At 37.0% G+C, this 72,089-nt stretch overlaps 3 protein-coding genes across 3 annotated transcripts; 1 reads left to right on the top strand and 2 right to left on the bottom strand.

Moving 5' to 3' along the window:
• Positions 1-3,096: 3,096 nt before the first annotated feature.
• Positions 3,097-9,176, top strand: LOC135195792 (cuticle protein 19-like). Its single transcript, XM_064222269.1, has 4 exons — positions 3,097-3,170; positions 5,097-5,165; positions 7,355-7,536; positions 7,925-9,176. Exons 1-4 carry the CDS (start codon positions 3,156-3,158, stop codon positions 7,974-7,976), a joined length of 318 nt encoding a protein of 105 aa, XP_064078339.1. The 5' UTR covers positions 3,097-3,155; the 3' UTR covers positions 7,977-9,176.
• A 4,153-nt stretch (positions 9,177-13,329) lies between these two features.
• Positions 13,330-18,198, bottom strand: LOC135195230 (lactosylceramide 4-alpha-galactosyltransferase-like). Its single transcript, XM_064221498.1, has 5 exons — positions 18,007-18,198; positions 17,504-17,730; positions 17,085-17,276; positions 13,841-13,993; positions 13,330-13,392 (listed from the first exon to the last, which is right to left on the bottom strand). The coding sequence occupies exons 1-5, from the start codon at positions 18,161-18,163 to the stop codon at positions 13,330-13,332; spliced, it is 792 nt and encodes a 263-aa protein (XP_064077568.1). The 5' UTR covers positions 18,164-18,198.
• Positions 18,199-38,578: 20,380 nt separating this feature from the next.
• On the bottom strand, positions 38,579-46,703 carry LOC135195229 (lactosylceramide 4-alpha-galactosyltransferase-like). The gene is made up of 7 exons (XM_064221497.1): positions 46,581-46,703; positions 45,402-45,606; positions 44,718-44,819; positions 43,056-43,252; positions 42,553-42,779; positions 42,134-42,325; positions 38,579-38,867 (listed from the first exon to the last, which is right to left on the bottom strand). The coding sequence occupies exons 1-7, from the start codon at positions 46,666-46,668 to the stop codon at positions 38,715-38,717; spliced, it is 1,164 nt and encodes a 387-aa protein (XP_064077567.1). The 5' UTR covers positions 46,669-46,703; the 3' UTR covers positions 38,579-38,714.
• Between the last annotated feature and the right edge of the window lie 25,386 nt (positions 46,704-72,089).

Here is a 72,089-nt window from a genome sequence, read left to right as displayed (position 1 = left end):
GAAAGGTAACCCCAAATGATATTATAGTACAGTATACTTGAAATTGTACAGATATTTTGTATGAGTATAACACGACAGGGACAGCCTGACCTGTTTTAATGACTAAAACGGGGGAATCATTGAATATTGAGTCCAGACAATTACTAAATAGAGTTTGTGGCCTGATAATTTGCCCACAGCCTGATTCAGAGACAAAGTCAGAAGCTCGCCAGCTGTATCAGTCGGTATAATTAGCAGAATTCAGTTACTCCCTTCGTGGGTATTAGCATCATCAACTCATTTCTAAGCCACGATGCTGATAAAACAGTAAAAAATAAAAAAGTTAATAAAATGTTAAGTCAGTCACAAATCTTTAACTCGAGTCTCTCGGCATCCACGTTCAAAAGGCTTTTGAAAACAAGGATACTCATTCCTGATGCAAATGTTATCCCCTTGCCCGGAAAATGCATCCCATTCAAGAAATATTCGTTTCTCGAAGTTTGCAATGAAGAGCTCAGATGAGGACCTCATTAAATAAACAAAATATCACTGTGCAAGCCACCGCATGGTCTTCAATATTAAATTGTAGGACACGAATATTAAAGTATATCAACAGACACTGCCTAGAACTCACTGCCCCAGGATTGAGCTCAATATTTTTAGTCATTATGCTTTTACTGTACCTTCTTTCATATTAACTTTCTTCCATCTTACCACCCGTTCCCAACAGTTGTGTCATATATGGTGCATCTGTGATGTCTTTCTCCTGTTACACTATTAAAACCTTTTTTTTACCTTTAATTTCCCTTTCAGCACTGAATGACCTTAGAGATTCCAGAGCTTGGCATTTGGCCTAAATTTCATATTCCCATTCCAGTTCAGCCATTATAAGCATAAGAAAAGCAATAGAAGAGCAATTAATCAATTACATGCTTAAAAATAAACTTAAAGGTAAACACTACAAACAAAAATCGAACAGGAACCATGATCAAGATAACAAATAGATAAAAAAAAGGTCACCATGATCATTTTATGTATTTTTTAACAATTAGCAGTTTATATCTTTCATGGTACGCTCATTTTTCGTGGTGCCAATTCTGGTGCACGATGCTGCAGATGATCCTTTCCTTATTTTGGTGTATTCATTTGTCAGTGAGAACTTCCAATAATCCGTTTTGCTGCATCCATATGGATTTATAGTGCTTTGATTTTTGTCTGAGACAGTACAAAGTTACCTTCGTGCCAGGTTTTGGGAGCTCTAAGTCAAGTTGGAAAATCCTGCCTGAAAGTTTCACTCGGAAATGAGGCTTATTCTTTTCTTTGGCCACTTAATCAGCGTCATGGTAGGCTGGGTTGGTTTTCCTCCTAAGAAAGCTTATTCAAAAAGTCTTATATCACAGTAATAATCCAAATGTTCAAAAGGGTCCACAATGGTAAAAAATGTTAAAAGAGTCCGTGTATAATATTTAAAACTTTACAAAAAATGATACACGGACTCTTAACACTTTTTATTATTGTGGCCCCTTTAGAACATGATATATGTATACTCTCGCGATAAAGTGTTTTTCCCTAATCTTCTAAATCTTGTTTTCTATGCAGATATCCATTGCTATGCTGAAATGTTGCCTCGTTAGCCAAAAAAAAGGTTCATTTTTTTTCTCTCCAACTTTTGCCGCTTTGTATTTACACTTTTATATGTACACTATATAAGACATGAAAGTATTTGTCATTATGTGCGGATTTATTGACTATTTTGTGTTGCTGCATCCAGATTTTTATTCTCCAGATTAGCTACAGTGACAAATGTATTACCACTATATATGACTATAGTAATGTGACCCTAGTGTACAGAAATCAGTCGGTCAGTCTTTTAACGTTGCATATCAGACTTATCCATTGGTTACTGAATGTATGTCAGGCCATCTCTATTGCAGGACCTCATGGAGAACTAAGCTCCAGAGTTGTTATGATTTTCAATTTCCCTTCATTCGATTAATTTTTATAGACAATGTTTGGCTTTCATTCGTGATTACCCATCCAGGTACTGACCTTACTAATTTTGCTTATTTTATTTTTGCTGCTGCACTATTGTCTGTTAAAATTCTCATCCTCTCCTACGGCATATCATATTGGCAGGATGTTCAAGATGCGACGGGACTCTTTAAAACTCATATTAAGAAGCTAACTCGTTTGATGGAACAGATCTTTAAAAAATGTACATTAATTTTGGCATATTTATCTGAAATTGTAATTAATTAGATAATCATTCATCAGTTATAGAGTTACACCTCATATCAGGCGCCTTTTCCCCTTTTAATTCTATCAAGACAACAGATTCCACAATTAGATAGGTTCATAAATGTCTTTGACACAAACAAATAAATCGAAGCGGACACGAATATCAGCGAATTACAAGCAAACAAATAATGTCAAGCTAAAGTGCGTTCGGAAGAGCGCGAAAGAATTGGCGCGTCTGTTTTCTACACCTCTTTTTTTTTTTTTCTTCTTCTTCTTTTTTCGAAGTCCTGTTAACGATGGGAGAAGAAGATGATTCGAAGGTGAAACTAGTGTAGCGCCAGCAAGGTCGTCGCTTCGCTACAATTTCTCAGCAGCGCAATACCGACGTAAACCGCAAACTAGAGTTGCGCACTGTTATTTGACGGACGGCTCGAAGATATTTTTATTTATTTACTTAGGAGACGAGGATTTAACCATGTAGTACAGCAGACCTTTTGAAATTTAATGTTATTCAGCTTAAGTTTGATAAAAGAATTTTTTAAAGAACATCCTCACAATTTTGTAAAATAAGAAAGAAAAAAAAAATGCCAGACTACTACTGTACGACTGGCTAATGAAGACTGCTCGCATTCCTGTACGCCCACCGCAGTGCCATCTTTGTCGTAACTCTTAACCTTGCACTTGCATCACATTTCCACCAATGGGAAAGGAGCTTGCATTATCTGTTTTCACCGCCGTTGCGAGCCGCCCAATCACAGGCCGGCTTCCTCGTGGCAAATTGTCGCTCTCCCAATCACCGCTGCTTTTACGATAAGCCTTCGGGAGAAGCCGCGTGAAAGCATGCGCCTATATAACGCCGAAGACTCGTTCTGTCAGCATCATTTTCCCGGTACTTCTTCTTCCCTCCACAACCACTCCCCACAACAACAAAAGCCAACATGGCTGCTCTCAAGGTACGGGTTTGTAACGGCTCTCCACGGGATTGTAAGAGACAAGTATATTTTCGTGTTAATCTTAGTTTTACCAGACCACTGAGCTGATGAACAGCTCTGCTAGGGCTGGCCCGAAGGATGAGATATTTTGACGTAGCTTGGAACCAATTAGTTACCTAGCAACGGGACATACAGCTTATTGTGGAATCCGAACCACATTATATCGAGAAATGAATTTATATCACCAGAAATAAATTCCTCTTGTTCCTGTTCAAGGGATTAACAAAATTATTGCAACTGTTCATCTTTGTATTTTAGTAACGTTGTTCTCTTCTTGGAGTAGGTAATAGCTTTCCCTTATATTCATAGTGAGATAGAACCTTTCTTTACGACTGATTGCGTATAAATTGAAGTTTTGTTTTAACGTACACGAACCTCAGTTCATTGATGTTAATTAAAAAGATGACTTATATACTATGCAATCTTTACTCTTACAACATAATAACCTCCGCGTAGTAGTATAGTTACGAGGAAAAGAATGTATCCTAGTTTAGGAATATCCTTTCTACTTGAATGAAGACTTGCCATAGCCAATAGATAGGGAGTGTGATGCATGATAAAGTAAGATAAAGCAATGGGAGCGTGATGAAGAAATATAGAAAGGGAAACCTATTCTCCTTGTAATTTCCAGGAACGCAAAAAAGAAAAAAAAAACTAATAATAATAAATTTTTCATGGGGATCCGGTGCATATGGTTTTACTTGAATTCGATTTGAAAGCGTCCTTTCCTCTCATTACCTATAGCAATTTCTTTACCTTTGATGAAATCGTTTATTGTGATTTTGTTTAGCATATTCCCTTCACTATGAAGCTATTTAATGGAGGATTGTATTCATACTAGTACCTTATGAAAGGTTTCACACAAAGTGGACTGCAATGTTCTGGAAGCACCAGCGAGGGAGGAGTAAATACTGGGGAAAATAGGATAGAATTTTTTCGTCATCCAGCGAATCTGGTGGTGGCATTTTTGAAAGAATGATTTTGCGTTTTGGATGTTTGTCCAATATGTAGGAAATCGATATTACCGGGAGTTGTTTACAAATTTCCTTCTCTGTGCTTGCGAGCTCTTTTGTAATATCGTAGTACCAATTGAGTTAGTTCGCTTAGAACTGTCACCTTGTAGAACCTTTCTTTCTCCATTTTATTGTATGTAAAGTAATATACGACATATTTACCTGACTTATTAGAATATGGAAAACACCTTATGTTTGACTTTATTTTCGCAGTTTTTTTTTTTATAGATATAAGAGATTTGGTGAAATTTTTTTGGATTGCTAAATAAACATAGTGTTTATGTCCATTCCAGGTTTTCATAAAAAAAATCATTTAAAGAAATGTAAAAGAGACTTACAACGAGTAAAAAATATGCATGGCAACTTTCATATTCTTCAATAACAGAAGAAAATGTTAAAGAAGGAAACCCCATGAATCGACAGAATATGCTAATTACGAAACATACTTTCCTGTGGGTTGGGAGGGAAGTGATGTAATATTCCCTCAAGTCTTCATGTTCTAAAGACTCCGAGTATTAATAACCAAGACACTAGTCAGGCCATTTCACTTAGTATATCCCAGACCAACGAACACATTCTTCGCCCTATATGTTTTATTGTGTTGAATTGAACTCGGATATTGTGTAAAGCTGATTAAAAAAATCGATACTCATGTTTGTGTCTTTTACTTTGAAACGAAAAGTCTCTTTTAAATTAGAAAGTCATTGGTGAATTTTAATAAATTAAAAAAAATGAATGGGATGTCAAGCAAGAAGTGTTTATTAGAACATGCTGGATTATCTGCACAACTTGGAGGAATGCTTACTATTGATTAATGGTTATAGTTATTTGATGTGAAAGCTGCATATTGTGAAATTGTTCTCATAAATTTCAGCTTGCTGTTGCCGTAGCCCTCTTCGTGGTAGTTGCTGCCTTGCCCAGTGATCCCTACGGCAAGGAACCAGTAAGTAGATCACTCTCTCTCTCTCTCTCTCTCTCTCGTCTCTCTCTCTCTCTCTCTCATCTCACTCACCTCTTCATTCCCTGTAGGGGATTAATGCTTTCAGTGCACCTCAGGGAACTAGTAAGTTAATCACTCTCTCTCTCTCTCTCTCACTTCATTCCCTGTAGGGGATTAATGCTTTCAGTGCACCTCAGGGAACTAGTAAGTTAATCACTCTCTCTCTCTCTCACTCACTTCATTCCCTGTAGGGGATTAATGCTTTCAGTGCACCTCAAGGAAGTAGTAAGTTATCACTCTCTCTCTCTCTCTCTCTTCAATTTCCCTGGAGGGGATTATGCTTTCAGTGCACCTCAAGGAAGTAGTAAGTTAATCACTCTCTCTCTCTCTCTCTCACTTCATTCCCTGTAGGGGATTAATGCTTTCAGTGCACCTCAAGGAAGTAGTAAGTTAATCACTCTCTCTCTCTCTCTCTCACTTCATTCCCTGTAGGGGATTAATGCTTTCCAGTGCACCACTCAAGGAAGTAGTAAGTTTAATCATCTCTCTCTCTTCTCCTCACTTCATTCCCTGTAGGGATTAATGCTTTCAGTGCACCTCAAGGAAGTAGTAAGTTAATCACTCTCTCTCTCTCTCTCTCACTTCATTCCCTGTAGGGGATTAATGCTTTCAGTGCACCTCAAGGAAGTAGTAAGTTAATCACTCTCTCTCTCTCTCTCTCTCTCACTTTCATTTCCCTGTAGGGGATTAATGCTTTTCGTGGCACCTCAAGGAAGTAGTAAGTTAATCACTCTCTCTCTCTCTCTCACTCACTTCATTCCCTGTAGGGGATTAATGCTTTCAGTGCACCTCAGGGAACTAGTAAGTTAATCACTTTCTCTCTCTCTCTCAAACTCCATCCCCTGTAGGGGGCTATTGCCTTCAGTGTACCTCATGTGTTGCACTGTGGGCATCACTGAAGAGGTGTCTCTGTTGTCCCTTCGGCTCATAGCTGCTGCCACATTTTAGCCTTTTACTTCACCTCCATTCCCGCTTCCTTCGTTAAGTCTTGTTGCCCAGCGTCTCTGTCTCTTATTTCTTAGGGTTTCTCCCATTTCCACCTTTCAATCCATGTACTTCATCTCCTTTCATATGTGGATCCCTTTACCTTGCTCTCCAATCCCTTCAACTCACTCTTTTTCACTGTCTGCTGCGCTCAATGGCTGACAGTGATTCAGTGTTTAACTTGACAGCCTCTCTCTCTCTCTCTCTCTCTCTCTCTCTCTCTTTGTATGTGTATATATGTTACCGAGGTTCCAACCTCGGTACATTTTATGTTGGTAGCAATGACCGTGTAGCAGCAAGGCACTGAAACGACATCCGTTCTCTCTCTCTCTCTCTCTAAGGCAATGAAATCAGATTCGAGAACTACAAAAAGACATGCATTTAAGAGCAAAGCATTAACTACCTAAATCAGGTTCTTAACAAAATAATTAAATGTAAGGTTGAATTCAAAACCCAAATATCCCATATGTACTTGCATATAAAGCACTTATTGCCATAACACAACTGAGAAAAATAAATATTCATTCCGGTGTAATTACTGATAAACGAAGGACTCATTCGGGGCAGAGAAACACAACTGAGCTTCTGTAAAGGAATCTCCAGCACTACCCATATAAATATTTTGTGTATTGACATATGCTGATATGAGTATTTAGTTTTTTCAATTATTCTATGGCAATAAGCGTTATTTTTCCTCGGTTATTTTAATGTCATCAATTAAAGTTCCCCTCATTCATTTTCCACTAATTTTCCCCCACCTCTTCCGTGATTACTCCATTAATCCCTGTTATTGTCTGAGATCGTATTCAATACCTTCGTGCCCCGTAATGGGGGTAGTGCCGCACGTCAGTGCACCTCACGCGGTGCGGTGTAGGCATTACTTAACGTTCTTAGCAGCGTTCCATCGGCCACTAGCTGCAACCCCTCCTATTCCTTTTACAGCAACTCCGCTCATATTCTCTTTCTTACATCTGACTTTCCAGCCTCTCTAACAATTGTTTCATAGTGCAACTGTTACGCCATTCAAACCTTTTTACTCTCAAATTTCCTTCCAGCGCTGAATGACCTCGTTAGGTCCCAGCGCTTTGCCTTTGGCCTAAATTCTGTATTCCGTTCCATTGATCTGAGATCGTATCCAACTCCTCCAGGGGATGCCCTACGACTTCGCCTACGCCGTGAAAGACGACTACACCGGCAACGACTTCGGCCACAGCGAAAGCTCCGACGGGAACGTCGTTAAGGGCGAGTACTTCGTCCTCCTCCCCGACGGACGACGACAGATCGTCACCTACACCGCCGACCACGAATCTGGCTACGTCGCCGATGTCAAGTGAGTATCTCTCTCTCTCTCTCTCATTCAAAGTAAGAATAGTTACATTATGGTTCCTAGGGGACTGCACAGTTACATTGTCGAATATTGCGTACATAATTGCATACAAATATATCTAGCAACCCGCCCCGATCCTACAGCTCTCTCTCTCTCTCTTGTTTTAGGGACTTCTAGTTATGCCCATGCAACAATGCAAACATTGACGCATGTGTGCAAGCGTAATAATCACAAAGTATTTTGGACATTAATTTAACCGAAATTTTTCACTACTGAAAAAGAAATTTTCAAAAAATTTCTTTACTGACGATATCGAGGGGCATTTCATGAAATAGCCTTTAAAATTTTGTATGCGCAATTATTAATAATGACGTATTCTTTTTTCTTACAGATACGAAGGTGAGGCCCAATACCCTTCACCAGCCCCTGCTTACGGACAATAAATGAAAAGTCTTACCCTTTTACGAAGCCACTCGAATCGAAAATGCTAGCTGAACCAGGGGTTGGTTGAAATCAGGCGACGTTCTCAAACACTTCTGTGAAAAGGAACTTGGACATCAGGAGCATCGAAATCTACTGGTAAAACTTACGACAGCAACATTTTCTCCTTTTTTTCGGTATAACTCTACCTACTTTTGATTGTGAAAAAGTGTCGTGCAAAATTGACTTTTCCATGGGCGCCTTAAGTCATTTCAGACTTTTCTATATCTGGCATTATAAATAGATGAGTGTACATTGCAGCATAACACTCTGGGAACGATTTTCAGAAGCGTCATTCACACTGGTTCTTGTGAGCCTGTCAAGGCAGCCCTGCCACAGTCTATCACGTGGGAGTGAATCCTCGCCCCCTCTTTTCTTCAGTCAACTTTCTGTATTTATTACGAAATGAAAAAGAATCATAAAAATACATAACAAGGAAAAAATTGACGATACGTTTTGGGAATTTTGATAACTTGCTTCCTCCTGAGGATTATTGTGCTTGCTGGTTAAAAAACAATATATTGTGCCATTTTATTTTTAACAGGATTTCTCTCAGTTAGCTTCATCTGCTCATTTATAATACTCACTGGAACTTTTGGATTTCCTTTAAGGTTATATTCTCCATTTTCAACAATGATTGCTCCGATATCATTTTATTATTTTCTATCGACGATACTCTGGTCAGCTGAGAAAGCTATCCAGATACTCTTTTAACATTATTCATACTTCTCTCTCACGTTTTATATTGGCTAGTTCTGCCTTTGAGCAGGGTTTTGTTCGTAAGCTTTTTTGTTTTATTCATGTTATCCTTAAAGATGAAGCTTCTGTTGGGAGTGAGTAGAGTCATTTAGAAAATTTCAGCGACATCTTTTGCATGTTTAGGTCACAAATTAAGTTAGGTAGCTTGCACAATTCCTTATTTCCCCCGTTGGCATTCTGATTCTGTGTTTGTGTCTCCAGTCGTCTCTGTTTGTGTTCGACTTCTAGAAAGTAATTCTTTGTCATTTGTTCTCTGTTCATTTTGGTAATATTTCATGCATCATTCTGTTTTTCTCATCATGTCCTTATCTTTGATTTATGTGAATTGTAATACATACTCTCGTTTGTCTATCGTCGTCTTGTCACACTTTCTTTTCATCAGAAAACTTCAGTTTCGGAGAGACTATGGGTTTCCAATAGTCATTCTTCTCACACTCTCAAAGTCCAAAATGACCACTTCGCCCGATTGTCCTTTTCATTTATCTCTTCAATCGTCAAAAAGCATCTACATTATTAATAAATATTTGTAAACAAATCCTGAGTTTTATCTGAAAGTTGATCACGATCCACCCTACAATTTGTACATGGAGCAGGTAGTCATGCTCAGCACACTATAAAGAAAATTCCAGGTTACTCCATGTATTAAAACAAAAGTAAAGGCTTGTGCAACACTTATGAGCTGCTTGAGCAAGAGCCCGTGTCGGCACAATGACATCTACAATTAAAAGCAGCAACAGCAAAAGAAACAAAAGCATCATTATTAGAAGTCTATGGTTCTTCAGTTTGCTGCTTGGCTTAACGGCCAATATTCGGCGTAAGGTTGATTGTGTCGTTACAAAGAATTGGATTTTATGTAACAAATATCAGTTTAACATAACAAGAAACAGGCAAAATTTATTCTTGTAAATGATTGCTGATTCGAATGCATGGATCATGGTAACGGGACGATATATATATATATATATATATATATATATATATATATTATATATATATATATATATAGATATGATATGACACACATAGTATTCGTCACTCATGTTTTCAGAGCCTTATTGGAACTCATCTTGTGCTGAACGCCGTAAATATATAATGTTTAAAAATAACTACACTAATGCATTTATCTGTTTAATTTCCAACCAGAATATCGTTTTTCTGACGCTTCTAACCTTTTCTATAGTTACGATACCGAACAATACTTATATATTGTACCTTTTAGGCCTTTTTGACCACAGCCTTTTTTCTCACTTCTTATTTGCGCCCTCACTCATGCCGTTTGAGAGCAGGAGAAAGAAGATGAAAGATTCTTTCAGATCAATTGAACATTGTCAAAAATAGTGACTGGAGACTTTGCGGCAGAAAGATTGAAAATCTATACTAGAATCGGGTGAAGGTTGCGAGTATTCCAAACTAGGATCATCCAACACATACTGATTTTCGCTTACTCGGGGAGTAAGCATACAAACTACTTTGTTGTTATTGTTGGGGGAGGGTAGGAAAAGTCTATGGAAGAGCCTTAAAAGGTCTGAAAAAGGTGTTTTGCGTTGAGTTAAAGATTTATTAATTATTTATTAGAATGAAAATGTAAAAAATAAATAATGTGCATGTTAAGCAGTACAGAGAAGTTATTTGTAGTAAAATATAGCTTATTTATTTTAATTTTCGTTGGTGAAACAAGGCTCTGTTTCACTGTAGATCTTAGCACGTTTCAATTTACGTTAAAATTTAGGAATATAATGTATACATAGCTTAAGCATGAGGGGAAAATCTTGCACGCGTCCCTAGTGAGCTAGAGGTCGGATCACGCCTTGTCAGTAAGGACAGCAATATAACATTATTAGGAAATCACAAAGGGAGATGCCTAAGCCTGTCCTGTGTGTCACGTTCTTTTAAGGCAACTGGCAACGTCACTGTTTAACAGGACGGCCAAGCACTGCTTTTGTGTGCCTGATGCTTCTGTTGCTCATTAAGGAATTTTCGTTTATATTTTCTTGGTTGCTGTGTCCGCAGCATTGTATCCTCTCTCTCTCTCTCACAGGATGTATATATCAAATATTATGAGTCAGGTTTAGTACTATAGTAGATTCACATCGCCGTTGCATCTGATATCTAGGCCAGTCCCTTACGACGCTCCTAATTGGCTGTTGATAAGCCAATCACGGCCCTGGAAACTCTCAGTCTCTCGAGATTTCACGTAGGTAGGATGTATGCTCCCCTCTTCTGAGGGATACGTATATCTAAAGAATCTCAGGAGAGGTGGAACATACATCCTCTCTATATGAACTCTAGAGAGAGACTCAGTTTCCAACCCTGTCATTGGCTTATCAGCAGTCAATCAGGAGCGTCGTAAGGGACGGGCCTAGACATCAAATGCACGGCTGATGTGAATGTACTATAGTCGCAGGGTACCTGATATTCACTCACATGCTTAGAGACCTTTTATGTTCATATAGATGCAGTTTTAGGTGTATTGTACCATTTCTGTCATTGTTTAAAAATGTTACTAGGTAGAATTGACTGGTGATGGGAATATTCCCACGCGGGATCACAAATTTTCAGAAATAGGAACCCTGATGGCGTTATTATTTCCCTGTCAGAGACTGCACCAGTGGCGTGAACGGTATGGTCTTGGCCTGCCACCTCGGTGGCCGCGAGTTCGATTCTCGGGCATTCCATTGAGGTGTTAGTGATGTGTATTTCTGGTGATAGAAGTTCACTCTCGACGTGGTTCGGAAGTCATGGAAAGCCGTTGGTCCCGTTGCTGACTAAAGGCGGCCATACACTGGCGCTGCGGGTGTTGGGAAGGACTTAGGCATGGTTTCAACATGTATACAATACCCTCTTTCCTTGTGGGAGTCGGGGCAGTACTGCTGTTGTGAAAGGATGTCGCAGTCAGTCAAGTATTTATTACACGATTTCATTCGTGCTTGTGGAAAATACGAAGTCCGGATTATTCCAGTTAAGTAAAAAGACAAGCAGCTTATGAGCAATTACTGGAATTATGTAAACAAATAAAGATGCAAACAGCTTTTGTGAAAGCCAAAATTGCCAGCCTTTCATGGGTTCTTTTGACTAATATAAATTAGTTTTAAAATTAATTTGTAAAACATCTTAAAGGATAAACGTGGCGATAAAAACATTAACATTCTTAAACGACTGTGAATTTCACTAGTAAAACATTTGAGAGGAAATCTGTCCACAGTGATCCATATCGCACCTTTCATCGATATTCAAATTCATTCATCTCCAGAGTCAACTTTAGATTCCTGTTTTAAGAAGTAAAGTATCACCTTGAGAGAGAGAGAGAGAGAGAGAGAGAGATAGAGAGAGAGAGAGAGAGAGACTCTGAAATGGAGGTACACCTTTCGGGTCGCTTAAATAAAATGAAAAAGCTGAAAAGCATATTGTATATTCAGAGGTCCTAAACTATATGAATGGATTCCGTTACCCGATAACTGTACCTGAAGCAGCAATCAAAAATAGGAACACCCACCCAGTCATCATCAGTCATTCTTAAATAATTTCTATACTTCCGGGTTATTTTCCTTTAATTCTTTCATTTGAGTCATATGGTAAAACCTCTCTATATTAGCCATAGTTTTACCCATACTTTACGATTTTTCTTGCATATTTCATGCTCGTATTCGTCTTGCAGGAGTGCTATTATCATTATTACACTTATCTTCCTTTTACTTGGTGCCATGATTTAAAAACACCCACTATATCAGGACACTACAAGACTGAAAGGAACACGGCCACTGCATATTAACTCTGCCCTCTCAAAATATGCGTAGAGCAAGTCCTCTGCGTGTATGGGCAATCCCCAACCCCCGCGGACTGGAGCGCGCGCTAATCCCGGTAGGACAAACCCCATGCCAGTCGCGTACGTGTATGGCCGCCTTGACCACTGGCTTCCATGCAACGTAAAAACACCATACAAAAAAAAACAAACCAAACCTTATGAAGTCAGTTAAATGTCAAGAATTTCGTATGATGTTTTTGTAAATATAATTTTAAGTATTTCTTTGTGCTTCGGATAAAAATTACAGTAATTTGTGAAGCTTCCACGTAAAATGTTTGTATCCTTTTTCCGTAGACGCTTTTATTGTTAGTACCTTCCAGTAGTGGTGAAAATTGCTGGGCTGTTTATAAGAATTACACGGCGGTTTCTTTTTTTTAATGAGTCAAACAATTTACATGGAATTTTGATTTGTTATGAATTATGCCCAGTATCCGTAAGCAGATTGGTTTCCCGGTTCATCTCGAATCAGGCGGTGCAAGACGAATCATTTTCTCACTTCAGTGTGGATTGCCGGAGGCTTTAAGCTTTCACTACGTGTTTTAACTACTTTGCTGTGCTGCTAAGTGTCAGGAATTATTGGTTCAGTTTCTTGAATGTTCAGGAGCCAGTGAATGATGTGATCATTCGTTATCCTACCCATTTTGCATGGTTCATAAATAATTTTCTCCCCATCACGGCAATGGGACTGAACAATCTTTTCCAGGTTTTCCTCATAAGAAGAACACGCGCTTGAAGTATTCATATTTCTTTGGGATTCAACTAGACTTAGTTGAGCCTTCCCACTGCAGTTTCCCCACCCACACCTCAAAGACCCCTCCCTTCAAGATTAAAATTTTATATTGAGGGCAATGTGGGCCTAGAGACCATAATTATGAGTAGACTCTCCATCTCATAAGCCTCATATGACCTCTCGGGTACTTGAACGATAGAAGACCGAACAAGAAGAGGGTTGTCACGAAGTGAACGTGAGAACTAACATCAGAAATGGAGCACCATGTTAAATACGGGGGAACAAAGATCCGAAATGGCGCACGTTCGGTTACAGTCCAAGTAAGACGTGCACCCCTACCCCCAGTATGTATACGCAACCTGCGTGATTGCTCACGGTCGAATAAGCATACAGACACCCAACTGTTTCCATAGTTTCTTTGATCATTATTTGTACGTACTTCCTCAGATATGTGTGCCCGCAACCGATACTTGTAGTTTTTTACAAGACTGCAACTTGCTCGAACTCTTCTGACAGATCAGGACGTTTTGCCTCACTTCAGTAGATTTTCGATTTCTTGTAGCTAACTCCCTGCTTAAAGGACAGAATCTCTTTGAAGCTTCGTCGTATATTGTGCCGCCATCCTTGACAGCAGGCAAGAAGCGGGAATTTCTGTTCCAGACGTGAATTACGTAGGAACCTGGAAATCTCTGAAATTAGATAGAATTCTTATTAATTATGTTAATTAGATAGAATTCTTATTAATTATGTTTTTAGATTATTTTACACGCATCTATGGCGCCTATATCGGATGCTGGGAATTACAGTAATATTGCAGCATTTTTTGCGGCCAGATGGATATCTCTCTTACTAATTAATTAATATGTAATTAATATATATATATATGTGTGTGTGTGTGTGTGTGTGTGTGTGTGTGTATTATAATAATGGTATTGTCGAAACTTCTGGAAAGTCTGATCTTTAATAGAAAGAGTATGGCCAGCAAAACTTCAGCATTTCTCCTACGTTTCGGGATACAAATCCCATCTTCAGGGCTAAAAACAGGGAAAAAATAAAAATCCTATACATTGAATCAGACCAAAATGGGGCAAAGTAGTAAAATTATACTTTTAAAAAAAATTATATAAATTAATCAGTGAAATTCGAATTTTATATAAAAGTAAGATGGTAAATAATTAAATAAGAGATTAATAATAAAAAGCAAGCTACTGAGTACAATGACACTTTCGGGAGAAAGAGAAAAAATAAATAAACAAAACACTTAAAACACAAAAATCACACGTGAACAACTAAGAAAATTACATTATTACTAACGACAGGGGAAAAACATTCAACATTAATCCTAACAGGCTAAAATTTCTGTATATGATTACAAAAGGAGAAATATATATATATATATATATATATATATATATATATATATAGTATATATATACACACACACATATATATATATATGTATATATATATATATATATATATATATATATATATATATATATATATATATATATATATATATATATATATATATAAAGGCGAACACAACGCAAAATAAAGCGAAACGAGAATTCGCCGGTACAGAAGCATAGTCAAGACTGAATAAGTTATTATTTATGTTTGACAAAAGGGGAGAGGCAAACACAAAGGCGAGAAGGTAGAAAGGGCGAATGGTCTATTAAGTAATGTTCAGTTGTACAGCAGTTGAATGGTTGTTGAGGGTTGGTGACAATTGTTTAATGAAGAGGGACTCGAGAATGGGCAATGACCGGTTATCTATTGCTTGGGAGAAGATTTTAAAATCATTGTACTGAATGCTATGTGTACATTTTACTGCATGGTTGCCAATATTTTTATGTCACTTGGAAAAACTATTTCTTGACCAGTGTCCTTCATCTTTTAAACCCATTTTTTATAAAGATACTAAAAAGATAGTAGACGATACGTTTGTACTTTTCAAAGATAAAGATCATACACATTTGTGTCTTAATTTCATTAACTCATTTTATTATCCGAACATTAATTTTACTATGGACATAGAACCGAATAACGAACTGCCATTTTTAGATATAACAATTTCACCATGTAATGATAAATTTTTAACAGGTATTTTTAGAAAGAAGACTTTTACTGGCTTGGGAACAAATTTCTTTAGCTTTTTGTATATTGGGTTTTTAAACTGAATGCATGCAAGACATTATTGTGTAGGGCTTATAATTTGTCATGCAACTGGGTCAAATTCCACGAGGAAGTAATTTTCTTGCAAAACTATTTTAGCAGAATTGCTATCCATCCCACCAATTTGAGAAAATCTTGAGGGAGTTTTTAATTGACATTGCTAAACCGAAAACAACCACTTTTAATGTACCTAGAAAAGAACTGCATATATCCTTGCCTTTTTGTTCAACATATAAACTTGTAAAACGAGAGCTCGCCGTCCTACTCAGCAGTATGTACCCATACGTTAAATTTAATTTTATCTTCAAGAACCCCTTACAAATCAGAAGTTCAAGGACACCCTACCAGTGTTGATGCGATCTTCAACGGTATATTTGTCCCAAATGTAATTTGGGAATGTACGTCGGTAATTCGAGTCTGCTGTTGAAGGTTCGCATTGATTGCCATCGGGTTGTCAGTCACCGAACAGGATTAGCTTTATCTGAGAAAGAATTTTCTGCAATACGCAAACCATAGCAGTAAAATGTAAACATAGCATTCAGTACAATGATTTTAAAATCTTATCCCAAGCAATAGATAACCGGTCATTGCCCATTCTGGAGTCCCTCTTCATTAAACTATTGTCACCAACCCTCAACAACCACTCAACTGCTGCACAACTGAACATTACTTAAAAGACCATTCGCCCATTCTACCTTCTCGCCTTTGTGTTTGCCTCTCCCCTTTTGTCAAAAATAAATAATAACTTATTCAGTCTTGTCTATGCTTCTGTACCGGTGAATTCTCGTTTCGCTTTATTTTGCTTTGTGTTCGCCTATATATATATATATATATATATATATATATATTATATATATATATATATATATTTCTCCTTTTGTGATCATACTATACAGAAATTTTAGCCTGTTAGGCATTAATGTTGAATGTTTTTCCCCTGTCGTTAGTAATAATGTAATTTTCTTAGTTGTTCACGTGTGGTTTTGTGTTTTTAAGTGTTTTGTTTATTTATTTTTCCTCTTTCTCCTGAAAGTGCCATTATACTCAGTAGCTTTGCTTTTTACTATTAATCTCTTATTTAATTAGTTACCATCTTAGTTTTATATAAAATTCGAATTCCACTGATTAATCTATATAATTTTTAAAAAAAGTATAATTTACTTCTGTGCCTCATTTTAGTCAGATTCAATGTATAGAATTTTTATTTTTTCCCTGTTTTTAGCCCTGAAGATGGGATTTGTATCCGAAAACGTAGTCGTTGGATAAAAAAATAAAGTTTTAACGGAGAAATGCTGAAGTTTCTGCTGGCCATACTTTTTCTATATATATATATATATATATATATATATATATATATATATATGTGTGTGTGTGTGTGTGTGTTGTGTGTGTGTATATATACATATATAAGTGTACCCATTTTAACCATATCCAGTTTAAAGAGACCCCTTGTGGTTTAAAATTTAAAAACTGTCATTAAAAAGAAAACATGAACAAAATATATTTCAGAGCTTTTATGGAGCGTATAAAAGGCAAGACTAGAATTTTGAGTTTGTACTTCCTGGAGCATATTACAGAACGCTTTAGGAGGGATATACTGACCTCATGCATGTCTTTTATTGCTGTCTTCTGAAAAAACATGGGATTCAGATGAGGCTGGATCGGGCTGAATGCTGCGTGGGGCAGGATTTTGGTACCATCACACTGAAGGCCTTGGTGAAGTATGTTCTCTTTGCAGACGGATCTTAATACTGCTGAGACTGTTCGAGGGCCGTTCATACCCCACACAGATGGCTGAAATTAATATTGTAACGGAGTTATTGATTATGAATTATATTTTGACTTCGAATTGTGCTGTCTGCAGTCTCCGACTTACGGTTCCACTGTTAGTATTACAGATATTACAGAAATGGGAAAGTTGTTATCTGAGTGACGCCAAATTAATTCATGAGATTATTGAATAACATAAAAGTATTTCAAATGCCATCGCAAGAGTAACATCAATGCTGCAAGTGCTTTACGTTGAAGTGTTCATTCAGGTAGACCATGAATTTCTCCAACATAGGATGATGTCGGTCGAAGTGGAAGTTCGCGCCGTTGACGAGATTGAATTCGGCCAATCCTATCACGTTCCTCAGTTCAGTCACGGGGTATATGCAGATCACGTCCAGATCGCTGTAGAATCCTCCGGCATGCCAAACCATAGCCTTGCGCATCATGTTGCTCAAATTAGCTGCCGGCCATTTTGCTGGAGGGCAGATTTAGTTAATGCGACTTAAAAAACCATGCCAAAAGGTTCTTTCCAATTTTTTGGACTTGGATCTATGGAGGAGAATGTCCTCATTCAAAGGAGAAAGCAGAAACAAATGAAATATAACGATAAACAAATAAAAAGAATAGGAGCAACAGTTTTGATGGGACTAGAGCTTATCCAAATGACGTCAAGGCCTTGGCTACTATAACTCCAAGCCTTTGACCTGGGGAGCTCTGCCGCAGGTCTCAGTGAACTTTGCTTGAGACTTACTTGCATTGGAGTGCCAGGCGCCCGACCTGTATAATTCTTCCAAAGGTGTTCCCTCGAAAACGTCGTCCAGGTCCACTGTGACGAGTCTCAAGTTCTTGTACTTCTGGAGGAGCTGCTTCACCAGCCCATCGCTGAGGTCGACGACTGGGGAGGTCATTACGTACCATACTATTCCTTTAGGGTTCTGTTGGGCCATACTGGGGATTGAGAAGCATATATATATTATATAATTTTTTTTTATTGAAGTTAATGGCATTTTTCGTAGATACTATCTATTTATCAAGACTGAATCAGTCTACGGTATACTTATTTTTCTCTTCATTCGAACTTCTCAGGAATAGGGATATTCCCGTTTACTTATTCTAGTCAACGGACTTTTTCCTCGCTCATCGACGACGTTCTTCTGGACCATATTACAAAGTGACATACAAGGTTTCTATTACTGGAAGCGGACTTTTGAATTTTAAACAACGTCACTGGGGTGCTGAATTTCAATTGGTCCGTGGGTCTCCTCTCATTAGTGGCCTGGGCAGCAGTGTAGGTATTCCTGGTGCTCCGTAGGACGCGTCCCTTGCCGCGACTGGCAGCAAAGGACGTAATTCCGGGCTCTGGTCAACAGTCTTGATTTGCTTCATTGTCAGTAGTCGTGACTAGGCTTTTTCTGTCGCTGGTGTCTCCCTTTGGATTCTCATGGATGTCTTCTGGTTTCCTTGGTGAAGGGTGGATGAAGTCCATGTTCTGCTGTATGTTCAATGTAGGCTGTTGATTTATTTTTCACGCTTCTGCTATTTGCAGTCTTCGGAACTGGGCTTTTCTTTACACGTCCTCTGTGCTTTCAAATTATTTTTTGAATGACAGAACACCCCTGGACACGATTACCTTAAATGAAGCAAATTAGGACTATTGACCAGAGACTGGAATTGCGCCCTTGCTGCCCTTGCTACAAGCTGCGGCATCTGATGCGTCCTACGCACCACTAGTGAGAAAATGGGACCCACCTACCAATAGAAATTCAGCACCCTAATGACGTCGTGTTTAAAATTCAAAAGTTCGTATGCAGTAATAAAAACCTTGTACGACAATTTGTAATTTAGTCCTGAAGACGTCGCCGATGAGCGAGGAAACGGACCATCGACCAGAATAAGTAAATGGGAAGAATCTTGAATAATTTTTCCTTATTCTAGAAGAGAAAAAGAAAAAGTATAGACTTATTCAAAGTCTTGATGACGGGATAGTATCTGCGAAAAATGTCACCAACTGCAATAGAAATTGCTTAAGAGAAAGATTATGGCTAAATAGCTTATGTGTAGATAGATAGATACATTGAAAGATCTTTACCCTAATGAATAATTCAACTATCTACAGCAATGCATTTGACAATTTTTTTACTTAAAATATGTGTATCAAACTAACTTCCTGTCCCTCTCTCTGCAATGAGATTGGGAGAGAGATTTTTTCATATGCTTCTTTTCTTGTAAACATCTTCAGTTTAATATAATTTCCTAATTGGAAATTCTCAGTAGAAATGTTTGACTAGTGAACTTAATTTGACCCAGACTCCCAACAAAACACCCTAGGCAATGCAACATTGCGAATTCCCTCGTAGCCAGAACAAAACCAAACGCATTCAATGGGACAGTCGTCGAAAAATACCAGAACTAGATGTCAGCCACATTTCTGTACCTCTCCACACTGCACCAGAACCGGTAGTTGGGTTTTGAGTCGCAAGATGTCTCTATCAGGAAGATGTTAAAAGCCCCCTCTGCCTTCCCACTCAGTCCTCATTTCTGGAAAAGTATAGTGCATTCTTTTAAATGAATGTTTCGTATTACATGAACAGTTAGGTTAAAGATTTTATCTTTTGTATGAAAAATGGTTAACTTAAAGTAATAGTTACAGCTTTCGAGAATCTACGATTCCTCTTTTCAGTCTGACGTGGTGATTGTTAACTTTGCTTGGTTTGGGTTTTGACGTTTTTACTTTGTCAGTAATTTTACATCACCGCGTCAGATTAAAAGGGAGAATCGTACAGGTTCTCGAAAGTTTTCCGTTTAGCTTTAATCTTAGATATACATGTACCCATACATAACCGGATTTGTTTCTCTAATCTATTTCTCAATAATAGTGCCGTAATGTGAAGTAACAACATGAATTTTTAACCAGGTGTATGTTCGAATGTCACTTAGGGAGGAACATTTCTTCATTAATTTTCATTCGTATGCCAAAGCATTCAGTGGAAACCAAATCCAAAATGTTCGAAGCAAAGTGTGGTTGCTAGATTTTATATAAAACTTTAACTATTTCCAGAAGTGCCAGAACGTATAAGAGCAGTCACCTAAATAAATTATTCAGCCTGAGGAGAGTAGAATCACCACTCTTGCTTTCGTGGGAACAAGAGACGCTTCCTTTACTATTCCTAGACAGAGGACTCCTCATGGTATTCTTCTGTATTTGTTTGTGTGTGGTCTTGAACTTCCTGGAATGGTGTCGAACTTCGCAGCATTCTGTTGATTGGCCTCTCAGCTTTATAGACGCCTGCAGGAAGGATGGAAGGGGAGGTTTTAAGTCTAAATTAGTTAAACTGGGAATTTTGCTATCTGTAAGTTTCTTGTAGCGGGATGTATCATTAAAAATGCCTGGTGACGTTAAGATGACGTTTTGTCTCATTAGAATGCAGCAGCTGCATAATGATAGTCATGAAATCTGCTTATGAACTTCGTGTTGATATTTTTTTTACGTAAACCACATTGTGGGTCTGAGGTGTCATTGGAATGGAAAGAGAAACCCATCTTCAGAAGAAAACTGAAAGAAGTTTTTGTTTGATTCTAAGGAATGTTATAGAATCGATTAGACAAATAAATGAGTAGATATATGAATCACGAATCCAGTATTAATAGGAGTTATATGTGCAGTAGTTCACTTGTGTATGTACAAGAATGTATCACGTACGGACACACAGGAGACAAGACGCACTTGTATGGTTCTAAGGCCACCATGAATAAAAATGCTAAAGTAAAAGTATGTTAATCGCGAACATATGTATGAAATGTCCTGGCTACAGTCAACAAGTTTCAATCTCTGTCTGTCTGTCTGTTATTTGTGTCTCACTTAGTCCGAATTATTCTGGAATTCTTTTAACGCTTCTGTTTTTATTGTTTTTATGATTTGTGTAACTTTCCTTCCTTCAAGAGACAGAAAGGTCCATCGCTTCCCTAAGTTTTAAACCCCAACTTTTTCCCTTCCCCTCTCCTTTTCCTGTCTATTGGGCAGTGGGATAGATCGGAGGATATTTTGTGCTATGAGGTCAGCCTGACTAATTACTAAATCAGACAATGGAGACGATTGCTTGTCCGCCCATTGCTGCACTAATGTGTTTCCCTTCTTCTTGGGTCCCGATATCAAGAACATTTATTCATTATGCATCACTCCATTTTCCTATTCTCTGTTTACCCTCTTTACCCTACTCTTGCTAACGTTCGGTAATAACTATTCCCCGTTTACAAAAAGCTTTGCATTAAGACGTAAGAATAAAAAAGTTCTTACCGTGGGATGCGAAGGCGTAGATACTCACAAGGAACACAGAGGCAACGAAAAATCTTTTGAATTTCGTCACCCGAGAGAAGCTGCTCATTTTCTCGATGAAGTGTCGCGGTTTTGAATTTTTGGATGGCCTGCAATGAACGAATACTGAATGATATTTATGGTTTGCTTCACTCATAAGTCATCGCTCCCTTTGATCAAGTGATCAGGTGATAAAGTGTTCATTGAACTGAGAGAGAGAGAGAGAGAGAGAGAGAGAGAGAGAGAGAGAGAGAGAGAGAGAGAGAGACCTTTATGATTTACGACCGCCAACCACAGCTGTAGTCTGTCCATCACGCGTATTACGTTTTGCTCTAATCCCCCCTTCAGTAGCTTCATTACTTCGGTTTACGATCCTTCAGTAATATTACTGATTCTCTCACATATAATATATAATTATAATATATATATATATATATATATATATATGTGTGTGTGTGTGTGTGTGTGTATATATATATATATATAACTTATGATGAGTTTAAGATTCACCACGTTTACACACATCTTAAATAAAATGTTACTAAACAATGCACAGACATTCATAAATATACTGGATGAAATCAAGATAGAAAACCACAGATCGTGTATAAGTGTTCATATATATATATATAATATTATATTATATATATATATATATATATTTATATATATATATAATTAAAATATATAGATTATATATATATATATATAAAATATATATATATATATATATATAATATAAATATATATATATATATATATATATATATACTAAATATAAAAATTAAAATATACGGATTATCTCTTTGATTTTTACCCTTTTGACAATTAACTATCACGTATTCTTGATCTTTTTATTTACTTTGTAACCTTCTTTTCAACTGTCGGCTATCTCATTTGTGGTTCGACAATGTCTCATTACAGACGAAATTGCTCCGTAAGGATTTCTGCCTATTATTTATCCTGTGGTATTCTCTTATATTCACATATGCACAAATACACGTGTCTGCGGTTTTCAGTCGTGACCTAATCCAGTGCAATGATGAAACTAAACGCGTTTTCTTTGGAGTATTTTCTTCAAAAGTTCCGTTCGCTACAATATACCTCATGACAAAATCATATACAACCAAGATCACTCTTTACCGCTGTTGAAGAGTTCGGGACTTCTGATGAGTTAAGGTTTATCACGTTTACACACCATCTTAAATAAAATGTTCCTAAAAAATGCAGACATTAATAAATGCACTGGATGAAATCAAGATAGAAAACCACGGACACGTGTATAAGTTTATATATATACATATATATATATTATATTATATATATTATATGTATATTATAATTATATATAGCATAAATATATATACATACTATTATATATATATATATAATGTATATATATTATATATGTATAAACATATATTAATGATATATTATGATATAATATATATATTGATATTATATATATATATATATATATATATATATATATATATATATATATATATATATATAATATATATATATCTTGAAGTAATAAAAGTCCACAGTTTATGTAAAAATTGTGTGATTAAAAATTACTAACAAAAAGACAGGAGCTTTCGTCTACTTGATTAGTAGACCTCATCAGCCGTACTGATTTTTCCTTTTTTGAAAATACAAAAAGTTTCGAAGGACAGGCAGGACGCTGGAACCGTCTCCCAGGGAGATAACAACAAAAACAAACTATCCCAATCATGTTATTCCCTCGTTCAAATATCTGGCCAAAAGACGAGCCGATCGTCGTGGTTGAACGACCTCCTGGGTGTGTTCGGCTGTTCCCTCGTCCAAAACTTTTGCATCGGCATCTGCAATGGGGGTTCTTCCTTCCAATGCCTGGGCAGGAGAAAGAGAGCCAACCTCTGTATTAATATTTACAGTTTTAAGAACCAAATAATTTAAAAATGTATCCTCTTGGGTAAATGATTTGTGAAAACCAAACACTTTTAAGATATTGATAAGAGCCCCTTCAACTACTCTGCGTCTACTTACGTTATTATCTTTGTAAATTACTCTCGCTCCTTCCCAATCAATTACATGCCCTAACTGTAACGTGTGTCTGGCAACTGAACTATATTTCGATCCCATCCTACATGATCGCTTATGCTCCTCTAATCTTATACCTAATCCCCTGCCTGATTCTCCTAATAACACTTATTACAACCTTTACACGGTACCACGTAAACCCCAACGTCATCTTTCCTTTCTTTTTCTGTTTTAATAAATGTTGCACCCTTTCCAAACTATGATGATAAGGGAGCGGAATACACTGACTACTTTTGAATTCATATTACCCGGTCGGTGGATTTAAAAGTTTTTTCTGGCATTGGTAAACGCTTGGTCAATAAAATATTTTGGATATCCCAGTATCGTGAAAACCTCTCTTATTTGTTCCATTTCCCTGTCTATGCACTGTGGATCACAAATCCGAAGCCCTCTCGTTACCATGTTGACGATTACATTAGACTTTATACGTTGGCTATGGTAAGAATAAAAATAAATGTACAGTTCTGCGTTGATGTCATTTCTGTATACACTAAATGTAAATTTAAAAGTAACAGGGTCATGGTGAACCAGAACGTCCAGAAATGGTAAATTATTTTCGACCTCAAATTTAACTGAAAAGTTAGTGGATGGCATCAAGTTATTAACAAATTCTAAAAATCGGTTTAACTGAATAACACTACCTTTATAAATCAAAAAGATATCGTCAACATAGAAAAGTCTTAATGTCCTCAGGACAACGGCTAACTAAATCAGCTTCAAATAATTCCATGCACCAATTAGCCAACACTGGAGACAATGGTGACCCCATAGCTATTCCGAAGTTTGTTGGTAACCCTGCTCTCTGAAGCTAAATACAGTTGAGCCAACGCAAAGCTTAATCAAATCAATTAAAATGTCAACAGGAATTTGTGGATTAAAGGTACCCTCCCTTTCTTTTTCCTCGAGTTTGGTTAAAACGAAATCTAATGGGACATTTGTAAATAATGCATTAACGTTTAAACTAATCATTTTACCCTCGCAATGGCCTATATTCCGTATTCTTTCAATAAAGTCTGATGAATGACGCAAATGAGAAGGAGAGAATTTACCCAAGAAATTACTCAGAATCGTAGCTAACCATTTAGCCAACTTTGGCTGAGGAGCACCACACGTTGACACTATGGGTCTCAATGGGCACCCCGGTTTGTGTGCTTTAGGTATGCCATAAAAATACGAAAGGAACGGATTCTTATCAGAAGTCATTTTAAGTAACGTATCACGCAAATCTCTATCCATGACCCGGCTGCTGATAGCCTTAAGCTGTCTATTAAATTCTTTCTGTATCTCACCAATCGAAGGAATCGATACAAGCTTCGTATATGTATTTTCATCATCCAATAATCTAAAAATCTTATTGTTGTAATCATCAATGTTTATAATAACAACTGCCCCACCCTTATCTCTGTGTCAGTGGGAATTGAATTTATATATTTTGTGGCCATTTGCCACGCGCCGGAGCCAAAGGCCATTCAGCGCATATATATCAACAAGACAAGATATATTTACTAAAAAAGGTATACATAATTAATCCAAATTATTAAAATAAACTTCATATTAAAATACTCAATTAAATATCATAAAACAAATGGATTTCCTTAAGAAATTTAAAAATCTCTTCTACGGGAGCACCCTCTCCTAAAATATCTGACAAAGGTTTGTTGGTGAAACCAAACCGACGTCTATGATTAAAATAAAGAGGACAGTCAACAAATATATGCCTCACTGTAATGCCAACATTACAATTGGAGCATTGAGGAACCTGCCTCTCTGCTCCACTAGTTAAAAGATACCGGTGAGTTAAAAAAGTATGCCCTATACGCAGGCGCGTTAAAACTACACTAGATCTTCTATCCATCCCAACAGAAGGGGACCAGGGATGAACAGAAGGTCTGATCGATTTCAGCTTTAAATTACTATTCAAGTTGGACCAGTGATTCTGCCACTTAGTCCTACAAATGATTTAATAAAAAAAGTTTAAAATCTTCGCAGGGAACCCTCACAGAGTGGGAAGCCCGGGAGGGAAAGCTGCCTGCTTAGCGGCTGTATCAGCCAGCTCGTTACCACGAATTCCCACATGCGAGGGAACCCAACAAAACTTCACACCGATGCGTTTTCGAGAATGCAGAAGGACCAGCCAATCCTGCACCTCTTGGACGAGTTGATTAGATGGCGTCAACTTCTGGATATATATATATATATATATATATATATATATATATATATATATATATAATGTGTGTGTGTGTGTGTTGAGAGTAAGTCGTGTGTTAGGGTACGATTACTATCAATTTAACGGTTCTTTGCGTAAGAGGGTCTGAATCAAGTTTGTGTTATGTCTTCACGGCTCTTCAGTATGTTTGTGATAGAAATGAAATTTGGTTTGCAAAAAGAGAAAAAAAAGGTAAGCTTCAGTGTTTACAACAGTTACTTATGAGGATAGATAAAGGACAGGAAAGATGAGCGATGAAGAATAAGGAAATAAAAACAGGTGATTGTGAGACGACTAAAGAGGGATAATTACTTGTAGGTGAAGCCAGCGAGGTATCTAGAGTTTTTCGAAAGGCCCGGTAAAGGGAACAGTATTTTGGAAAGGGAAAGTGGGGTTTGATGAATGCTCATTAAGTCACACTACTTCTTGAGAGGTTAGTGCTTGTGTTAAATGTCAACGAAAGTAAAAGGATGTAACTGTTAACATGAAGAATCATGGATTAATATGACTGGAAAGGATGAGGAGGGTGAGATGTGACGACTGGGAAAAGGTTGCTACAAAAAAGACTGAATGTTGGTTTTAGCTAGTTAGGGCACAAGGGAAGGATAGAGGATGCTGGGATGTTCAAAAGGCCTGAGATTTCGAAATCTTTGTAGGAGGGAGGGGAGAGAGAGAGAGGAGAGGGAGCGGGGGCAAGATGACGTGGCAGGGGTTTAAAGGTAGTATTTTTGTGTGTGTGCAGAAAATGGAGGTAAATAGAGTTTTAGAAAGTATTTGTGTTTGTGAAGAAGAAGATAGAGATAAGTAACACATTGCATTTGGGGTTGAGGGGCGTGGTGATGCTCTGCAACCTATAAGACATAAATTCAGGCTACGATTGTGGAAGTGTTCTTTTAGTTCATTAATCCTGGATGCAGCAATTAAAGGACGAATGTGGCATTGATTGCATCAGCTTATATAATTCCTGCATACATATGCATTCAATACACGTGTATATATATATATATATATATATATATATATATATATATATATATATATATATATACATATACACACACACACACACGAGTATGTGTATCTATATTGAAATTTTAATTGATCCTTTTGTTGTGGATGATTTGTCTCCAAGAAACAAGGTTACGGGTTCTTATTTCACAAAATGTTCGGTATACTACTCAGGTTTGCTTACAACATCAGGGTACTGCTAATGAACGTTCATTACTAGTAAACAAGATTATGTAGAGGTTAAGGAAACATTTATATTCAGATATTTTCTTTTTAGTATAAATTAGTTCCAGTGCTGATGACCATAGTTATTGTGATACCATTTTGCAGAAATTATTGTATAAGTAAATCGTATTCACGGATGCTTCCAGCAGTAGCCACTATCTCGATTCTCGAGACAAGTTCATCATCTGTCATTGACGTCGTGAGATAAAATAGTATTGTTCACCACATTCCCGAACCCAGTCTGATTTGATATCATTTAAGCCAACCAAACCTTACAACGTTTATGGCTATGTATATTAACTCTTGATGTATGGAATATTAAATTGATATGCAATTGAGAGGTCCCTTGGCTACTCAAAATTGCGTAACACTGATGGGCGATTTGGCATTTAGTTACTTCATTAAACCACTGATCTTCGTGTAGGAAATTAAAGAAAGATAGTCACCGATTTGATAAAGAAAACGAGAGGGAAATTAATTAGTTTACCTGATATCGAAAGGAAATCTTTTGCTTGAAAAACGATAACTCGCTCTCAGTGAGAACGAAGAATTGGAACTCCATGTTGTCTTTTTGAACTGTGATCGCAAACTGTTCGATTTTCTATTCAGGAAGGACCAAGGAGAAAGCATAGCTGTTTTGAACAGGAAGAAAGAAGATGCACTGATGTCTGACTTGATAAAAACAAAAAAAGTAATTTGTTGTTGATTTAAATAGAAAGAAGGATTGTTAATTTACGGGACGAAATTTTTGTTTCAAAGAAAATACAAAACTCATTTATGTTTCCCAAGTAAGAAAATTTAATTATTAACTTGTAAGATTTCCATCTTAAATTTAATCTGGTACACTTCTTTCACATCCTTTTCCGTTGATTTTTTTGTTTTGATGAAATACAAGTGAAAATAATATCATTCACTGGATTCATAAAGGATACAGCAATTTAATGATTTTCTTAAATACTGGTTATCAGTTCAACTTACCGTTTGATAATATGTCGTGGATGTTAGTGAGGCGGTACCCGATTGGAAGCGGTGCTCAGGGAAGACTAAAATCCCTGTCGTCCTCACCCCCTCACCCGCACGGCCAGAGAGAGAGAGAGAGAGAGAGAGAGAGAGAGAGAGAGAGAGAGAGAGAGAATGTGTGTGTGTGTGTGTGTGTGTGTGTGTGTGTTAACGGTAGATTTCAAAGAAATGTCTTCACTCTTTGGAATTTTGTGATAAATGACGTTCATGGATTTGAGTTGTGGGGAAATTGCAGTTATTTCCACAAGTACGTTAATGGATTTCCAGAGAGAAGAAATTGTTTGTAAGTTCAGGAGTAGACAGGTGAGTCGAGGCTTTGATGATCGAGTACAGCGTTGACCGTCCAGTCTCGTAATCGTAACTTCGTCCGTAACGTTTTTAATCGCCGGTCAAATTTATTGCCCGTTTCCTGCTGTCAGCTTTCCGGAGGGGGTTAATGCTATCAGTGCACCTCGTGCGGTGCACTGTAGGCGTTATTAATGTCCCTTGGAGTGTTCATTCGGCCCCCTAGCTATCACCTCGTTCCTTTTACTACACCTCATTTTATATTTTCTTTCTTCCCTCTTACTTTCCACCCTCTCCTAACAATTGATTCTAGTGCAACTGCTTTGAGGTTTCCCTCCTGTTACTCCTTTCAGTCCTTTTTACTGTCAATTTCCCTTTCAGCGATGAAAGACCTCATAGTTGCAAGTACTTGGCCTTTGGCTTCAATTCTATATTCAACCAATCAATAAAATCGATGCTTTCTGTTGCACAGTTTGTCCATGTTTGTGCAGACAGAAAGGATGTTTTTAAACTGAAGAATTCAACATTCGTTTCTTGAAAGTTACTTTGCCGCCTTAGGACTTTTCCTTGAGTGCCTCATTTGCATATCCTGTGGAGGTGTATTTTGAAAGGAGCCTCTCATGGTGGTACAGTCTCATACAAGTTCACGGATGTCTGGGTGTTTGAGAGAGATTCCCATTTCACCCCTTTCTGGATGACGGGTGTTTAGGAGTGTGAAACTTGCAAAATGTTCGACTACCTAACTAACTGCTGTAGAAAGTTTCGGTGTGTGCCCGTTTTACGCCACTATACAGACCCGTTGTCCAGAAAGGGGTTGGATGGAATTCAGCTTTATGCCCGGAGACATCCAGGAACTTGTATGAGTGAACTGTGCGTTGGGTTTGTAGTATCGAAATGATAATAATTTGTTTTGGCATTCAAGAATTTGTCAGTTGGACCTTCAATAGTAATGCGAAAGTGCAATGCATTGCTACCCTAATGTTAATCTTCTTTCATTTTAATACATTTTTATCCATTCGTTTATGCTTTTTTTTCTTTAACTGTGTTTCACTTTACCTGCTCTTACTTCTTCCTAATGAACACCATATTCTTCGGAAGCTTGAATTTCAAGTCAACCTCTGTAGGCTTGTTCGTTATTAATAGGACTCGTCACGTGAATAATAATAATAATAACAATGAAGGTTTTATATATATATATATATATATATATATATATATATATATATATATATATATAGATATATATATATATATATATATATATATGAATATATATTTTTATTATTGCCGTCTTTTATTGTTTTTGTGGAGGGAGGAGGGATGATAGAGGCTGTGGAAAACCAATCATTTGTAAAACTCTTAATGAATTAATTTTATTAAACTTATTATGGTAGCATCCGAGCTGGTTTATAATCATTCTCCCCATCGTTTTTGGATAAATGCTGCTAAAATATGAAACCCAGAGTTTTCTTTTATATTTATCGCGTTATTGTAAAGTTCTGCAGCAAAGAGATATTTCTTATCCTTTTTGATAATGGAATTTTACAATTGTATTCTAGTGTTGCCAAAGTTTTGTCTAGGGGTTGTAATAGTATTATAAATTATATTGTATTTCATGACAGAACTGTATTGATTTGGGAGAAACATGTATTATTGATGGTTATAATTGGCAAGAAATTTAGTTTATCTCTACATTTATACAAAGGGAAAAGGCCCATAATTATTGAGAAAAGAAATAAGATATCTGGCTAAGTTAACCCTTCGAAAATTTTACGTGCTCTTTACTCGATACTTGTCACATTTTCTTTGAAATGTCTCCACTAACTTCTTTTTGACCTAAGAAAATAAATTCAGAACAACAACGGTTGGAACTATTAATGATGTGTCTGTTTTAGTTTTTTAGAATGTAAGGGTTGGTAATTTCTTAATAGTTTATGAATTCTTCTAAAAGAAAAAAAAATAAATTGGTAGACAAAAAGCTGTTGAATTTTCGATTCTCGTGTAAGGACAACACTTTTTCCCTATTTTCATTGTAACCAATCATCAAGTCGTGTTGTCCTTACTTCCATCCGATAGAGCGTTCCGCGGCCTTTTCGCTGATGTATAACACTTGCAATTCCATTATATGTACGCTTTATTATATCTAAATGAATGTCTGTAAGAAAACACAAATTTACCGTCTCGGAGTCATTTCTGTTTGCGGTGCGAGACTGCACTACATATCCGTCCGCACCTGTCTATGTCAACCCAGTTTGTCTGTAAATAAAATTACGGGCTGCTCTGTGAGCAAGAGCCCGTGCTGGCACAAGGCCAGCTTAATCTTAAACAACAACAGTAAATAAATTATCAGTACCCAGCTACCTGTCTTAATCTCTGGTCCTCACAACTGGTGACCTCCCGGAGTTGGTGACACAAGCGGTTTAGGCCCAGCCTTTAACGGACTAAATACGGCCGCTCACCTTCAGAGAACCTTTAACGGACTCAATACGGCGCCACAGTTTAGGTCTCTGAAAACTCCACTGCGAGGACGACCAACGCCATTAACGGACTAATCACGGCACTGCTTCCCAGCGTGTTTTGGCGTTTATTTCGAGGACGGGTAGCTGGGTGCTGGTCACCCAACACAAAAGTCAGGCGGCGGTCCAGAAACATCCATCCGACCTCGCGGCCTCCTTTGTCTCACCTGGGGGACACCAGATATCTTCTCGACCCGCCGCAACTGCGGGCCTCCTCGGTTTTTCCCCCGGCGCCATTGCCGCACCTGCGAGTCCCCAGACGAAAGCCCCTGCCTGCCGGCGCCGCTGCTATAAACCAGGGACGTGCTTTACCCACCGACGTCGCTGCCTGTGGGCTTCCCCTGCCTGCCGACACTGCTGCTATAAGCCAGGGACGTGCTTTACCCACCCGACGTCGCTGCCTGTGGGCCTCCCCTGCCTGCCGACGCCGTTGCTACACCGAGGGACCTGCTTTACCCACCCGACGTCGCGGCCGCACACGTGGGCCTGCTCGGCCCCCTGACGTCGCTGCCTGTGGGCCTCTTCAAACCCTCGACGCTGCCGTTATTCCTGGGGCTCGCTCGGCCTTCCTGACGTCGATGCTACACCTGTGAACCTGCTCACCCTTCTGACGCCGCCGCCTGCAGTCCTCCTCGGCCTACCGACGACCCGCTGCCACGCCTGTGGGCCTCCCTGCCTGCCGACGCCGCTACCTGTGGGTTTTCCTCGACCTGCTGACGCCGGCCTGTCTCACCTGTGGTTCCGCCATGCCCGCGGGACGCCACTGCCGCACCTGGGGATTCCCACGGCCCGTCCCCACCACACACAATGCAGCTCTCTCTCGCAGTCTTGGTTGCCCGGCATACAGTAGAACCCCCCAGGCTACCGCCAGGGGAGGCATCCTGTCGATCAGCAAAACCGAAGGACTATACTCGAGGACGCCCCACATCAAGTGCCACAATGACACGAGGTTGCCCCCTGCCTCCAAATTGTCATGTAATTTGTCATCCAATAATTACTCCATAATCATTGTCTTGGGGGGGAGTATTTGTAAGGACAACACTTTTTCCCTATTTTCATTGTAACCAATCATCAAGTCGCTTTGTCCTTACTTCCATCCGATAGAGCGTTCCGCGGCCTTTTCACTGATGTATAACACTTGCAATTCCATTATATGTACGCTTTATTATATCTAAATGAATGTCTGTAAGAAAACACAAATTTACCGTCTCGGAGTCATTTCTGTTTGCGGTGCGAGACTGCACTACATATCCGTCCGCACCTGTCTATGTCAACCCAGTTTGTCTGTAAATAAATTATCAGTACCCAGCTACCTGTCTTAATCTCTGGTCCTCACACTCGCGTCTTTCATCAGATGATAAATCTCAGCCTTCTGTCAACTGCTAAAATTTCGTCGGTAATATCCCGATTGTTAGGCCTTCTATATCTCCGCTGCTACGACTAGAATAGAAATGCTTTCGATTTCAAAATGAAGATTTAAACTGTGAGCATCTCTTAATCTATCCCAATTGTCCGTGTCCGTTCATATTGGTCGCGGTGTAATGTGGCTTTTAGTAAAATCCATTTAGTGGTGTTATCATGTCATGTCCCGTCCTACACCAGGTAGGATAAAAGTCTTTATCCTTGTCAGGCAACTCTTCTAGGACACACCTACATCAAACACGGCGGTGGAAGGGAGCCTGTATCCTTGGAAAGCAACCTTTCTAAGAGAGGGTTACTCTGAAAAGAAACCTTCTGTACCATAGCGATTGTATTGTGTCCTTCCATAGTCTTGGGTTAGAGTTCCCTTGATTGTCAGGTATTTTTCCGCAATTTTTCTCTATTTTCCGTTTTTTGGGGCAGTGTGTAGGTCAGGCTGATGAGAGGGCAGAAGTTGCTTGGTGGATTATCAGGTAAGCGTGTTCTTTACCTAATCTATTTCTTCTCAGCCTTATATGATTGCTAAATCCATTTAGACTGCCTTCCCCCAGTTGTTGTGGCAAACCTGGCCGGTTTCTATTTCACCATATAACTTATATATAAGGTGTCACGGCTTTACCTTGTTGACCAGTTGCGTATGGCGCTTTTGTAATGACATATGGGGTTAGCTGTATCCATCCTTTTACTGAAATTATTGTAAATAACTTAAATACTGTTGCTGATTTTATTGTTAGTTGTTCTGTTAATTTAGACCAAATTTATATTATGGAAATATTTATTAGATTTGCTTTTAATTTTATATTGTTAATATTATTTCTTTTAGCCATTGAGCTTAACTCCGGGCCTGAGACTCATTGCAGAGTACTTTACTCAAATATTTGAGGCTTATTGTCAAATTTTCATGATCCCAGGTTTGTGACCGTAACTATAATGTGATGTTTTCATCAGAGACAATTGTAAGTTGTAACAAGTCAAAGGTTGAATTTTTAATCCAAGGTTGGCTATATATATATATATCGTCAGAAAAACTTAGTGTGTAGTTGCGATTAGGTGGTTTGTTTCAAGATTTTCAGTAAGTGACAATTTTCTTGGTTGGCTGCTCTTGAGCTCTGTGTATACTCTGATTTTGTTCAGGTAACTGAGGAACCTACACATAATTCTGGTAATGGATTAGTCCTCTTATTCACAGATGTGTCCATTGAGATGGACATATCTGTCGATCAGTATGTTCCTAATGCCACTGTTGGAAAAACGGTCTGGCTGAAAACTAGAGCCAGTTGGGATAGCATTATTGAAGCTTGTCAGGCACTTAATATTTCAGGCGCAATTAGATACAGAACCCAAGAATAAGTTAAATGAAATGTTGATGGGTATTTTAGTAAGTTATACCCCGAGATCAGGGAAAATAACCAGTCATGGCTTGATGATATATATAGATAAGCTCACTATGCTAAAATCCTTTAGATTCCACATACTTGTATAGTGGCTTAAATATAAGTTTTCTGCAACTTTGGAAGGCACATGGTGAATAGAAATAGGTCTGTAATTACTGCGGTCTGCAGATATGCCATTCTTTGGAACAAGTACCGTATTACTAATCCAGTGCTCATCTATAGCATCTATTAATCTTGGAAGAGAACATACTAAAACCTTTTTAAATAAACAAAGGAAAGACACTATCAGGATCTTCTTCACCTCAACTATCAAGATTACCAAGAATTTACTTAACATCTCTAGTGTGAATTGAAAATTTGTAAAAAAAATAGGTTAAGAATGACAAGTATCATGGAAAGGGACATCCTCAGCTGAGTGCTTAGCTTTAAAAGGTTTATGAAGCATTTCACCCTTTTACTAAGGGACAGTAACCAAAATACCATCATTTGTTAGTATTGGTGAGTTGGGAGACGAGCCTGACCCAAAGATTGATAATGCCAATTCGGTTCACGGAAGATCAGGCTGAGTAATTCAATTCCTTCGACTTTCCTCTTCAAGGAATTTCTCTCAGATATATGGTAATTTCTATACATTGCATGGCGAGACTACTAAAATGGTGTAATTTTTTGTGTGCATGATTTCGTCTCCATGTGTTGATTTGGTCTGTTTGTCATGAGCAGTGGATTAGTAGCACAGCACTTGTTCCAAAGATTGGCATATCTGCAGACTGCAGTAACTACAGAACTATTTCTGTTCACCATTTGCTTTCCGAAGATGCAGAAAAACGTATTTTTAAGGCACTATACAAGTATGTGGAATGCAAAGGATTTTAAGTGATAGTCACTATGTGTTCAGGAAGAAGTTAGGTACCTGCTATACTCCTGTAGATTTGACATGCCATTTGCAAAAGAACATTGATGAGGGGGTTATTTTTCGGTAGAGTCCACCCACCTCCTACGTTGGAATTTATATTTTTCTTGGATAAAACATGTAAAAGCTTTTTATTCTAAATACATTTCCTGCACAAATGCATAACAATAGAGGAAAAAACTCAAATTACGGTAAGTATGCAATTTTTCTAAGTTCTTTATTGATGTTCCCACTGTCGCAAAGAGTCGCTCTCATACGAAAAATTTCCAAGATTTTTTGTAAGGGGGGGAGGGGGGTCGCAGTGGGCTTCCCTGCTAATGAAGGATCACCTTCCCCTAGGTTACGTTAGGTGGGTTTGTTAAGTTAAGCAGCTTCTCTTATTTTATTCATTTTCTCTATTAACCATGTTTGTAAATCGTGGTTTAGAAAATGGGACAATTTAGAAAACGGAGCTCGAGAAAGTTACCTCGTCCTGAGTTAGTCCATAAATGTTGTTTCACCCTCTTTTTATTGCATGGAAAACCATTTTTTCCCTGTTAGTTTTCTTGTTGTTTTGTTGTGTTCTGTTGTTATTATCTTCCGCTTATTGCTCGTTTGCGTTTTTCCCCACCCTAAACCCCCGGATTGGGTGGTGGTCAATGGAAAACGGGTTTTGTGCAAAATAAGAACATCAGAACACAACAAATTAAGAAAACCATTAGAAAAAGCGGGTTTTCATGAATAAAATCGCTGGGCGGATTAACAAAATATTACCCAAACGAGAGTGACTCTTTGTGATAGGGGAAAAATCAACAAAGAAAAAATACATTGTTACCGTAATTTTATTATTTTTTTCTTCTGTTATGATGCATTTGTGCAGGTAATGTATTTAGAAGAAAAATCTTGCCTTTACGTGTTTTACCCAAGAAAAATATAAATTACAACGTGGGAGGTGGGTGGACTCTAGTGAATGTAGAGTACTTCTAATAATGATTTCAGCATCACTTTCGATTCAGTAAATCATGAGGCATTTAATTATAAACTTCAGAATCTGGGAGTGGGTGGATATGTTTTAGGATTACTTCAAGATTTCAATACAGTGTTATAAGCTGTAAAGAAGACTCGATTGTGCTGAAGAACCTTTGGCACATTTTCCACTTGATTTGTAAGGAAATTAACATTATATACTTAAGAAATCACAGACAAAGGGAGTTGCCAAGTCTGTCCCGTGTGTCCCTTCTTTTGCATGAACGGTAACTTGTAACATCACTATTCAACAGGACAGCCAAGCGCTGTTTTGGTATGGCTGATGCTGCTGTTGCTCAAAAAGGAATTTTCTTTTATATTTTCTTAGTTGGTGCGTTCCCAGCCTCTATATCCTCTCTTTCACAGTATGTGTTGATATTCAATACAGTCAAACCCCGATCTTAGGTATTGTTAGGTTTCAGACCCCCTCACGCAATGCGAATTTTTGCGTTAGTTTGGCACGGTCTCTAAAAATGCTAATAAATGCTTATTTCTAGAGTTTAAACACTAAATAGGACCATATCCATGCTCCCTAACTATTAAACTAACTTTTAAATGAAATTAAATTTACTGTAATTCTATTTCAAAGCTTAATACATTACCTTTAAAAAAGAAATAAATGATTGACGTAAAAATATAAGTTTGGTTGAAGATTACACATACCATTTCTCTCCTTGCCCCTTCCAACAGATCTACTTTTAGAAGTCTTCTCAACCTCGTTTTTAAGAACTTCTTTGATCTGAAATTCCTTTCCATGAACAGTGTTTTATATTTGGGCTAATATAACTCTTAGTTATGTGTCTGTTTTAGAACAGCGCATTTACAGTTCGTAGACGATGCAGGTAAAATTAGATCAATTTAGAATGATCTACTGTACAGGTAGACACATACTGATAAATAGTAGGTTGTAAAATGTGTTAGTGCTATCTACAAAGGAGAGAGGGAGATATATGAGTTTAACTACCTAGGATCAATAATAACAGGGGAAAGCAGTGAGAGAGAGAGAGTGTGTGAAAGAAGCATGGTGAAAATGGAGTGAGGAAACTGTTGCTGTTCTAGACAAGAAAATGCCATTGAAGCTCAAAATGAACGTTTGTAAGATGGTTATTCAGTTCTGTACTGTTATATGGGGCAGAAACTTGGGCACTTAAGAGGAAAGCGGAGGGACTGTTGGAAAGAACCGAAATGGGGATGGTTAGATGGATAGCTGGAATATCACTACTGGAAAGGAGGGAGAGTCAAGACATAAGAAGAATGTATGGCATATGTAATGTAAAGGAGAAGGCTTAGAGAAGCTCATCTGAGATACTGTGGCCATGTAATAAGAAGAGAGGAGGTGGAAGTAATCAAAAGAGCTAAGAACATGCCGGTGATGGGGAGGAGGAGTGGGGGCCTTCAGCGGATGAGATGGACGGATGGATGTGGTAAGGAGGGATATGGGTGAGGTGTGGGTGAGGAAAGAAGATTCAAGGAATCGAAATAGATGGAAAAAGCTGACTCGAGCGGCCGACCCTCTTATCGTACAAAACAAATGAACATATACGTGTATCATAAAAATTCTCTTATCTCAGTAAAAGATAGGAAAAAAAAAAAGATTATTTTTAGCATGTAATGTTATTTAATATACAGGTAAAATCTTGAAACTTTTAAATTTTAAGGATTCGCAAATGTTCTCATGACAAACTCGTGTATGACAATTAATCAGGGGCCAGTGAAGAGTTTGTATGTCTGTGAATTCGTGCAACTCGAATCGCGCAAGTTTGGGGTATTACTGTATTTTGAGTCATGTTTACATCTGATCATAGGGCCCCTGATATTCACTCGCATACTTGGAGTCATTTTATATTCATGCAGATGCAGTTGTAGGTGTATTGCATCATTTCTGTCATTCTTTCCAAATGTTACAAGCTAGAATTGACTGGCGAGGGGAATATTCCCATGCAATACAACTTACTCTCAGAAATAGGAAACCTAATGGCGTTTTCATTTCCCTGTCAGGGACTGCACCAAACCTTATGAAGTTAGGGAAATGTCAAGATTTTCGTATAATGTTTTTAGAAATTTAATTATAAGCTATTTCTTCGTGTTTTGAAAAAAAATATAGTGATTTGTGAAGATTCCACATAAAATTTTTGTATCTTCTTGTTATTTTCGGCGTCTTTTAGTAGTGGTGGAAATTGCTTGGCTGTTTATAAAAATTATATGGCAGTTTCTTTTTTAATGAGTCAAACAATTTACATGGAATTTTGATTTGTTATGAATTATGCCCAGTATCCGTAAGCAGATTGTTCTCCCGGTTCATCTCGAATCAGGCGGTGCAAGACGAATCATTTTCCCACTTCAGTGTCGATTGCCAGAGGCCTAAGCTTTCACTACGTGTTTTAACTACTTCGCTTGCTTTCTCTGTTGTGCTGCTAAGTGTCGGGAATTATTGGTTAAATTTCTTGAATGTTCAGAAGCCAAGGAATTATGTGTTCCTTCGTTTTCCAATCATTTTCATGGTTTATAAATAACTTTCTCCTCATTTCGGGCCTTTTCAGCTAAATTCTCTTTCACTTGTAATAAGTATTCTTATTTCTGTGAGATTCAAGTAGGCTTAGCCAATCCAACCCACTGCATTTTCCCCCACACCTCAGTGACCATTCCCTTAAGAATAGAGTTTTATGTTGAGGGCAGTGTGGGCCTAGAGACCTTATTGTTGGTAGACTTTCTATTGCAGAAGCCTCATATGACCTCCCGCGCTTGAATGCTAGAAGACCGAACAAGAACAGTATTCTCAGGGAATGAAGTGGAAACTGACTGCAAAAATTGAGTACCATGTCAAATGGGGGTTGGGGGGGGGGGGGGGGTTGGAGATCTGAATTGGCGCACTTCACTTCCGGATAAGTAAGCGCAAGCATGAAGCTCACTCTCGAATACGTATGCATCTGCATGATGTTCATGGGCGAATAAGCATACAGACATAATGTTCATAGTTTCTGATCATTATGTATGTACTTCCTCAGATCTGTGTGCACGCACCGATACTTGTAGTTTTTACAAGACTGCAACTCGCTCGATTTTGCCTCACTTCAGTAGATTTTCGATTTCTTTGTAGCTAACTCCCTGCTTAAAGGACAGAATCTCTTTGAAGCTTCGTCGTATATTGTGCCGTAATCCTTGATAACAGGCAAGACGCGGGATATTCTGTTCCAGACGTGAATTACGTAGGAACCTGGAAATCTCTGAAATTAGATAGAATTCTTATTAATTATGTTTTTAGATTATTTTACACGCATCTATGGCGCCAATACCGGATGCTGGGAATTGCAGTAATATTGCAGCATTTTTTGCGGCCAGATGGATATCTCTCTCACTAATTAATTAATGTATTATATATATATATATATATATATATATATATTATAATGAATGGCATTGTCGTTTCTAGAAAGTCTGATCTTTAATAGAAAGAGTATGGCCAGCAAAACTTCAGCATTTCTCCTACGTTTCGGGATACAAATCCCATTCATTCAATGGGCTAAAAACAGGGAAAAATAAAAATTTTATACATTGAATCAGACTAAAATGGGGCACAGTAGTAAATTATACTTTTTTTAAAAATTATATAGATTAATCAGTGAAATTCCAATTTTATATAAAAGTAAGATGGTAAATAATTAAATAAGAGATTAATAGTAAAAAGAAAAGCTACTGAGTACAATGCCACTTTCAGGAGAAAGAGAAAAAATAAATAAACAAAACACTTAAAAACACGAAAACCACACGTGAACAACTAAGAAAATTACATTATTACTAACGACAGGGGAAAAACATTCAACATTAATCCTAACAGGCTAAAATTTCTGTATATGATTACAAAAGGAGAAATATATATATATATATATATAATATATAATATATATATGACATAGTATATATCTATCTAAAAGGAGCCCAAAAAACAAAAAAAACCCAAAATGTAGAAGAGAAAAGTAACTATATTTCAGAGACTGCTGTCTCTCTCTTCAGGTATATACCTGAAGAGAGAGACAGTAGTCTCTGAAATATAGTACTCTTTTCTCGATACATTTTGGTTTTGTTCTTTCGTTGTTTTTTATGGGCTCCTTTTATTAGATGGAATTCTGTTGTTACAGAACATTTTTACCAGTCATATATATATATATATATATATATATATATATATATATATATATATATATATATATATAAAGGCGAACACAACGCAAAATAAAGCGAAACGAGAATTCACCTGTACAGAAGCATAGTCAAGACTGAATAAGTTATTATTTATGTTTGGCAAAAGGGGAGAGGCAAACACAAAGGCGAGAAGGTAGAAAGGGCGAATGGTCTATTAAGTAATGTTCAGTTGTACAGCAGTTGAATGGTTGTTGAGGGTTGGTGACAATTGTTTAATGAAGAGGGACTCGAGAATGGGTAATGACCGGTTATCTATTGCTTGGGAGAAGATTTTAAAATCATTGTACTGAATGCTATGTGTACATTTTACTGCATGGGTGCCAATATTTTTATGTCACTTGGAAAAACTATTTCTTGACCAGTGTCCTTCGTCTTTTAAACCCATTTTTTATAAAAGATACGTAGACGATACGTTTGTACTTTTCAAAGAGAAAGATCATACACATTTGTGTCTTAATTTCATTAACTCATTTTATCCGAACATTAATTTTACTATGGACATAGAATCGAATAACGAACTGCCATTTTTAGATATAACAATTTCACGATGTAATGATAAATTTTTAACAGGTATTTTTAGAAAGAAGACTTTTATTGGCTTGGGAACAAATTTCTTTAGCTTTTGTATATTGGTTTTTAAACTGAATGCATGCAAGACATTATTGTGTAGGGCTTATAATTTGTCATGCAACTGGGTCAAATTCCACGAGGAAGTAATTTTCTTGCAAAACTATTTTAGCAGAAATTGCTATCCATCCCACCAATTTGAGAAAATCTTGATTGAGTTTTTAATTGACATTGCTAAACCGAAAACACCACTTTTAATGTACCTAGAAAAGAATTGCATATATCCTAGACTTTTTGTTCAACATATAAACTTGTAAAACGAGAGCTCGCCGTCCTACTCAGCAGTATGTACCCATACGTTAAATTTGATTTTATCTTCAAGAACCCCATAAAAATCAGAAGTTCAAGTACACCCTACCAGTGTTAATGCGATCTTCAACGGTATATTTGTTTACTTGTCCCAAATGTAATTTGGGAACGTATGTCGGTAATTCGAGTCTGCTGTTGAAGGTTCGCATCGATTGCCATCGGGTTGTCAGTCACCGAACAGGATTAGCTTTATCTGAGAAAGAATTTTCTGCAATACGCAACCATGCAGTAAAATGTAAACATAGCATTCAGTACACTGATTTTAAAATCTTATCCCAAGCAATAGATAACCGGTCATTGCCCATTCTGGAGTCCCTCTTCATTAAACAATGTCACCAACCCTCAACAACCATTCAACTGCTGCACAACTGAACATTACCTAATAGACCATTCGCCAATTCTACCTTCTCGCCTTTGTGTTTGCCTCTCCCCTTTTGTCAAACATAAATAATAACTTATTCAGTCTTGACTATGCTTCTGTACCGGCGAATTCTCGTTTCGCTTTATTTTGCGTTGTGTTCGCCTTTATATATATATATATATATATATATATATATATATATATATATATATATATATATATTTCTTCTTTTGTGATCATATACAGAAATTTTAGCCTGTTAGGATTAATGTTGAAGGTTTTTCCCCTGTCGTTAGTAATAATGTAATTTTCTTAATTGTTCACGTGTGGTTTTTGTGTTTTTAAGTGTTTTGTTTATTTATTTTTCCTCTTTCTCCTGAAAGTGCCATTATACTCAGTAGCTTTGCTTTTTACTATTAATCTCTTCTTTAACTGATTAATCTATATAATTTTAAAAAAAGTATAATTTACTTCTGTGCCCCATTTTAATCAGATTCAATGTATAGAATTTTTATTTTTTCCCTGTTTTTAGCCCTGAAGATGGGATTTGTATCCCGAAACGTAGTCGTTGGATAAAAATAAAGTTTTAAAGGAGAAATGCTGAAGTTTCTGCTGGCCATACTTTTTCTATTATATATATATATATATATATATATATATATATATATATATATATATATACGAGTATATATATATATATGTGTGTGTGTGTGTGTGTATATATATATATATATATATATATAATATATATATATATATATATATATATATATATATATATATATATAGTATACATATATGAAGTGTACCCATTTTAACATTTTAACATATCCAGTTTAAAGAGACCCCTTATGGTTTAAAAATTTCTGTCATTAAAAAAGAAAACATGAACATATATTTCAGAGCTTTTGTGGAGCGTATAAAAGGCAAGACTAGAATTTTGATTTTGTACTTCCTGGAGCATATTACTGAAGTTTTAGGAGATATACTGACCTCATGCATGTCTTTTATTGCTGTCTTCTGAAAAAACATGGGATTCAGATGAGGCTGGATCGGGCTGAATGCTGCGTGGGGCAGGATTTTGGTACCATCACACTGAAGGCCTTGGTGAAGTACGTTCTCTTTACAGACGGATCTTAATACTGCTGAGACTGTTCGAGGGCCGTTCATACCCCACACAGTTGGCTGAAATTAATATTGTAACGGAGTTATTGATTATGAATTATATTTTGACTTCGAATTGTGCTGTCTGCAGTCTCCAACTTATGGTTCTACTGTTAGTATTACTGGTATTACAGAAATGGGAAAGTTGTTATCTGAGTGACGCCAAATTAATTCATGAGATTATTGAATAACATAAAAGTATTTCAAATGCCATCGCAAGAGTAACGTCAATTCTGCAATTGCTTTACGTTGAAGTGTTCATTCAGATAGACCATGAATTTCTCCAACATAGGATGATGTCGGTCGAAGTGGAAGTTCGCGCCGTTGACGAGATTGAATTCAGCCAATCCTATCACGTTCCTCAGTTCAGTCACGGGGGATATGCAGATCACGTCCAGATCGCTGTAGAATCCTCCGGCATGCCAAACCATAGCCTTGCGCATCATGTTGCTCAAATTAGCTGCCGGCCATTTCGCTGGAGGGAAGATTTAGTTAATGTGACTTAAAAAACCATGCCAAAAGGTTCTTTCCAATTTTTTGGACTAGGATCTATGGAGGAGAATGTCCTCATTCAAAGGAGAAAACAGAAACTAATGAAATATAACGATGAACAAATAAAAAGAATAGGAACAACAGTTTTGATGGGACTAGAGCTTATCCAAATGACGTCAAGGCCTTGGCTACTATAACTCCAAGCCTTTGACCTGGGGAGCTCTGCCGCAGGTCTCAGTGAACTTTGCTTGAGACTTACTTGCATTGGAGTGCCAGGCGCCCGACCTGTATAATTCTTCCAAAGGTGTTCCCTCGAAAACGTCGTCCAGGTCCACTGTGACGAGTCTCAAGTTCTTGTACTTCTGGAGGAGCTGCTTCACCAGCCCATCGCTGAGGTCGACGACTGGGGAGGTCATTACGTACCATACTATTCCTTTAGGGTTCTGTTGGGCCATACTGGGGATTGAGAAGCATATATATATTATATAATTTTTTTATTGAAGTTAATGGCATTTTTCGTAGATACTATCTATTTATCAAGACTGAATCAGTCTACGGTATACTTCTTTTTCTCTTCATGCGAGCTTCTCAGGAATAGGATATTCTCGTTTAACTTATTCTAGTCAACGGACTTTTTCCCTTTTTTCCTCGCTCATTCTTCAGGACTATATTACAAAGTGACATACAATGTTTCTATTACTGGAAGCGGACTTTTGAATTTTAAACAACGTCACTGGGGTGCTGAATTTCAATTAGTCGGTGGGTCTCCTCTCATTGGTGGCCTGGGCAACAGTGTAAGTATTCCTGGTGCTCCGTAGGACGCATCCCTTGCCGCGGCTGGTAGCAAAGGACGTGATTCCGGGCTCTGGCCGACAGTCTTGATTTGCTTCGTTGTCAGTAGTCGTGACTAGGCTTTTTCTGTCGCTGGTGTCTCCCTTTGGATTCTCATGGATGTCTTCTGGTTTCCTTGGTGAAGGGTGGATGAAGTCCATGTTCTGCTGTATGTTTAATGTAGGCTGTTGTTGACTGATTTTTCAGGCTTCTGCTATTTGCAGTCTTTGGAACTGGGCTTTTCTTTGCACGTCCTCTGTGCTTTCAAATTATTTTTTGAATGACAGAACACCCCTGGACACGATTACCGTTAATGAAGCAAATTAAGACTATTGACCAGAGACTGGAATTGCGCCCTTGCTGCCCTTGCTACAAGCCGCGACATCTGGCGCATCCTACGGACCACCAGTGAGAGAATGAGACCCACCGACCAATAGAAATTCAGCACCCTAATGACGTCGTGTTTAAAATTCAAAAGTTCGTATGCAGTAATAAAAACCTTGTACGTCAATTTGTAATTCAGTCCTGAAGACGTCGCCGATGAGCGAGGAAACGGACCATCGACCAGAATAAGTAAATGGGAAGAATCTTGAATAATTTTTCCTTATTCTAGAAGAGAAAAAGAAAAAGTATTGACTTATTCAAAGTCTTGATGAAGGGATATGTCATCAGCTGCAATAGAAATTGCTTAAGAGAGAGAATATGGCTAAATAGCTTATGTGTAGATAGATAGATACATAGATAGATTTTTACCCCAATGAATAATTCAACTATCTACAGCAATGCATTTGACAATTTTTTTTACTTAAAATATGTCTATCAAACTAACTTCCTGTCCCTCTCTCTGCAATGAGATTGGGAGAGAGATTTTTTCATATGCTTCTTTTCTTGTAAACATCTTCAGTTTAATATAATTTCCTAATTGGAAATTCTCAGTAGAAATGTTTGACTAGTGAACTTAATTTGACCCAGACTCCCACAAGACACCTTCAGGTAATGAAACATTGCGAATTCCCTCGTGCCAGAACAACCAACCATTCAATGGACACGTCGAAAATACCAGAACTAGATGTCAGCCACATTTCTGTACCTCTCCACACTGCACCAGAACCGGTAGTTGGGTTTCGAGTCGCAAGATGTCTCTATCAGGAAGATGTTAAAAGCCCCCTCTGCCTTCCACTCAGTCTCATTTCTGGAAAAGTATAGTGCATCTTTAAATGAATGTTTCGTATTACATGAACAGTTAGGTTAAAGATTTTATCTTTCGTATGAAAAATGGTTAACTTAAAATTAATATTTACAGCTTTCGAGAATCTACGATTCCTCTTTTCAGTCTGATGTGGTGATGTTAACTTTGCTTGGTTTGGGTTTTGACGTTTTTACTTTGTCAGTAATTTTACATCACCGCGTTAGATTAAAAGGGAGAATCGTACAGGTTCTCGAAAGTTTTCAGTTTAGCTTTAATTTTAGATATACATGTACCCATACATAACTGGATTTGTTTCTCTAATCTATTTCTCAATAATAGTGCCGTAATGTGAAGTAACGACATGAATTTTTAACCAGGTATATGTTCGAATGTCACTTAGGGAGGAACATTTCTTCATTAATTTTATTTCGTATGCCAAAGCATTCAATGGAAACCAAATCCAAAATGTTCGAAGCAAAATCTGTGAATTATTGTGGATGTTGCAACGCAGAACTGTGTGGTTGCTAGATTTTATATAAAACTTAAACTATTTCCAGAAGTGCCAGAACGTATAAGAGCAGTCACCTAAAGAAATTATTCAGCCTGAGGAGAGTAGAATCACCACTCTTGCTTTCGTGGGAACAAGAGACGCTTCCTTTACTATTCCTAGACAGAGGACTCCTCATGGTATATTCTTCTGTATTTGTTTTTGGTGTGTGGTCTTGGACTTCCTGGAATGGTGTCGAACTTCGCAGCATTCTGTTGATTGGCCTCTCAGCTTTATAGACGCCTGGATGGAAGGTGAGGTTTAAGTCTGAATTAGTTTTTTTTTTTTTTTTTTTTTTTTTTTTTTTTTTTTTTTTTTAACTTTAGTTTAACCAGACCACTGAGTTACTATTAACTCTCCTAGGGCTGGCCTATCTAAATTAGTTAAACTGGGAATTTTGCTATCTGTAAGTTTCTAGTAGCGGGATGTATCATTAAAAACTGCCTGGTGACGTTAAGATGACGTTTTGTCTCATTAGAATGTAGCAGCTGCATAATGATAGTCATGAACTCTGGTTATGAACTTCGTGTTGATATTTTTTTTACGTAAACCACATTGTGTCATTGTCTGAGGTGTCATTGGAATGGAAAGAGAAACCCATCTTCAGAAGAAAACTGAAAGAAGTTTTTGTTTGATTCTAAAGAATGTTATAGAATCGATTAGACAAATAAATGAATAGATATATGAATCACGAATCCAGTATTATTAGGAGTTATATGTGTAGTAGTTCACTTGTATATGTACAAGAATGTATCACGTACGGACACACAGGAGACAAGACGCACTTGTATGGTTCTAAGGCCACCATGAATAAAAATGCTAAAGTAAAAGTATGTTGATCGCGACACATATGTATGAAATGTCCTGGCTACAGTCAACAAGTTTCAATCTCTGTCTGTCTGTTATTTGTGTCTCACTTAGTCGGAATTATTCTGGAATTCTTTTAACGCTTCTGTTTTTCTTGTTTCTATGATTTGTGTAACTTTCCTTCCTTTAAGAGACAGAAAGGTCCATCGCTTCCCTAAGTTTTAAACCCCACCTTTTTCCCTTCCCCTCTTCTTGGGTCCCGATATCAAGTACGTTTATTCATTATGCATCACTCCATTTTCCTATTCTTTGTTTACCCTCTTTACCCTACTCTTGCTAACGTTCGGTAATAACTATTCCCCGTTTACAAAAAGCTTTGCATTAAGACGTAAGAATAAAAAAGTTCTTACCGTGGGATGCGAAGGCGTAGATACTCACAAGGAACACAGAGGCAACGAAAAATCTTTTGAATTTCGTCACCCGAGAGAAGCTGCTCATTTTCTCGATGAAGTGTCGCGGTTTTGAATTTTTGGATGGCCTGCAATGAACGAATACTGAATGATATTTATGGTTTGCTTCACTCATAAGTCATCGCTCCCTTTGATCAAGTGATCAGGTGATAAAGTGTTCATTGAACTGAGAGAGAGAGAGAGAGAGAGAGAGAGAGAGAGAGAGAGAGAGAGAGAGAGAGACCTTTATGATTTTAAGTACAGGAAGTCCTAAGCCCAATGGGAAAACCGATACCTAGGAAATCATCAATTTACGGTGCTGGAAGCCCACCATACGTTGTGCGATAATTTTTGATACGTCATTCCCATAGAACTGACCGACCATGGTACCGTAAGGTAAACAAACAGCTTGGTTTGAGGGAGCCTCTATGCCGTTGGGTGATTTCACCTCGGCGTTAAATTTTACGATCGCCAACCCAGCTGTAGTCTGTCCATCACGCGTATTACGTTTTGCTCTAATCCTCCCTTCAGTATATTCATTACTTCGGTTTACGATCCTTCAGTAATATTACTGATTCTCTCACGGCAGGGAGGTAAAGAAGATGGAATGCATTATATACACGTAGTCCCAATCAGCAGACCGCAACGTCATCATGTCAGCTGTACCGTCGCCTCCAGGGAGATAATTGCACGATGTCCGTCGATCAGAAGTCCCGAACTCTTCAACAGCGGTTAAGAGATCTTAATAGTATATGATTTTGTCATGAGGTATATTGTAGCGAACGGAACTTTTGAAGAAAATACTCCAAAGAAAACGCGTTCAGTTTCATCATTGCACTGGATTAGGTCACGACTGAAAACCGCAGACACGTGTATTTGTGCATATGTGAATATAAGAGAATACCACAGGATAAATAATAGGCAGAAATCCTTACGGAGCAATTTCGTCTGTAATGAGACATTGTCGAACCACAAATGAGGTAACCTACAATTGAAAACAAGGTTACAAAGTAAACAAAAAGATCTAGAATACGTGATGGTTAATTGTCAAAAGGGTAAAAATCAAAGAGATAATCCGTATATAGATATATATATATATATAGTATATATAATATAATATATATATATATATATCTATATATATCTATATATAATATATATATATGTGTGTGTGTGTGTGTATGTGTGGCTGTAACTTTTGCCGTTAGTCATCACTTTTTTTACCTTTTCCTGATTGAAAATCAAATACTATATTATATATATAATATATATAATATATATATATTATATATATATATATATATAAATACTTATACACGTGTCTGTGGTTTTCTATCTTGATTTCATCCAGTGCATTTATGAATGTTTGTGCATTTTTTTAGGAACATTTTTTTAAGATGTGTGTAAACATGGTGAATCTTAACTCATCATAGTTATATGCATACATATATATACACACACACACACACACATATATATATATATTATATATATATATATATATATATATATATATATATATATATATATATATATATATATATATATATATATATATATATATATATATATATATATATATATATATATATATATATTTGTGTGTGTGTGTGTGTGTGTTTGTGGCTGTAACTTTTGCCGTAAGCCATCACTTTTTTTACCTTTTCTTGATTGAAAATCATATATATATATATATATATATATATATATATATATATATATATATATATATATTATATATATATATACAGGAAGGTTGGGGCATCTGGAAACGCCGTAGATTTAATATAAAAAGGATGGAGAAAAGCCAGCGTAGCATCATACATGTATTTTCCAAATTTTCGAGACTTTGGGTCTCATCATCAGGGCTGTAAAATATACAAAATATACAAATTAAAAAAGGCTCAGTATTAATATTAATAAAACGGAACAACATAAAAGTTAAATATAATAATTTAAAAATAAGAACTAGAAAAAAAAAAAAAAAAATATATATAAAAAATTAAAAAGTGAAGAATGCTTAAGTTAGTACCTATCTCTATGGAGTTAAAAAACTGAGTGACATTGTTTGGTTTGGAAATGGAGGACGTCAACTATGCTATATAGAATTGTAGAAGAAGTCTGACTCATTTAATGGGGTCACAAGCTGTTTGATTGTTAACGACTCCAAAACAGAGAGAGAATAGTCATTGGGCGCTTGAGTGACAATGCGAAAATCCTTATATGAAATGATGTTTTACATTTATTGCAATGTTCTCGTATGTTGGAAAATTCTTTCGTTTTCAAAGTACATCCCGTACGGTGACTGACTCCGAGATGAGAATCGATTCTGACTTTGAGCAATCTTTTGGTGGCTCCCACGTATTTCCCGATCTTACATTTCGGGCCAAGTTATAAGAAAATGTAAGCATCGGGCAAGTAAAGAAATGTAAGAAGAAATGTAAGATTATATATATATATATATATATATATATATATATATATATATATATATATATATATATATATATATCAAAAACAAAACACGAAGGCATCTCTGTTGTTAACGCCAGGTACAGAGGGGTGGAGGGAGGCAGTTTGGTTGCTCAGTCTCGGAACAATCGTTTTTATAAAGAGCGATTCGAAGATCGCCGCTAGCTGCTGCGGAGAAGACGCTTTTATTAGGATCTTAAAGTTTTTATATTCAATATTGCTCTTCCATTTCTTTGTGTGGTCACGAATGCTGGAAAATTCCGGAGAGATAATTTGACTCCAGTACGGAAACTCCCCCTCCTATGGCAATCTATTCGGACCTTAAGAAGTCTTCTTGAGGCTCCGATATATTTTCCTAGATCACATCTAGGATAAGTATATAAACAGACAATATTAGAAGCCATGAGATGGTTTAATTCGTTTTTATTTAAAAATAGATCCAATTGTCAATGGGTTTTTTGGGATCAGCCGACATTTTATGGCCGGATAATTAGTCCTAATAATCTGTTGCATTTTGGCATAGAATTTCGAGTTCACAAAAAATGGAACACTAGCGTAGAACGGCATCCTAGGTACAGTCTGAATAGCATTGTTAGGTAAAAGCTTCACATTCATAAGTTTGTGAAGGCATTTATAAAATAAACTACGGGGACTACAGTTATCAGTAAAATATTTCTTTGAAAAGGTGACCTCATTGTGGAATTCCGAACATCCAGAAGGGAAAAAGCCCTGTGGAAAAGAGTGGAAAGAGAGTTTATCTTAAAATTGCAATTAGAGAAGCCTGCACATAAGCTTTACTATAAAAAATAAAGGCAGTGTCCTGCACCGTCAAGGTTGAAAGTTTCTTAAAATTGTCGCAATTAAAACTGTGAAATAGTGTGTCATTATCCGAGACTGAGCAACCAGACTGCCTTCCTCCACTCCTCTGTACCTGGCGTAAACAGCAGAGATACCTTCGTGTTTTGTTTTTGTTTTTGTTTTTTAGTCACTCGTCTTCCTTCCTCTACGTTGTTGTTCTTTGAATTTGCTTTATATATTGCATTTGTGTGTTTTTCAGGTGAGTAATTAGTTTTATTCTATGTTATTATTGTAATTTTCAGCTTGAAAATGGGGCCGGTCCCTGAAACGTTGCATTGAATAAACGTCAATATGAAACAGATGTCTCCATTTTAAACCCTCACTGCTATACATACATACATATATATATATATATAATATATATATATATATATAATATATATATATATATATATATATATATATATATATCCCAGTGCATTGCAAATATGTGTGCAATTTCTTGGGGACATTTAATTAAAGGGAACGGGGTTGTTCACACGCCGGTTAAAGTATAACCTGGTGATAAGAAAAATAGATATATATATATATTATTATATATATAATATATATATACTAATATATATAATATATATAATTATATATATCTAATATCTATATATATATAATATATGTGGTTGTTGTGGTGTGTGTGTGTGTGTGTGTGTGTGTGGTTGAGAGTAAGTCGTGTGTTAGGGTACGAGTACTATCAATTTAACGGTTCTTTGCGTAAGAGTGTCTGAAACAAGTTTGTGTTATGTCTTCACGGCTCTTCAGTATGTTTGTGATGAAAATAAAATTTGGTTTGTAAAAAGAAAAAAAAGGTAAGCTTCAGTGTTTACAACAGTTACTTATGAGGATAGATAAAGGACAGGAAAGATGAGCGATGAAGAATAAACAAATAAAAACAGGTGAAGCCACCAAGGTATCTAGAGTTTTTCGAAAGGCCCGGTAAAGGAAACAGTATTTTGGAAAGGAAAAGTGGGGTTTGATGAATGCGCATTAAGTCACACTACTTCTTGAAAGGTTAGTGTTTGTGTTGAATGTCAACGAAAGTAAAAGGATGTAACTGTTAACATGAAGAATCATGGATTAATGTGACTGGGAAAAGGTTGCTACAAAAAAAGATTGAATGTTGGTTTTAGCTAGTTAGGGCACATGGGAAGGATAGAGGATGCTGGGATGTTCAAAAGGCCTGAGATTTCGAAATCTTTGTAGGAGGGAGGGGAGAGAGAGAGGAAAGGGAGCGCGGGCAAGATGACGTGGCAGGGGTTTAAAGTTAGTATGTTTGTTTGTGTGTGTGTGTGTGTGTGTGCAGAAAATGGAGGTAAATAGGGTTTTAGAAAGTATTTGTGTTTGTGAAGAAGAAGATAGAGATAAGTAACACATTGCACTTGGGGTTGAGGGGCGTGGTTATGCTCTGCAACCTATAAGACATAAATTCAGGCTACGATTGTGGAAGTGTTCTTTTAGTTCATTAATCCTGGATGCAGCAATTAAAGGACGAATGTGGCATTGATTGCATCAGCTTATATAATTCCTACATACATATGCATTCAATGCACGTGTATATATATAATTTATATATATATATATATATATATATATATATATATATATATATATATATAATATATATATATTTATATATATACACACACACACGAGTATGTGTATCTATATTGAAATTTTAATTGATCCTTTTGTTGTGGATTTGTCTCCAAGAAACAAAGTTGCGGGTTCTTATTTCACAAAATGTTCGGTATACTACTCAGGTTTGCTTACAACATCAGGGTACTGCTAATGAACGTTCATTACTAGTAAACAAGATTATGTAGAGGTTAAGGAAACATTTATATTCAGATATTTTCTTTTTAGTATAAAATAGTTCCACCGCTGATGACCATAGTTATTGTGACACCATTTTGCAGAAATTATTGTATAAGTAAATCGTATTCACGGATGCTTCCAGCAGTAGCCACTATCTCGATTCTCGAGACAAGTTCATCATCTGTCATTGACGTCGTGAGATAAAATAGTATTGTTCACCACATTCCCGAACCCAGTCTGATTTGATATCATTTAAGCCAACCAAACCTAACAACGTTTATGGCTATGTATATTAAATCTTGATGTATGGAATATTAAATTGATATGCAATTGAGAGATCCCTTGGCTACTCAAAATTGCGTAACACTGATGGGCGATTTGGCATTTAGTTACTTCATTAAACCACTGATCTTCGTGTAGGAAATTAAAGAAAGGTAGTTACCGATTATATAAAGAAAACGAGAGGGAAATTAATTAGTTTACCTGATATCGAAAGGCAATCTTTTGCTTGAAAAACGATAACTCGCTTTCAGTGAGAACGAAGAATTGGAACTCCATGATGTCTTTTTGAACTGTGATCGCAAACTGTTCGATTTTCTATTCAGGAAGGAACAAGGAGAAAGCATAGCTGTTTTGAACAGGAAGAAAGAAGATGCACTGATGTCTGACTAGATAAAAAAAAAAAGGAATTTGTTGTTGAATTAAATATATTGTTAATTTGCGGGACGAAATTTTTGTTTCAAAGAAAATACGAAACTCATTTATGTTTCCCAAGTAAGAAAATTTAATTATTAACTTGTAAGATTTCCATCTTAAATTTAACCCGGTACACTTCTTTCACATCCTTTTCCGTTGATTTTTTTTGTTTTGATGAAATACAAGTAAAAATAATAACATTCACTGGATTCATAAAGGATATAGCAATTTAATGATTTGTTTAAATACTGGTTATCAGTTCAACTTACCGTTTGATAATATGTCGTGGATGTTAGTGAGGCGGTACCCGATTGGAAGCGGTGCTCAGGGAAGACTAAAATCCCTGTCGTCCTCACCCCCTCACCCGCACGGCCAGAGAGAGAGAGAGAGAGAGAGAGAGAGAGAGAGAGAGAGAGAGAGAGAGAGAGAGAGAGAGAGAGAGAGAATGTGTGTGTGTGTGTGTTAACGGTAGATTTCAAAGAAATGTCTTCACTCTTTGGAATTTTTTGATAAATGACGTTCATGAATTTGAGTTGTGGGGAAATTGCAGTTATTTCCACAAATACCTTAATGGATTTCCAGAGAGAAGAAATTGTTTGTAAGTTCAGGAGTAGACAGGTGAGTTGAGTCTTTGATGGTCGAGTACAGCGTTGACCGTCCAGTCTCGTAATCGTAACTTCGTCCGTAACGTTTTTAATCGCCGGTCAGATTTATTGTCCGTTTCCTGCTGTCAGCTTTCCGGAGGGGGTTAATGCTATCAGTGCACCTCGTGCGGTGCACTGTAGGCGTTATTAATGTCTCTTAGAGTGTTCATTCGGCCCCCTAGCTACAACCTCGTTCCTTTTACTACACCTCCTTTTATATTTTCTTTCTTCCCTCTTACTTTCCACCCTCTCCCAACAATTGAATCTAGTGCAACTGCATTGAGGTCTTCCTCTTGTTACTCTTCCGTTTCAGCGATGAAAGACCTCATAGTTCCAAGTACATGGCCTTTGGCTTTAATTCTATATTCAACCAATCAATAAATCGATGCTTTCTGTTGCACAGTTTGTCCATGTTTGTGCAGGCAGAAAGGATGTTTCTGAGCAGTAGAATTCAACATTATTTTCTTGAAAGTTACTTTGCCGCCTTAGGACTTTTCCTTGAGTGCCTCATTTGCATATCCTGTGGAGTTGTATTTTGAAAGGAGCCGCTCTTGGTGGTACACTCACTCATACAAGTTCACAGATGTCCGGGTGTTTGAGAGAGATTCCCATTTCACCCCTTTCTGGATGACGGGTGTTTAGGAGTGCGAAATTGGCCAAATGTTCGACTACCTCACTGCTGTAGAAAGTTTCGGTGTGTGCCCGTCTTACGCCACTATACAGACCCGTTGTCCAGAAAGGGGTTGGATGGAATTCAGCTTTATGCCCGGAGACATCCAGGAACTTGTATGAGTGAACTGTGCGTTGGGTTTGTAGTATCGAAATGATAATAATTTGTTTTGGCATTCAAGAATTTGTCAGTTGGACCTTCAATAGTAATGCAAAAGTGCAATGCATTGCTACCCTAATGTTAATCTTCTTTCATTTTAATACATTTTTATCCATTCGTTTATGTTTTTTTTTGCTTTTTTTTCTTTAACTGTGTTTCACTTTACCTGCTCTTACTTCTTCCTAATGAACACCATATTCTTCGGAAGCTTGAATTTCAAGTCAACCTCTGTAGGCTTGTTCGTTATTAATAGGACTCGTCACGTGAATAATAATAATAATAATAACAATGAAGGTATATATATATATATATATATATATATATATATATATATATATATATATATATATATATATATATATATATATATATATATATTTATTATTGTCGTCTTTTATTGTTTTTGTGGAGGGAGGATGGATGATAAAGGCTGTGGAAAACCAATCATTTGTAAAACTCTTAATGAATTAATTTTATTAAACTTATTATGGTAGCATCCGAGCTGGTTTATCAGTCTCCCATCGTTTGGATAAATTCTGCTAAATATGAACCCGAGTTTCTTTTATATTTATCGCGTTATTGTAAAGTTCTGCAGCAAAGAGATATTTCTTATCCCTTTTGATAATGGAATTTTACAATGGTATTCTAGTGTTGCCAAAGTTTTGTCTAGGGTTTGTAATAGTATTATAGATTATCTTGTATTTCATGACAGTACCGTATTGATTGTGGAGAAACATATATAACTGATGGTTATAATTGCCAAATAATGTCGTTTATCTCTACATTATTGCAAAAGGAAAAGGTCATAATTATTGAGAAAAGAAATGACATATCTGGCTAAGTCGACCCTTCGAAAATTTTACGTGCTCTTTACTCGATACCTGTCACATTTTCTTTGAAATATCTCCACTAACTTCTTTTTGACCAAAGAAAATAAATTCAGAACAACAACGGTTGGAACTTATAATGATGTGTCTGATTTTATTTTTTAGAGTGTAAGCGTTGGTGAATTTCTTAATGGTTTACGAAGTTTTCTATAAGAAAAATTAAATTGGTAGAAAAAAAAGCGTGTCTTTCATCAGATGATAAATCTCAGCCTTCCTGTCAACTGCTAAAATTTCGTCGGTAATATCCCGATTGTATCTCCGCTGCTACGACTAGAATAGAAATGCTTTCGATTTCAAAATGAAGGTTTAAACTGTGAGCATCACGCAATCTATCCCAATTTTCCCTGTCCGTTCATTTTGGTCGCGGTGTAATGTGGCTTTTGGCAACATTCAATTTATGGTTCGATGTCCCGTCCTACACGAGGTAGGATAGAAGTCTTGAGCCTTGCCATCAAACCCGGCGGTGGAAGGGACCCTGTATCCTTTGTAAGAAACCTTCTTCAACCCTGGACTGTACCATAGCGATTGTATTGTGTTCTCCCGTAGTCTTGGGTTAGTCACCTTGATTGTCTGGTATTTTTTCGCATTTTTGTTCGATTTTCCGTTTTTTGGGGCATTGTGTAGGTCAGGCTGATGAGAGGGCAGAAGTTGCTTGGTGGATTATCAGGTAAGCGTCTTCTTTGCCTAATCTATTTCTTCTCAGCTTAATATGATTTCTAAATCCATCCAGTCTGCCTTCCCCCAGTTGTTGTGGCAAACCTGGCCGGTTTCTACTTTACCATATAAGGTGTCACGGCTTTACCTTTTGTAATGACATATGGGGTTAGCTGTAGTCATCCTTTTGCTGAAATTATTGTAAATAACGTACTGTTGCTGACTTTATTGTTTGTTGTTTATTAATTTTTAAATTTTTTTTATGAATCTTTTTTAATAGATTTGTTTCTAATTTTATATTGTTAATATTATTTCTTTTAGCCATTGAGCTTAACTCCGGGCCTGTGACTCATTGCAGAGTACTTTACTCAAATATTTGAGGCTTATTGTCAATTGTTCATGATCCCAGGTTTGTGACCGTAACTATGATGTGATGTTTTCATCAGAGACACTTGTAAGTTGTAACAAGTCAAAGGTTGAATTTTTAATCCAAGGGTTTAAATGGCCCTGACTCTGTCGTGAGAATATCCCACATGGTTAAGGTTGGCTATATATATATCGTCAGAAAAACTTAGTGTGTAGTTGCGATTAAGTGGTTTGTTTCAAGATTTTCAGTAAGTGACAATTTTCTTGGTTGGCTGCTCTTGAGCTCTGTGTATACTCTAATTTTGTTCAGGTAACTGAGGAACCTACACATAATTCTGGTAATGGATTAGTCCTCATATTCACAGATGTGTTCATTGATGTGAACATATCTGTCAATCAGTATGTTCCTAATGCCACCGTTGGAAAAACGGTCTGGCTGAAAACTAGAGCCAGTTGGGATAGCATTATTGAAGCTTGTCAGGCACTTAATATTTCAGGTGCAATATTAGAGCCAGAACCCAAGAATAAGTTAAATGAAATATCGATAGGTATTTTAGTAAGTTATGCCCCGAGAAATGTCATCAAGATCAGGGAAAATAACCAGACATGGTTTGATGATACATATGGATAAGCTCACTATGCTAAAATCCTTTAGATTCCACATACTTGAATAGTGTCTTAAATATAAGTTTTCTGTAACTTTGGAAGGCACATGGTGAATAGAAATAGGTCTGTAGTTACTGCAGTCTGCAGATATGCCGCTCTTTGGAACAAGTGCTGTATTACTAATCCAGTGCTCATAGTATCTATTAATCTTGCTATAGTATCTATTAATCTTGGAAGAGAACATACTAAAAATGTTTTAAATAAACAAAAGAAAGACACTAAATGGATCTTCACCTCAGCAATCAAGATTACCAAGAATTTACTTAACATCCCTAGAGTGAATTGCAAAATTTGTAAAAAAACAGGTTAAGAATGACAAGTATCATGGAGAGGGACATCCTCAGCTGATTGCTTAGCTTTTAAAGCTTTATGAAGCATTTCACCCTTTTACTAAGGGACTGTAACCAAGATACCACCATCTGTTAGTATTGGTAAGTTGGGAGACGAGCCTGACCCAAAGATTGATAATGCTAATTCGGTTCACGGAAGATCAGGCTGAGTAATTCCTTCAACTTTCCTCTTCAAGGAATTTCTCTCAGATATATGGTAATTTCTATTCACTGCATGGCGAGACTCTACTAAAGTGGTGTAATTTTTGTGTGCATGATTTCGTCTCCATGTGTTGAATTTGGTCTGTTTGTCACGAGCAGTGGATTAGTAACACAGTACTTGTTCTAAAGAGTGGCATATCTGCAGACTGCAGTAACTACAGAACTATTTCTGTTCATGTGCTTTCCGAAGACGCAGAAAAACTTATTTTTAAGCCACTATACAAGTATGTGGAATGCAAAGGATTTTAAGTGATAGTCACTATGTGTACAGGAAGAAGTTAGGTACCTGCAATACTCCTGTAGATTTGACATGCCATTTGCAAGAGAACATTGATAAGGGTGTTATTTTTCGGTGGAATCCACCCACCTCCTACGTTGGAATTTATATTTTTCTTGGGTAAAACATGTAAAAGTGTTTAATTCTAAATACGTTTCTTGCGCAAATGCATAACAACAGAGGAAAAAAATAATCTAATTACGGTAAGTAGGCATTTTTTTCTAAGTTCTTTGTTGATGTTTCCACTGTTACAAAGAGTCGCTCTCGTACGAAAAATTACCAAGATTTTCTGTAAGGGGGAGGCGGGTCGCAGGGGGCTTCCCCGCTAAGGAAGGATCACCTCCCCTAGGTTAGGTTAGGTGGGTTTGTTAAGTTAAGCAGCTTCTCTTATTTTATTCATCTTCTGTATTAACCACGTTTGTAAATTGTGGTTTAGAAAATGGGACAATTTAGAAAACAGAGCTTGAGAAAGTTACCTCGTCCCAAGTCAGTCTGTAAGTGTTCTTTCACCCTCTTATTATTGCAGGGAAAACCATTTTTTCCTGTTAGTTTTCTTGTGGTTTTGTTTTGTTCTGTTGTTATTATCTTCCGCTTATTGCTCATTTGCGTTTTCCCCCACCAAAAACCCCTGGTTCCCACCTGGGTGCCCCCATTACCGTTGTGATATTTAGGGTGTCGGTCAATGGAAAACGGGTTTTGCGCAAGATAAGAACATCAAAACACAATAAAGCAAGAAAACTATCAGAAAAAATGGTTTTTCTTGAAAAAATTGCTGGGTGGACTAAAAAAAAATTACCCAAACAAGAGCAACTCGTGTAGGGGAAACATCAAGAAAGAAAAAATGTATACTTACTGTAATTTGATTAATTTTTCCTCTGTTATTATGCACTAGCTGGTTAACCGCCCTATGGGTGGGTCCCAGCTAGATTGGTTCTTGTAACCCAGAGCATAGTTTATGAAAAGAAAATAGATAAATCAAGCCACAATTGAATACAGTACCACGACCTGAATTGTGAGGAATGCAAATCTGACAAAACAAAAAACATCTTTGAAAATGAATATCAAAATGAAGCATCATAAACATATATGGAAAGAAAAATTCTTGGTGTTGAGAGAGAGATTCCAATTCACAAGAGAACCTTTTGGTAGACTATGTTCTTTGTTTTTCCCTCCGGTGACAAAATGAACAGGCGTTCCGGAGAGCCCACTCTTGAGCACGCCACATAAAAATGCCCGTGAGAAAAGCAAGGTTGCTCCAAGTTGATGCCAGCCACTCTGAGAGACTGTCCCTGGGCTTAATAGATAGTCATGGCAAAAGCCAAATGATAAGTCATATATATACAGAAATTTGTAAAGTAACTCTCTCTCAGTGCCATTTTGCTTGGTGAGACGTTACCGCGCGCAGTCTGATTAATCAACAGATATCACATGTTTAATATACGTCTGGAAATTTATATACATCTAGAAGTGTTCGTGAACTGTCGGTGATAAGATTAGTGTGAAAATAGTAGTATAAAGTGTCTACTAAGTTAGTTTATCAAGTGAAATACTGTAAATCAGATCAAGATGGCAGTAAGTTCCAACTGTGGAAAAAAATACGAAATTTAGGGTGTTTAGCAGATTCGCAATATGATGAGGTAGCAGGAAGGGAGCTGGCATTTCTCATCTATGAGATCAACAACAGCCCTAACCAAAAAGATACAAAAGCATTCATAGATATATTAGAAGGATATGATCCTTCAAACTGGAACAAATAAACAGAAAACATCTTGAAAATAATTGAAGAAGTTCCAAATAAAATCCAAGTGGTCAAGAGACTCATAAAGAAAATATACATAAATCAACATATTCCGACAAAGAAAATGAATAAGGTGAACATTGTGAATATCCTAATTGATGCAATAGGAAAAAGAATGCCAAAAGCATGCAAACTGTGTAAGGTGTGGTATAGTGTAGTTAATCCACAAAACCTGATCAGAAAATGTTCTGCATGTAACATTCCGACGCATCCTCAACGTGCAGAAGTTATGCAAGATATGAGAAAGGATACCAGAATATTTTGCTCAACATGTCTATCATGGATAGACAATGTTATTAAATCAAGACTGAATGTACAAATAGTTGAGGATGAAGAAGAAGAAGAAGAGGAAGAAGAAGAAGAAGAGGAAAATGGAAGAGAAGTAAACAAAACTGAAATGACAGAAAAAAGAAAGGAAAACAAAGAACAAGATAAAAGTATGGATGCAGAGATACTCATTGATACTACATATGAGACAATCAAGCAGCATACATACAAAGAAATAAATCACGACATGGCAACACAAAAGAAAATCCCGAAGAGGCTCTACCCAGATCTGCACATTGATGGGAAAGAGGAAAAAATAGACAGGAAAGACAAAGTTTGCAACCATTTAAAAAGAGGGAATTGCAGATTCGGAGAAAGATGTTACTACAAACATCCCAAGGTATGTCACAACTATGAAATCTATGGTAAATGTGCATACCTAGACGGCTATGAGGATGATTGCAGAGATCTACATCCAAAAATATGCAAAAACCTAAAAGAAGGAAAAGGATGTAAGTTCGACAAAAAATGTAAATATATGCACCCTGTAGCCATGAATCAAAATCAAATAAATAATCAATCAAATAATGAAATCCAAAATAAGAAAGAAACGAATAAAGAGAGAAACAAAGAATATCAGGTGAAGGAAAAATGCAAGCCATCACAGCGATATGGAGTGTCAGCAAAAAATTTCCTAGCATCAGCTCCAAGATACAGCTCAAGAGATAAGAACTGTATTTATGATGCAAGAGGATATTGCAGATATGGAGAAAATTACAGATTCAGACACAAAATGAATAATTATGATGAAGGAAGATAAAATATTATGGAAAAGTTGGATTTTTTAATGTCAGAATTTCTGGAAATGAAGAAAAGAACAACATACCAGAACAGGAAAGAGATATGGGAAAATCCTTATTATTACCCATATTAAATGAAGGAGAAAACACGCAAACCATCATAGTGATGAATGCGCAGGGTTTAGTTACAAGTAACTCAAGAAGAAAAATAGAGTACTTAGAAAAACTAACCCAAATTGAAAAGAAAATAGATATAATGAATATAAGTGAAACCTGGTATTCCCAAGAGACTGGGAATGACGATCAAATAAAAGGGTTCCAAACTTATAGATCAGATAGAAAAAATAGGAATCAAGGGGGAACCACAATATATGGGAAAGACAAAAAACAAGGAAAAATATATGAGAAATATTGTAACTCAGAATGTGAACTCATAGCGGTAGAATTTGAATCTGAAAAATTAATGAGCATAGTAATATATAGACCCCCTAATACTAAAGAGTTTAACATAATAATAGAAATATTGGATGATATATGTAGAAATCACAAGGACTGGACTATTCTCCTATCCGGAGACTTTAAATTTCCTTTCGTAGACTGGAAAGAACAGATAGGAGATTGTGATTGTATTTATACATATAAAAAAGAGAGTAATAGTAGTGCAGAAGATAAGAGGCAATTCGGAAAGCTATTAGATGTGACACTAGAATACAACATTCAACAAATAAATCACCTGCCAACAAGAAAGGAAAATACTTTAGACCTAGTATTTGTGAACGAGGTGAATTATGTTAAAGAAATAATAGTTTATAATGCGAGTATTTCAGACCATAATGTCATAGAATTAACAGTCCATTCCAAAGCAAGTGAAAACAGAGATAAGCAAGAAATGAAAAAGTGGGAAGGATATGGAAAATACAACTTTAACAGTAAAAATATAAAATGGTCAGAAATAAATGAAGAATTAAACAAAGATTGGGATAACAATTTTGTAAGTGATGATATAAGGGTAAATACAGAGATATTATATAAAATATTAGAGAAAATAGTGGATAAATATATACCGAAGAAGAAAAGTAAACATTAGTCATGCATACCAAGAGACAGAAGGATCTTGTTCCAGAAAATTAGAAAGTGGAAAAAAGGTCTTGCAAAAGAAAAAAATGCATGGAAAGTTATAGAACTAAAAAGTAAGCTAGAAAATACAGAACAAAAGATTATACAATCAAAAGAAAATGAAAAATGGGACTTGGAAGAAAAAACCCTAGTAAATATCAAGCAAAACCCCAAACTATTATACTCGTATGCAAAAAAGATGAATAAAAGAAGAATAGAAATAGGCCCTCTAAGAATTGAAGGGAGGTTAACGAATGAAAAAGAGGAAATATGCAACATATTGGCAGAACGATATAAGAGAGAATTCACCCCTAGAATTGATGATGAAGATAATGATATAGAAGTAAGGGATGAAAATAGTGAATATTTAGCTGACATAGATATTAATGAAGCTGCTATTGTGCAGGCTATTAATGAAATTAAAAATGGAGCTGCTGCAGGTCCTGATGGTGTCCCTGCTATTTTGTTAAAGAAAGTAGTTCATCCTATTGCAAAGCCACTTGCAATATTATTAAGACAAAGTGTAGATACAGGCAAGATTTATGATGAGCACAAATTAGCATATATTACCCCTACTTTCAAAAATGGATCAAGACTAGAGGCTAGTAATTATAGGCCAATGAGTCTAACATCACATGTTATGAAAGTGTATGAAAGGGTAACGAAGAAAAATATTATGAAACATTTAATAAAAGATAATTTGTTTAATAGAGGACAACATGGTTTCGTACCCGGAAAAAGTACACAAACCCAATTGTTAGTCCACCGTGAGAACATATACAAAATGAAAAGTGGAAGTGAAACAGATGTGGTTTATCTAGACTTTGCAAAAGCTTTTGACAAGGTAGACCATAATATATTAGCGAAGAAAATTAGAAAACATAATATAGTGGATAAAGTAGGAAGATGGTTAAAAGAATTTTTACACAACAGAAAACAGATAGTTATTGCAAACAATAAAAGATAATTTGTTTAATATAGGACAACATGGTTTCGTACCCGGAAAAAGTACACAAACCCAATTGTTAGTCCACCGTGAGAACATATACAAAATGAAAAGCGGAAGTGAAACAGATGTGGTTTATCTAGACTTTGCAAAAGCTTTTGACAAGGTAGACCATAATATATTAGCGAAGAAAATGAGAAAACATAATATATTGGATAAAGTAGGAAGATGGTTAAAAGAATTTTTACACAACAGAAAACAGATAGTTATTGCAAACAATGAGAAATCGGATGAAGCTAAGGTAATATCCGGTGTGCCACAAGGTACGGTGTTAGCTGCATTACTGTTTGTTATTATGATTGCAGACATAGACAGTCATGTTAAGGACTCGGTAGTGAGTAGTTTCGCTGATGACACAGGAATAAGTAGAGAAATTAATTGTGATGAAGATAGGAACGCGCTACAAAGAGACCTTAACAAAGTATATGATTGGGCAGAGGTAAATAGGATGGTATTTAACTCTGATAAATTTGAATCAATAAATTATGGAGACAGAGAAGGAAAGCTATATGCATATAGGAGACCTAATAATGAGACAATCACAAATAAGGAAGCAGTTAAAGACCTTGGTGTGATGATGAATAGGAACATGTTATGCACTAATCAAATAGCAATTCTATTGGCAAAATGTAAAACAAAAATGGGAATGTTGTTACTGCACTTCAAAACAAGAAAAGCTGAACACATGATTATGCTTTATAAAACATACGTTCGTATTCCACTTGAATATTGCAATATGATATGGTACCCACACTATCAAAAGGATATTGCACAAAATAGAGAGTTCTACTTACAAATGGTCCTTTACAGCTAGAATAGAAGAAGTTAAGGACCTTGACTACTGGGAAAGACTACAATCCTTAAAATCATATAGTCTAGAAAGGAGAAGAGAACGCTACATGATAATTTAGGAATGGAAACAGATAGAAGGAATAGCCGAAAACATCATGGAGCTAAAAATATCAGAAAGAGCAAGCAGAAGTTGATTAATAGTGCCAAAAACTATACCAGGAAAAATAAGGAAAGCACACAGGACATTAATCCACTACGCACCAGCATCGATAATGCAGCATCTATTCAATGCGTTGCCAGCTCATTTGAGGAATATATCAGGAATGAGCGTAGATGTGTTTAAGAATAAGCTCGACAAATATCTAAGTTGCATCCCAGACCATCCAAGATTGGAAGATGCAAAATATACCGGAAGATGTACGAGCAACTCTCTGGTAGACATTAGAGGTGCATCACACTGAGGGACCTGGGGCAACCCGAACAAGATGTAAGGTCTGTAAGGTAAGGTAAGGTATATGGGCATAGCCAGCCCCGTTTCACTGGCAGAACCAGCTCTGTTTCAGGGAATCCCTTCTTACCCTTCGGAGTAGGGGGGGGGGGAAGTAAAAATTTTGGGAGCCCGGGCTCCTGAACGTAGGTCTCGACCTCCTGGGGTGGAAACCCATCTCTGTTCTGAATCTCGGTCTAAAAAGAGGGATGTATTATGACAATATGTTTAAGATACCGTTGTACTGTGATGTGCTGTGACATTTCTTAGAATGCAGAAGTCATCAATTTAGCTTCTCCTTGCAGACAGTGCTCGAGGTGACAAGCTTAGGGAATGCTGATGTATTTTTTTGGGTAGCGTGATGTCCTGTCGCTATGGGCGCTTGATGCAGAGGTGACTTCAGAAACTAGTTACAGGTGGTTTACTGGGTCGTGAACAATGTGTGTGTGAGCTTTTTCCCTACATAACGAGATGTAAGGTAACCAAGGTGAGAGATCCTTATAGAGGCGGCAGAAGCCAAGATGGCTTTTTGCAAAAGTACTTTTGAGAAAAGTGTTGTGAATATTGTGTTGAATGGGTAAGCATACTTATTTTTGGCCAAAGGTGTGGCTTGTCTGTATTTTGAATATTTATTTCAAAGATGTTCTATTTCATATGATCTTTTGATTTTAATTTATAATCTTGTGCTTATCGATATGTTTTCTTGTCTCTTTATAGGCAATTCTGAGAAAAGGGAATTGAATATGGTGACTTTATTGATATGGGAACTTGACTATAATGTTATGGCTAAACTGATGTTAGTTATTTGATTAATTATCGAGGGTTATCTGTGTTATTTGGACTTTGAGTTCAACCTTTCATTTGATCATTTTGTTAAGAACCTGAGTTTATTTAGCTAATACTTTGCTCTTAAATAAATTTATTTTTGTAGTTCACGAGTCTGATTTAACTGTCTTAGGTAATGGAGGGAGGGGGGAAGTGTGTTGTCGAGAGAGAGAGAGAGAGAGATGTTGTGTGGAGAGAGAGAGAGAGTGAGAGAGGGGGTGGGGGGGAGGTTGTTGGTGTTAGTGTTGGAGTGAGAGGAAATGGATGTTATTGCCAGTGCCTAGACACACGACCATTGCTACCTTTTTGATAAGTACCGAGATCAAGAATCTTCAGTTAAAGTTTGGTGGCCATCGGTGTTTGGACCATTGCTACGCCTTTTGTGAAATTGATAGTAGCTTAAAGAGGCTGTTTTGAGAGGCTGGTTGTGAAACTGTGTTAGGATTTCATATGCTAGGTGACAACTGATAAGAATTTTTCAGCCGCCGGTTGCGGTACTGGGAGGGAAAAATTCAATTACTGACAGCATTTTTGCCTGCCGTGATTTGCCTTTGAGGGTCTGTCTCGCTCAGTTGATATCTGTGAGTGCGTGTGTTTGCCGTTCGAGTATTGGGTCATTCTTACACACGCAAGTATGTGTGTATTAGCGTGTTTTTACATGCACGAGTTGGCGATCTGGTGTTCTCTCATTGACGACATGAGTGTTACATTTTTTTTTAGGCCCTAGTGTTTTTTTTTATCTTTTTCTAACTTTGTGTATGAATAATTTTTGGAGTTAAAGAGGCAGTTCAGATCACCATTTTTTTCCCATAGGAGCAGAACGTGATGAGTTTTTTTCTTAGCACATGTTTAGAGGCGACGCATTCGTCCTTTTTTTTTTTTTTTTTTTAACACATACGTATGCATATGAATTGTTTCATACTTGCAACTCAGTTCTGGGGGTGCTTGGATTGCATTTTTTTGGCTCTTGGAGACAGTTTCTCTCATGCATATGTACTCAGCGTATTTTTTTTGAATAGCCAGCAAAGGGAGACTAGTGTGATTCATGGGGTAGTGCCAACAGGAGGTTGAAGTTTTTTTTTTCTTTGTACCGGGGTTAAGGGGGTGAGTTTGGCCTTGAAAAGAAAGTTCATTGCCATGCCACATCAGCTGATAGCCACGAGGGATGATGTGATATGCCCATAGGGTTTCTTTTAGAACGATTTTTGTTCTTTCTTTGGTGATATTGGTGTTATTTTTTTTATACTAACATGGGTGCTTGTAATGATACTAAGGGTGGTGATGTTTGTGAATATGGGAGGTACTAACCACAAATTTAATGGTTTTTTATCGGAGGATATTGTGTTAATGCCCATTTCAAAGACTATGGTAAAAGTCAAATTGAGGAAACCTTCCAGTCTTCTTTTGCCCGGGTGTTTTATTTTTTTGTTTTGTTTTTGTTTTCTATGATAGCCCTAGAGTTTTCCTTTTTTTCATGGGTTCAGTAGATAATTGCTTGAAGTCTACGTGAGTCACAGATGTTACAGGTGTCACGGGAACAGTCAACAGTGCCATTGATTTTTCTTTTCCCTCTTTGGACGTTAGCCATCGCTGACATAAGATTTTTTTTTTTTTTTTTTTATGAGCGAATTTGAATTTATTTTTCTCTCCAGACAGTTTGTGTAGATTTTTTAATATCTCAGTTCGTGACTTGGAATCATTGTTTGGGAATGCGTTTATAATTTCAGCCATTTGATGCTGCAAGAGATTTAGGGGAGAATTTTTGCATTTTTGGAATGTGTACATAATGGCACTACATTTTTTTTTTCTGGTTGTTTTGTGTTCCGGGAATTGTTGCCCTCTTGCACAATACCTTTGTTGTATTTGTGGCAAGTTTGCCAGAGATAGGAAACTTGATTAAGTTTCTGGTGGCCTGTGTCCCAGTGAATATGAGGAAGTCTTTGCTTAGACACTTTGGATTTGTAGTTTTGTTGCAATGAGTTATGGCACAGTGATTATTTTTTATAGAATTTCCTGGGCAATTTTATTTGCCAAGTTTTTGCCCTTTTCAGCAGTTATGCTAAACAGAGAGTTTATAGTTTTTTTTACTGTAACATTGAGCTCCTTAGAGACGCTTTTCGAGGTTATTTTACTGGAGAATTTGAGATATAACGATTTTTTATATACTTGGTTTTTATTCCACATGTGGTTATTGATGAAATAGAGGGGAATATGGTGATATGTGGTTATTAGTGAAATGGAGGGGAATTTTTGGTTATGATTTTTGGAGCTAAATTTCTGTGGTTTTACGAGCCATAGAGGGGGTATTGTGGTTCCTTTGGTGTGGTGGCTCTTAAGGGGCGAGTGACACTACTGCATTGTGGCTTTACGGAGGTGTTGTATTTTTATATTCACCAGTGATTATTTTGGCAGCATATAATTGTTGAATTGTGGTTTACTGTGGTTTATCCCAAATAGGTGATAATTTGTTTTATATAATTGGGGGAATACCATGGGGGAGTTATGTCTTTAAGACAATTTTTGGGCAACCTTGGTGATATCTTGGAGATAATTTTGTGAAATGTGCTTATATAATGTCGGTATAGAATTTTTGGGGCTTTTTAGAGAATAATGGTGTTAGTATAAAATATTTGGAGAATAATGGTTTTCGGAGGTTGCAAGTCTAACTAGACAAATCTATACTGCTGTTCGAAGCACCTGAGGTGTTCACAGGTGTGATGAGTCCGGTTGCTGACTTTTTCCCTTCAGTGTTGATTACTCGAAGATTTACTCTATTTTCAGAGATATACTGTGTAAGGGGGGGGGTTGTTTCCGGTCGTTTCTGATTGATGAAATTGTTGCGGTAGCAAATTCCGTAACAATACATGCTGCATTTATGAGGGAAAATGTTGGGTTATATGCATTATATGTATTATGTGCTTTGTGATGGGGAAAAGTGCACTTATTATTGTTGCTATAATTTTTTTTCTTCTTTTTTTTCTTTTCCTACGAGAGATTTAATTAGGGTTAAGCTTACATAGCATTTTTGTTTTAGACAGGAGATATAATCTGTTGGGGTATGTGAGTTAGATAGAAGGGTGTTTGGCATTATATTTCATGGAGGTTAATTATATAAACAGTAAAAGGGTTTTGCTTTCAGACAGTAAAAGGGTTCTTACTGATTTTGTGGGTTACTGAAATATCAGAGCTTGAGAGAACATTTTTGGTGATAATTTGGGGCTGGGTTTGTTACGCTTTTTTTTCTCGGGCTCATTTTCCTTTTTTTGTGAAAATGGTGAGTTTAAAATGTGATGACAGTAGTCTGTAGAGTTTTTGTGAGCTCTGGGTGGTGTGTACTAACTTGTGTGTGAGGTTGGCGAGCCTTTTTTTTTATATTATTGGAGAATTTAGTATTTTCTTTACGGGTTTATAATAGTGATTTATGATTTAGCGATCTTATGAAGTTCCTTCACAAGTTGTAGTTAGAAATTAGTTAAGTGGTTATATTAATGTGGTTAGTTGGAAAGTGTTTCTTAGAATTTTTGAGGTCATTTTTTGACAGATGTATGTCTAGGGTTAATTTTTCTTTAATTGACCGATGACATGACTGACATACTGAAACACCATAAACATCGTTCCCCTACGCCTTCAGCAAGACGTCCTACAAAGATGTATGTTGCTGATGTTCCCACATGCGAGAGATTCTACGAGTCTACGGGGTTTTACGGCGGTTTTGGACTATGGAAGTCGTCACTTGTCTTCCACAGGGAGACATTTTGCCTTTCTACAGCGTGTTTCACGAGTCTGTGCAGTTGCAGTTGCAGACACAGGAGAATCAAAAGTTCAAGATGAGAATATGTTTTTCTACAGTCAACTGTTATTATAGCCCGGATAAAGGCTGTTCAAGATAATGTGTGATAGACATTGTACTGCCAAAGACGTGCAGTTATTGTTTTTATTATGGTGTTTTCTGAGCCGGCCAATGTGTTTTTTTATATGTATAAACTGTTTTATGTGAGCTATGGCTAGGTAGGTGCTAGCATTCTTGGGTGGCCGAGCAGCTGTTACATAAAAAGAGGGATGTATTAAGACAATATGTTTAAGATACCGTTGTAATGTGATGTGCTGTGACATTTCTTAGAATGTAGAAGTCATCGATTTAGCTTCTCCTTGCAGATAGTGCTTGAGGTGACAAGCCTAGGGAATGCTGATGTATCTTTTTGGGTGGCGTGATGTCCTGTCGCTATGGGCGCTTGATGCAGAGGTGACTTCTGAAACTAGTTACAGGTGGTTTACTGGGGCGTGAACAATGTGTGTGAGTTTGTATGTGTGTGCGAGCTTTTTCCCTACATAACGAGATGTAAGGTAACCAAGGTGAGAGATCCTTACAGAGGCAGCAGAAGCCAAGATGGCTTTTGCAAAAGTACTTTTGAGAAAAGTGTTGTGAATACTGTGTTGAATGGGTAAGCATACTTATTTTTGGCCAAAGGTGTGGATTGTTTGTATTTTGAATATTTATTTCAAAGATGTTCTATTTCATATGATCTTTTGATTTTAATTTATAATCTTGTGCTTATCGATATGTTCTCTTGTCTTTTTATAGGCGATTCTGAGAAAGGGGAATTGAATATGGTGACTTAACTAATATGGGAACTTGACTAATGTTCCATGGTGTACTGACTATGTGTAATGTTATGCTAAACTAATGTTAATTATTTGATTAATTATTGAGGGTTATCTGAGTTATTTGGACTTTGAGTTCAACCTTTCATTTGATCATTTTGTTGAGAACCTGAGTTTATTTAGCTAATACTCTGTTCTTAAATAAATCTATTTTTGTGTGCATGAGTCTGATTTAATTGCCTTAGGTAATGAAGGGGGGGGAAGTGTTGTCAAGAGAGAGAGAGAGAGAGAGAGAGAGAGAGAGATGTGTTGTTGAGAGAGAGAGAGAGAGAGAGAGAGAGAGAGAGAGAGAGAAGGGGGGGGGGGGGTTGTTGGTGTAGTTGGTGGAGTGAGAGGAAATGGATGGTATTGCCAGTGTCTAGACGCACGACCATTGCTACCTTTTTGATAAGTACCGAGATCAAGAATCTTCGGTTAAACATACGTACATACATACATACACACATGGCCAAATATATAATAGATTTGCGCAGGTAATGTATTTAGAATAAAAATCTTGCCTTTACGTGTTTTACCCAAGAAAAATATAAATTACAACGTGGGAGGTAGGTGGACTCTTGTGAATGTAGAGTACTTCTAATAATGATTTCAGCATCACTTTCGATTTAGTAAATCATGAGGCATTTATTTATAAACTTAAGAATCAGGGAGTGGGCAGATATGTTTAGGATTACTTCAAGATTTCAACACAGTGTTATAAGCTGTACAGAAGACTCGATTGTGCTGAAGAACCTTTGGCGCATTTTTCACCTGATTAGTAAGGAAATTAATATTACATACTTAGGAAATCATAGTCAAAGGGAGATGCCAAGTCTGCCCCGTGTGTCCCTATTCAACAGGACAGCCAAGCACTGCTTTGGTATGGCTGATGCTGCTGTTGCTCAAAAAGGAATTTTCTTTTACATTTTCTCAGTTGGTGCGTTCGCAGCCTTTGTATCCTCTCTTTCAAAGTATGTGTTGATATCCAATACAGTCATACCCCGATCTTAGGTGATGTTAGGTTTCAGACCCCCTTGCGCAATGCGAATTTTTGCGTTAGTTTGGCACGGTCTCTAAACATGCTAATAAATGCTTATTTCTAGAGTTTAAACATTAAATAGGGCCCTATCCATGCTCCCTAAGTATTAAACTAACTTTTAAATGAAATTAAATTTACTGTAATTTCAGTTCAAAGCTTAATACATGACCCTTAAAAAAGAAATAAATGATTGACGTAAAAATATAAGTGTGTTTGAAGATTACACATATCATTTCTCTCCTTGCCCCTTCCAACCGATGTACTTTTAGAAGTCTTCTCAACCTCGTTTTTAAGAACTTCTTTGATCTGAAAATCCTTTCCATGAACAGTCTTTTATATTTGGGCTAATATAACTCTTAGGTATGTGTCTGTTTTAGAACAGCGCATTTACAGGTAAAATTAGATCAATTTAGAATTATCTACTGTACAGGTAAAGACATACTGATAAATAGTAGGTTGTAAAATATGTGTTAGTGGTATCTACATAGGAGAGAGGGAGATATATGAGTTTAACTACCAAGGATCAATAATAACAGGGGAAAGCAGTGAGAGAGAGAGAGTGTGAAAGAAGTATGGCGAAAATGGAGAGAGGAAACTGGAGTTGTTTTAGACAAGAAAATGCCATTAAAGCTCAAAATGAACGTTTGTAAGACGGTTATCAGTCCTGTACTGTTATATGGAGCAGAAACTTGGGCACTTAAGAGGAAAGCGGAGGGACTGTTGGAAAGAACCGAGATAGGGATGGTTAGATGGATAGCTGGAATATCCTTACTGGAAAGGAGGGAGAGTCAAGACATAAGAAGAATGTGTGGTATATGTAATGTAAAGGAGAAGGCTAGGGAAGCTTATCTGAGATACTGTGGCCATGTAATAAGAAGAGAGGAGGTGGAAGTAATCAAAAGAGCTAAGAACATGCCGGTGATGGGGAGGAGGAGTGGGGGCCTTCAGCGGATGAGATGGACGGATGGATGTGGTATGGAGGGATATGGGTGAGGTGTGGGTGAGGAGAGAAGATACAAGGAATCGAAATAGATGAAAAAAGTTGACTCGAGCGGCCGACCCTCTTATCATACAAAACAAATGAACATATACGTGTATCATAAAAATTCTCTTATATCAGTAAAAGATAGGAAAAAAATGATTATTTTTAGTATGTAATGTTATTTATTTACACGTAAAATCTTGAAACTTTTAAATTACATAGAAAATTAAACCTTAACACTTGCAGGGTTTCTCGAGGATTCGCAAATGTTCGCATGACAAACTCGTGTATGACAATTAGTCAGGGTCCAGTGAAAAGTTTGTGTCTGTGAATTCGTGCAACTCGAATCGCGCAAGTTTGGGGTATTACTGTATTTTGAGTCATGTTTACATCTGATCATAGGGTCCCTGATATTCACTCGCATACTTGGAGTCATTTTATATTCATGTAGATGCAGTTGTAGGTGTATTGCATCATTTCTGTCATTCTTTCTAAATGTTACAAGGTAGAATTGACTGGTGAGGGGAATATTCCCACGCAGGACAACTTACTCTCAGAAATAGGAAACCTAATGGGGTTTTTATTTCCCTGCCAGGGACTGCACCAAACCTTATGAAGTTAGGGAAATGTCAAGATTTTCGTATGTTTTTATAAATTTAATTATAAGTTATTTCTTCGTGTTTTGAAAAAAAGATAGTCATTTGTGAAGCTTCCACGTAAAAGTTTTGTATCCTCTCTGTAGACGTTGTTATTTTTAGTGTCTCTCAGTAGTGGTGGAAGTTTTGGCTGTTTATAAAAATTACATGACAGTTTCTTTTTTTTAATGAATCAAACAATTTACATGGAATTTTGATTTGTAGTGAATTATTTCCAGTGTCCTTAAGAAAATCCTTTTCCCGGTTCATCTCGAATCAGGGGGTGCAAGGTGAATGATTTTCCCACTTCAGTGTCGATTGCCAGAGGCCTAAGTTTTCACTACGTGTTTTAACTACTTCGCTTGCTTTTTTT

Source organism: Macrobrachium nipponense, chromosome 16 (assembly GCF_015104395.2).
Source record: "Macrobrachium nipponense isolate FS-2020 chromosome 16, ASM1510439v2, whole genome shotgun sequence".
NCBI lineage: Eukaryota > Metazoa > Arthropoda > Malacostraca > Decapoda > Palaemonidae > Macrobrachium > Macrobrachium nipponense.
This window is presented reverse-complemented; position numbering and strand designations above follow the sequence as displayed.

Coding starts and splice junctions, on each gene's coding strand:
- LOC135195230 (XM_064221498.1), bottom strand. CDS start 18,163: ATGACCTCCCCAGTCGTCGACCTCAGCGATGGGCTGGTGAAGCAGCTC. Junction 17,277..17,503: donor ACCTGAATGAACACTTCAAC/GTAAAGCACTTG, acceptor TATTAATTTCAG/CCATCTGTGTGGGGTATGAA. Junction 13,994..17,084: donor CAATAAAAGACATGCATGAG/GTCAGTATATCC, acceptor ATCTAATTTCAG/AGATTTCCAGGTTCCTACGT.
- LOC135195792 (XM_064222269.1), top strand. Junction 5,166..7,354: donor ATCCCTACGGCAAGGAACCA/GTAAGTAGATCA, acceptor CAACTCCTCCAG/GGGATGCCCTACGACTTCGC. Junction 7,537..7,924: donor GGCTACGTCGCCGATGTCAA/GTGAGTATCTCT, acceptor TTTTTCTTACAG/ATACGAAGGTGAGGCCCAAT.
- LOC135195229 (XM_064221497.1), bottom strand. CDS start 46,668: ATGAGCAGCTTCTCTCGGGTGACGAAATTCAAAAGATTTTTCGTTGCC. Junction 45,607..46,580: donor CTACGCCTTCGCATCCCACG/GTAAGAACTTTT, acceptor CCTTCCATCCAG/GCGTCTATAAAGCTGAGAGG. Junction 44,820..45,401: donor AGGCTGAATAATTTCTTTAG/GTGACTGCTCTT, acceptor ATACTTTTCCAG/AAATGAGACTGAGTGGAAGG.